The sequence below is a fragment of the Mytilus edulis genome, chromosome 8 (genome assembly GCF_963676685.1).
Source record: "Mytilus edulis chromosome 8, xbMytEdul2.2, whole genome shotgun sequence".
Classification (NCBI taxonomy): Eukaryota; Metazoa; Mollusca; class Bivalvia; order Mytilida; family Mytilidae; genus Mytilus; species Mytilus edulis.
In genome coordinates this window covers 81,310,501-81,382,589 of record NC_092351.1, presented here as the reverse complement: position 1 = coordinate 81,382,589, position 72,089 = coordinate 81,310,501, and the positions used below count along the sequence as shown (strand labels likewise).

The 72,089-nt window shown below is 32.8% G+C and overlaps 4 protein-coding genes and 4 long non-coding RNA genes across 8 annotated transcripts in view; 1 reads left to right on the top strand and 7 right to left on the bottom strand.

The window, feature by feature from the left end:
• Window positions 1-14,286: 14,286 nt before the first annotated feature.
• Window positions 14,287-17,772, bottom strand: LOC139484427 (uncharacterized). The gene has a single exon (XM_071268159.1). It carries the CDS (start codon window positions 17,770-17,772, stop codon window positions 14,287-14,289), a length of 3,486 nt encoding a protein of 1,161 aa, XP_071124260.1.
• Window positions 17,773-23,443: 5,671 nt separating this feature from the next.
• LOC139484425 (uncharacterized) lies at window positions 23,444-27,234 on the top strand. Its single transcript, XM_071268158.1, has 3 exons — window positions 23,444-23,603; window positions 25,752-25,911; window positions 26,820-27,234. The coding sequence occupies exons 1-3, from the start codon at window positions 23,444-23,446 to the stop codon at window positions 27,232-27,234; spliced, it is 735 nt and encodes a 244-aa protein (XP_071124259.1).
• A 49-nt stretch (window positions 27,235-27,283) lies between these two features.
• Window positions 27,284-30,687, bottom strand: LOC139486393 (uncharacterized). Its single transcript, XM_071271268.1, has 2 exons — window positions 30,349-30,687; window positions 27,284-28,300 (listed from the first exon to the last, which is right to left on the bottom strand). Exons 1-2 carry the CDS (start codon window positions 30,459-30,461, stop codon window positions 27,319-27,321), a joined length of 1,095 nt encoding a protein of 364 aa, XP_071127369.1. The 5' UTR covers window positions 30,462-30,687; the 3' UTR covers window positions 27,284-27,318.
• A 6,238-nt stretch (window positions 30,688-36,925) lies between these two features.
• LOC139486383 (uncharacterized) lies at window positions 36,926-41,118 on the bottom strand. The gene is made up of 4 exons (XR_011655569.1): window positions 41,037-41,118; window positions 39,814-40,009; window positions 37,757-38,033; window positions 36,926-37,046 (listed from the first exon to the last, which is right to left on the bottom strand). It is a non-coding gene; the product is annotated as an uncharacterized lncRNA (long non-coding RNA).
• Window positions 41,119-42,022: 904 nt separating this feature from the next.
• LOC139486385 (uncharacterized) lies at window positions 42,023-45,336 on the bottom strand. The gene is made up of 3 exons (XR_011655571.1): window positions 45,255-45,336; window positions 44,032-44,227; window positions 42,023-42,251 (listed from the first exon to the last, which is right to left on the bottom strand). It is a non-coding gene; the product is annotated as an uncharacterized lncRNA (long non-coding RNA).
• Window positions 45,337-46,240: 904 nt separating this feature from the next.
• Window positions 46,241-49,518, bottom strand: LOC139486386 (uncharacterized). The gene is made up of 3 exons (XR_011655572.1): window positions 49,437-49,518; window positions 48,214-48,409; window positions 46,241-46,469 (listed from the first exon to the last, which is right to left on the bottom strand). It is a non-coding gene; the product is annotated as an uncharacterized lncRNA (long non-coding RNA).
• An 887-nt stretch (window positions 49,519-50,405) lies between these two features.
• On the bottom strand, window positions 50,406-55,572 carry LOC139486384 (uncharacterized). Its single transcript, XR_011655570.1, has 3 exons — window positions 55,280-55,572; window positions 52,268-52,463; window positions 50,406-50,523 (listed from the first exon to the last, which is right to left on the bottom strand). It is a non-coding gene; the product is annotated as an uncharacterized lncRNA (long non-coding RNA).
• Window positions 55,573-62,894: 7,322 nt separating this feature from the next.
• Window positions 62,895-72,089, bottom strand: part of LOC139484424 (serine/threonine-protein kinase Nek3-like) — a 9,358-nt gene continuing 163 nt past the window's right edge. Inside the window, exons 2-6 of the mRNA XM_071268157.1 lie at window positions 68,875-68,971; window positions 68,393-68,500; window positions 67,614-67,754; window positions 66,291-66,704; window positions 62,895-62,981 (exon numbers count right to left, since the gene is read on the bottom strand). Coding sequence (XP_071124258.1) covers window positions 62,910-62,981; window positions 66,291-66,704; window positions 67,614-67,754; window positions 68,393-68,500; window positions 68,875-68,971 — 832 coding nt within the window. The 3' untranslated portion in view covers window positions 62,895-62,909. The remainder of the gene's footprint in view (window positions 62,982-66,290; window positions 66,705-67,613; window positions 67,755-68,392; window positions 68,501-68,874; window positions 68,972-72,089) is intronic.

Here is a 72,089-nt window from a genome sequence, read left to right as displayed (position 1 = left end):
TTACAATTAAGCAGACATTTTGCACTTGTTCTTTTATATGAATCTCTCAAAGTGAGTGAGAAAATGCAAAAACAAGCAAAAGTCACAATTGGGAACTTGACCTTGACCTTTGACCTTGACCTCATTTTCTAAGTTAGGACCTAGGGGACTCAAATAAAAACATCTTAGGGTTATACGGTTATCTGTAAATGAGTTAAATAAATATACCGACAAATTCATTTTGTAAAGGTAGATAACTCCTATAAAATTTCATCGAATCGCTTCGATCCAAATACGCCAAAAATTACTGAGGATGTAACGAACAATTTGTAAAAAGAATTTTGTCGCTATCTTTTTTTGTTACGAAGGAGATACGCTTTGATGATAAACAGTGAATAGGGAGATAACTCTTACAAAGAAAATGGTTTGGCTTAGCAGGGTGAAATTTAAAAGCGCATAAACTATACGATACAATATGAGAAATATCTAAGCGACATATTGCGAAACAAACATTTATCGCAAGAACAAAAGTTGGCGGAAAAAAAAAAAAAATAATAATAATAATAATTAAAAACCAATTGTTCAGAGAACAATTGAAAGTCTTTCCACACCACAGAAATTTGGACAAGAAGGTAGTTTCTTCATACTGATGCGATAAATAATGGTTTAATTATCTTTTTGAGTGATATAAGGGAGATAATATGCTACTTCCGGTGAAATGAATGTCACATCTGGTCTCATATGATAGGTTCTTTCACACTGATTCCAAAAATATATAGTTTCTATATACTTTTGTATGTAGAATGGGAGATAATTGGCCACTTCCGGTTTGTTGGAAGTCATTTTTAGTCTTCAGTACTTTGTTCATGTATCTATATGAAAAAATATATGGGATTCTGAGTACTTTTATGTGAAAAAATTGCAAAAAAAGCTACTTCCGGTTTTCTCAAAGTCACTTCCGGTAGCCATTTTTCAAGGTCATTTGTCCCTTACCCTTATGTATCAGGTCAAAAGACTTTATAATGAACTTACTTGAAGTTATAATCAAATAACCTCATATCAAGACATTTCAGGGGCGACAACTCCTATAAGATGCCATCTAATTGTATGAGACTAAATGTAGCATATCTTCATTACAATTAGGCAGACATTTTGCACTTGTTCTTTTATATGAATCTCTCAAAGTGAGTGAGAAAATGCAAAAACAAGCAAAAGTCACAATTGGGAACTTGACCTTGACCTTTGACCTTGACCTCATTTTCTAAGTTAGGACCTAGGGTACTCAAATAAAAACATCCCAGGGTTATACGGTTATCTGTTAATGAGTTAAATAAACATACCGACAAATTCATTTTGTAAAGGTAGATAACTCCTATAAAATTTCATCGAATCGCTTCGATCCAAATACGCCAAAAATTACTGAGGATGTAACGAACAATTTGTAAAAAGAATTTTGTCGCTATCTTTTTTTGTTACGACGGAGATACGCTTTGATGATAAACAGTGAATAGGGAGATAACTCTTACAAAGAAAATGGTTCGGCTTAGCAGGGTGAAATTTAAAAGCGCATAAACTATACGATACAATATGAGAAATATCTAAGCGACATATTGCGAAACAAACATTTATCGCAAGAACAAAAGTTGGCGGAAAAAAAAAAAAAAAATAATAATAAATATAAATCAATTGCTTTAAAAAAGCAATTGTAGGTGGTCTTTCCCCCTTTAGAATTAATTGAATTGGGGGGGGGGTTGTTTGTTTGTTTGATTGTTTGCTTGTTTGTTCGTTCCTGTATGGGGTCTATATTATTGTTACCGGAGAAGTTTCATGTTTAGTTTGGAAAGTTTTTCTTTTATTTAAGGTACAGCGCGCGCGCCACATCACGTGACACGGGTTTATAATAACGAAAAGATAGTCTTTTTATTTCTTTTTAGGTGGGGACTTTGAACAGACAACATGTATAGAGACGGAATAAACACAATGTAATTTCTTTTGTCATTGTAGGAAATTGACATTTTGATGACAGTTCACAAGCAGTGCATGTTTTGGATTTAATTGATCCGGTGTAACTTTAAAACACATTTATTGATCATTTTCTGATATTGTACATTTTTCAGCACCTGTTTGTAACACAGATTAGTATTTCAATCTCGGAGCGGACATTTTATTGTAGGTTTTTACTGAGATTTACGGACCTAGCAAGCGATTTTTACGCATTGCCATTTCTTTTCTCTAGGAAAAGCTTTGAGAGATATCTGCACCAAGTTTTTTTATAAACTTTCAGTACATGTATGCCCTGCTGACTGGAAATTTTGAGGTCGATTGTACTTGTAGTTTCAGAGTACATGTGGATTTTTTTTCAGAAGTGACGCAAGAACAATATTGAATTTCGATTTTTCATGAAACATGATTTATTGATCATGATCATGATTGATTGATTGATTGATTGATTGATTGGTTGGTTGATTAGTTGGTTGGTTGGTTGGTTGGTTGGTTAAACACGTTGGATAAACATGTTGCTTAAACACGTTGGTTAAACGCATTGGATAGGCTCAAAATTGGATCCCGTATTTAACGCATGAAACGGAAACATGCATTGATTGATTGATTGATTGGTTGGTTAAACACGTTGGTTAAACATGTTGGTTAAACACGTTGGTTAAACATATTGGTTAAACACGTTGGCTGGTTAAACACGTTGGATAGGCTCAATTTAAACAAGCGAAAAAAAAAACCATCTTGGATCCCGTATTTAACACATGAAACGGAAACATGCATTGATTGGTTGGTTGGTTAAACACGTTGGTTAAACATGTTGGTTAAACACGTTGGTTAAACACGTTGGTTTAACATATTGGTGAAACACGTTGGCTGGTTAAACACGTTGGATAGGCTCAATTTAAACAAGCGAAAAAAACCATCTTGGATCCCGTATTTCACACATGAAACGGAAACATTAATTGATTGGTTGATTGGTTGGTTGGTTGGTTGGTTGGTTGGTTGGTTAAACACGTTGGTTAAACATGTTGGTTAAACACATTGGTTAAACATATTGGTTAAACATGTTGGTTAAACATGTTTGATAGGCTCAATTAAAACAAGCGAAAAAAAAGAGACCTTGAATCCCGTATCAAACACATGAAACGGAAACATTGATTGATTGATTGATTGATTGGTTGGTTGGTTGGTTGATTGAAATTCAAACACACATAAAACTGTTTAAATAGTGCCAAAACCACATAATTTGATGACCTTGACCTTTGACCTTGTAACCTTCGTCAAGGTCATTGCTCCACAAGGTCATTGCAAAAGACCCTATGGGTCAAGGACCTTTTGTTTAAGAGTTTTGCCTAAAAATGGCTTTTTAAAAACCATCGATGGGAGTTATGTCCCTTACATGATAGTAAAATCAATATAGTCATAATGTAAAAAAGTTGCCCCTTGACGTACCAAGCATTTTTCACTGCTTAATTTTTTTGTATCTATAACCGTTCAAGAGATATAGGGAAATCAAAGACATGTGAAAATCTAAAATATGACCTTGACCTTTGACCTTGACCTAATTTTCTAAGTTAGGAATCAGGGGACTCAAATAAAAACATTTCAGGGTTATACGGTTAAAGGTTTATGAGTTAAAAAAACATACCGACAAATTTATTCCGTAAAGGTACATAACTCCTATAAAATTTCATCGAATCGCTTCGATCCAAATTAGCCAAAAATTCCTGAGGATGTAACGAACAATTTGTAAAAAGAATTTTGTCGCTTTCTTATTTTGTTACGAAGGAGATGCACACACATGACAAACAGTGAATAGGGAGATAACTCTTACAAAGAAAATGGTTCGGCTTAGCAGGGTGAAATTTAAAAGCGCATAAACTATACGATACAATATGAAAAAAATCTAAGCGACATATTGCGAAACAAACATTTATCGCAAGAACAAAATTTGGCGGAAGAAAAAAAAAAAAAAAATAATAATAATTAAAAACCAATTGTTCAGAGAACAATTGAAAGTCTTTCCACACCAAAGAAATTTGGATAAGAAGGTAGTTTCTTCATACTGATGCGATAAATGATGGTTTAATTATCTTTTTGAGTGATATAAGGGAGATAATATGCTACTTCCGGTCAAATGAATGTCACATTCGGTCTCATATGATAGCCTCTTTCACACTGATTCCAAAAATATATAGTTTCTATATACTTTTGTATGTAGAATAGGAGATAATTGGCCACTTCCGGTTTGTTGGAAGTCATTTTTAGTCTTCAGTAATCTGTTCATGTATCTATATGACAAAATATATGGATTCTGGGTACTTTTATGTGAAAAAATTGCAAAAAAAGCTTTTTCCGGTTTTCTAAAGGTCACTTCCGGTAGCCATTTTTCAAGGTCATTTGTCACTTAACCTTTTGTATAAGGTCAAATGTCTTTATACTGAACTTAATTGAAGTTATAATCAAATAACCTCATATCAAGACATTCCAGGGGCACCAACTCCTATAAGATGCCATTTAATTGTATAAGACTGAATGTAGCATATCTTCATTACAATAAAGCAGACATTTTGCACTTGTTCTTTTATATGTATCTCTCAAAGTGTCGGAGAAAATGCAAAAACAAGCAAAAGTCACTATTGAGAACTTGACCTTGACCTTTGACCTTGACCTCATTTTCTAAGTAAGGACCCAGGGGACTCAAATAAAAACATTCCAGGGTTATACGGTTAACGGTTTATGAGTTAAAAAAACATACGAACAAATTTATTCCGTAAAGGTAGATAACTCCTATAAAATTTCATCGAATCGCTTCGATCCAAATACGCCAAAAATTACTGAGGATGTAACGAACAATTTGTAAAAAGAATTTTGTCGCTATCTTTTTTTGTTACGAAGGAGATACACTCTGATGATAAACAGTGAATAGGGAGATAACTCTTACAAAGAAAATGGTTTGTCTTAGCAGGGTGAAATTTAAAAGCGCATAAACTATACGATACAATATGAAAAATATCTAAGCGACATATTGCGAAACAAACATTTATCGCAAGAACAAAATTTGGCGGAAAAAAAAAAAAAAAAATAATAATAATAATAATAATAATAATAATAATAATCAGAAGAAATACAATAAGTCTTTCCACAGAAAAGTGGAAAGACTTAATAATAATCAGAACAAATACAATAGGCTTTCCACAGAAAAGTGGAAAGACCTAATAATAATCAGAACAAAAACAATAAGTCTTTCCACAGAAAAGTGGAAAGACTTAATAAATATAAAGCAATTGTTTTGAAAACAATTGTTAGGCAGTCTTTCCCCTCTGATGAATGGATAATTGATTTTTTTTTATTGATTGATTTGGAAAAGGGGGGGGGGGGGTATTTGTTTATTTGTTTGTTTGTTTGCTTTGGTATGGGGTCTATATTATTATGTTACCGGAGAAGTTTCATGTTTAGTTTGGAAAGTTTTTCTTTTATTTTAGATACAGCGCGCGCGCAAGATTGAGGAGACATCACGTGACGCGGGTTTATATTAGGAAAAACTTGAACAGACAACAAGTCTAGAGATGGAATGTACACAATGTAATTTCTTTTGTCATTGTAGGAAATTGACATTTTGATCACAGTTCAACAGCAGTGCATGTTTTGGATTTAATCGATCCGGTGTAACTTTAAAACACATTTAATGATTATTTTTTGATAATGTCCATTTTTCAGCACCTGTTTGTAACACAGATTAGTATTTCAATCTCGGAGCGGACATTTTATTGTAGGTTTTTACTGAGATTGACGGACCTAGCAAGCGATTTTTACTGCATTGCCATTTCTTTTTTCTAGGAAAAGTCTTGAGAGATATCTGCAAAAAGTTTTTTTATGAACCTTCAGTACATGTATGCCCTGCTGACTGCAAATTTTCAGGTCGATTGGACTTGTAGTTTCAGAGAATATGTGGATTTTTTTTCAGAAGAGACGTAAGAACAATAATAAAATAAAAATGTTCTTGAATAATTGAGAGTTTGTTCCTTCAATAAACTGTCATAAATAAACAGTCATACATATTGATTGATTGATTAGTTGGTTGATTGATTGGTTGGTTGGTTGGTTGGTTTGTTGGTTGGTTGATTAAACACGTTTGATAGGGTCACTTAGAACAAGGGGAAAAAGACCTCAAGAGACCTTGCATCCCGTATTAAACGCATGACACGGAAACATACATTAAGTGATTGATTGGTTGGTTGGTTGGTTGGTTAAACACGTTGGTTAAACATGTTGGTTTAACACGTTGGTTAAACACGTTGGCTGGTTAAACACGTTTGATAGGCTCAATTTAAACAAACGAAAAAAAACCATCTTGGATCCCGTATTTAACACATGAAACGGAAACATGCATTGATTTATTTATTGGTTGGTTGGTTGGTTGGTTGGTTGGTTGGTTAAACACGTTGGTTAAACATGTCGGTTAAACACGTAGTTTAAACACGTTGGCTGGTTAAACACGTTTGATAGGCTCAATTTTAACAAACGAAAAAAAACCATCTCGGATCCCGTTTTTAACACATGAAACTGAAACATGCATTGATTGATTGATTGGTTGGTTGGTTGGTTGGTTGGTTGGTTAAACACGTTGGTTAAACACGTTGGTTAAACACATTGGATAGGCTCAAAATTGGATCCCGTATTTAACACATGAAACGGAAACATGCATTGATTGATTGATTGATTGGTTGGTTGGTTAAACACGTTGGTTAAACATATTGGTTAAACACCTTGGTTAAACATATTGGTTAAACACCTTGGTTTAACATAATGGTTAAACACGTTGGCTGGTTAAACACGTTGGATAGGCTCAATTTAAACAAGCGAAAAAAAAACCATCTTGGATCCCGTATTTAACACATGAAACGGAAACATGCATTGATTGATTGATTGATTGATTGATTGGTTGGTTGGGTGGTTGGTTGGTTGGTTGGTTAAACATGTTGGTTAAACACGTTGGTTAAACACGTTGGTTAAACACGTTGGCTGGTTAAACACGTTAGATAGGCTCAATTTAAACAAGCGAAAAAAAAACATCTTGGATCCCGTATTTAACACATGAAACGCAAACATGCATTGATTGATTGATTGATTGATTGGTTGGTTGGTTGGTTGGTAAGTTGGTTAAACACGTTGGTTAAACACGTTTGCTGGTTAACACGTTAGATAGGCTCAATTTAAACGAGCGAAAAAAACCATCTTGGATCCCGTATTTAACACATGAAACGGAAACATGCATTGATTGATTGATTGATTGGTTGGGTGGTTAGTTGGTTAAACATGTTGGTTAAACACGTTGGTTAAACACGTTGGCTGGTTAAACACGTTAGATAGGCTCAATTTAAACGAGCGAAAAAAAACCATCTTGGATCCCGTATTTAACACATGAAACGGAAACATGCATTGATTGATTGATTGATTGATTGATTGGTTGGTTGGTTGGTTGGTTGGTTGGTTAAACACGTTAGTTAAACATATTTGTTAAACATGTTGGTTAAACACGTTTGATAGGCTCAATTAAAACAAGCGAAAAAAAAGAGACCTTGAATCCCGTATCAAACACATGAAACGGAAACATTGATTGATTGATTGATTGATTGGTTGGTTGGTTGGTTGGTTGGTTGGTTGGTTGGTTTGTTGGTTGATTGATTGGTTGGTTGGTTGGTTGGTTGGTTGGTTGAAATTCAAACACACATAAAACTGTTTAAATAGTGCCAAAACCACATAATTTGATGACCTTGACCTTTGACCTTGTGACCTTCGTCAAGGTCATTGCTCCACAAGGTCATTGCAAAAGACCCTATGGGTCAAGGACCTTTGTTTAAGAGTTTTGCCTAAATATGGCTTTTTAAAAACCATCGATGGGAGTTATGTCCCTTACATGATGGTAAAATCAATATAGTCATAATGTAAAAAAGTTGCCCCTTGAAGTACTTAACATTTTTCACTGCTTAAATTTTCTGTATCTATAACCATTCAAGATTTATAGGGAAATCAAAGACATTTGAAAATCTAAAATATGACCTTGACATTTGACCTTGACCTAATTTTCTAAGTTAGGAATCAGGGGACTCAAATAAAAACATTCCAGGGTTATACGATTAACGGTTTATGAGTTAAAAAAACATACCGACACATTTATTCCGTAAAGATAGATAACTCCTATAAAATTTCATCGAATCGCTTCGATCCAAATTAGCCAAAATTTTCTGAGGATGTAACGAACAATTTGTAAAAAGAATTTTGTCGCTATCTTTTTTTGTTACGAAGGAGATGCACACACATGATAAACAGTGAATAGGGAGATAACTCTTACAAAGAAAATGGTTCGGCTTAGCAGGGTGAAATTTAAAAGCGCATAAACTATACGATACAATATGAGAAATATCTAAGCGACATATTGCGAAACAAACATTTATCGCAAGAACAAAAGTTGGCGGAAAAAAAAAAAAAATAATAATAATAATAATTAAAAACCAATTGTTCAGAGAACAATTGAAAGTCTTTCCACACCAAAGAAATTTGGATAAGAAGGTAGTTTCTTCATACTGATGCGATTAATAATGGTTTAATTATTCTTTTGAGTGATATAAGGGAAATAATATGCTACTTCCGGTGAAATCAATGTCACTTCCGGTCTCATATGATAGCTTCTTTCACACTGATTCCAAAAATATATAGTTTCTATATACTTTTGTATGTAGAATGGGAGATAATTGGTCACTTCCGGTTTGTTGGAAGTCGTTTTTAGTCGTCAGTAATCAGTTTATGTATCTATATGACAAAATATATGGATTCTGAGTACTTTTAAATGTAAAAATTGCAAAAAAGGCTACTTCCGGTTTTCTCAAGGTCACTTCCGGTAGTCATTTTTCAAGGTCATTTGTCACCTAACCTTTTGTATAAAGTCAAATGTCTTTATAATGAACTTACTTGAAGTTATAATCAAATAACCTCATATCATGACATTTCAGGGGCACCAACTCCTATAATATGCCATTAAATTGTATAAGACTAAATGTAGCATATCTTCATTTCAATAAAGCAGACATTTTGCACTTGTTCTTTTATATGTATCTTTCAAAGTGTCGGAGAAAATGCAAAAACAAGCAAAAGTCACAATTGAGAACTTGACCTTGACCTTTGACCTTGACCTCATTTTCTAAGTAAGGACCTAGGGGACTCAAATAAAAACATTCCAGGGTTATACGGTTAACTGTTAATGAGTTAAATAAACATACCGACAAATTTATTTTGTAAAGGTAGATAACTCCTATAAAATTTCATTGAATCGCTTCGATCCAAATACGCCAAAAATTACTGAGGATGTAACGAACAATTTGTAAAAAGAATTTTGTCGCTATCTTGTTTTGTTACGAAGGAGATGCACACAGAGGATAAACAGTGAAAAGGGAGATAACTCTTACATAGAAAATGGTTCGCATTAGCAGGGTGAAATTTAAAAGCGCATAAACTATACGATACCATATGAGAAATATCTAAGCGACATATTGCGAAACAAACATTTTGCGCAAGAACAAAATTTGGCGGAAGAAAAAAAAAAAAAAATAATAATCAGAACAAAAACAATAAGTCTTTCCACAGAAAAGTGGAAAGACTTAATAATAATAATAATAATCAGAACAAATACAATAAGTCTTTCCACAGAAAAGTGGAAAGACTTAATAATCAGAACAAAAACAATAAGTCTTTCCACAGAAAAGTGGAAAGACTTAATAATCAGAAGAAATACAATAGGTCTTTCCACAGAAAGGTGGAAAGACCTAATAATCAGAACAAATACAATAAGTCTTTCCACAGAAAAGTGGAAAGACTTAATTAGATCAATTTGGCATACTCACTATATATTGCTGCTCCAATCAACTTATATCATCCTGAACATGCATGTAATATTTGCAACTGGACATTCAACCAACAATCAATCCACCAATCATCTTACCAAAAGTGCATTTAAGGAGGCTCAGGGGTATAAGATTTTCAGAAAAAAATTAAACATTAATTTTTCATTACAAATTTTATTTAATACCTGTAGTAGTTGTTACTTTATCATATGGTACAAAAATCAATCCAAAAAATCAATTCCTGTTGGACCCAGGTGACTATTAAAATGTAGATATCATTGAAAAAGCTCCACTTTATCTCCCTTTGGTGCAAAAATGCCATTTTTTGGCATTAAAATTGAAATTTCTTTTTTAACTCATCGGTGACCTATATTTTTTATTGTTGTTTTCGAATAAGCTGTACATAAACTAAATAATTGTAAAATTTAAGCGATTGCTGTAATTTAGTTTTTTTTTATTTCGATATTACCGCTATTTCTCCTATTAGTTCAACTGAAAACTAGAGGGTCCAAGGACCCTGTGTCGCTCACCTTAGATTTTTGTTGACAATTAATGCATGAAATAACAATAACACTTTTTGTTAAAGGAAACTTTGTGAACCAAAATCTAATCTTTCTTGTGATTGATCTACTTTCAACTAGTTTATTATTTTCAGTTTTGAGGTCTAAAACAAACTTTTAAAGTATTGTGTTGTTTTCTCATGGACATACATAAAATTGAGAATGGAAATGTCTATATATTTGTTTTATATAAACTCATCATCGATACCAGGCCTTCATTTTGTATATACGCCAGATGCTATCATTACTGGTCAAGGATCATTAAGGAAACTTTAATTGATTTTGACATGTTAATTGATTTTGACATGTTCATCATAGGTGATCTGACCTTTAAATTAACATTCAAAATGAAAAGGTATTACTTGAATTGAACAAGAAGGTAGACACAGAGAACTAAGTTTTTGCTAGCTAAAATAGAGACGACCTTTATAGTAGTTCTAACATGTGTGAAGCTGCATTTTTGGGTTGTGACCATGTTTGTCAACAACTCATTATTTTTTCTCTTCTTGACTGGAGGTTTTGTTTTTATCAATTTCAAAAATGAATGGGGTGTGAAAAATATTAAAAGACATCAAATTTAATTGTTTATTATGATAAATTTGAACACATCAAATACTTCAAATAAGGCATTATAATATTCATTGTTTTTTACATTTTTTTTTTTATATATATGTGCATTTAAATAGTTCACCTTTAGAACAATATTTACATTCTGTAACAACACAATTTCAAAGTCAAAATATGACAGTAAAAACAGTACATATAAAAAGCAACACAGCGATTATATTATGATATGATTATTGTTTCCATAACTTGACTTTCAAAATGACTTTAAGTTAATTTGAAAAGACTTGTCGAGAAGAATATGCAACAGTTTTTCCCAACTTAAAAGAGTCTAGATTCTATATATAATTTATTTTGTCTTGAGCATTTAACAACTATCTGTCAAAGTAATTGTCATTTTTGTTTCCTTTCTATTCATGGTATACTGAGTTATAGTCCATAGTATCTCTGTTTTTAAGTTTATTCATATCAGTTCTGGTGGATTTGCTTTAATGCAAGATTCAAGAGTTTACTCCATACGTTTATCAATTCTTGTATGATGTTAATATAACAACTGAAACAATCTATATAATTCTTATTTTCTTCAGTAGTTAGTTTACTGAATTTACTTTACATTGGCTTATTATAAAACAGTCATTAAATGTTCTCAAATTTCTTCTCTAATAAGCAAATGTTCACAAATTTCTGCTCTATTGAGCAAATGTTCACAAATTTCTGCTCTATTAAGCAAATGTTCACAAATTTCTGCTCTATTAACCAAATGTTCACAAATTTCTGCTCTATTAAGCAAATGTTCACAAATTCTTCTCTAATGGCAAATGTCACAAATTTCTGCTCCATTAAGCAAATGTTCACAAATTTCTGCTCTATTAAGCAAATGTTCACAAATTCTTCTCTATTAAGCAAATGTTCACAAATTTCTTCTCTATGAAGCAAATGTTTACATGAATTGTTCATTAGTTTCTGTTTTATAAATGACTTCTACATATTTATCAAACGTATAAGCAATAATGCAACTACATAGTTGAGTAGAATGACAAATTAATGCAATATTTAACTTTTTTTTCTCAACATTTAACCCTTTGCATAAATTAATGATTTACACATTTTGATAAACCTCAGTACTTAGAATAAGACATAATTGAAATCATAAGAAATTGAAAATGTTGGATTTATAGATTGTTTTTCAATTTGGAGAACTCCAAGTAATTATATTATAATAAAATATGTGGTATTTGTACAGAAAATGATTTATTATGTCTGATATGAACATGAGAGCATTTCTTAAACAGAAAAGTCAATGAATATTGGATGAGATAAATATACAGATTAATTTGGCATTACAAAAAGTAAACTGTACATACTTAATCATGATAAATGTTTAGTATAAATCATATATACATATATAGTGAACAAAAGTATTGTAAATTGTATCAAGTTATCTATATGTAAATTACAATGAATATATGTACATAACAGCAAGGATTTCAACATTCATAAACATTTTGATTATTTAATCATAGTTCATCAAACAGCCAGTTAAATATAATCATTTTGTAGGAAGAGAAATGAGGCATGGAACTTGTGGTCTTCAAAACTCCCTTTTTACATCTATATTAAAGCAATGGGTTTTGATCGTATTCAAAAACAAATATTTCAAGAATTATATATATATATATACATTTATAACAATTAAATATCAGGAGTGTTCACATGCGAAGTGCACACAACTCTCCACTGATACAATGAGCATTCAGGTAGTTGAGGTTCTAAAATTTGATGTCTCCAATCATTACTGACTTGAAATGAATGGAATTCTACTTTTCTTCCATAGCAAAATGGTTGACCAATCACCAAGGGCCTTTCTGCTTTATGGAAGTCAAAGCAACACAGTTTCAAATTTCTTTACCTCTGCTACCGTTAATCCAGTGTACCTTTAAAGAAGAAAGCTGTAAAGAAGCTTTCTTCTATACAGGTAAAACTGGATATCAGGAGTCTTGAAGCCAACTCATTTCTATTCCTACTTATGAAAAGGCAAATCTGTTGGGAGTGGAAACCCATTTTCCGTTAAAACCACTTCTGCACATTTGAGGTTGCATTTTCAGCAACCGCAAATGTGTCATGTTTTTCAGCGGGTTTAATTTTCATTGTTTCAAACAAAGCTGATTTCGGCATATAAAATAATTATTACACTGAATCATTGTGTTTCAATGGCTACATATATAACTTTATGATCGGACCAATAGGAATCAAGAACATCTGTTTCAAAATTTACCTTACTATCAAAATTTAGGAAAATTAAGTCCAACAATGTACCATAAGATGTAGTAGGTTTAGACACAATTTGTGAACAGCAAAATGAATCTCTCATGAACTTTAGAAAAGAAGTGTTCCCAGTGTTTAAATCAATATTAAAGTCTCCCATTATGATAATTTTTGGATGTCTTAAATACACATCAGGAAGAAGGTTTGCAAGGAAAGTATCTTTTAGTTGTTGCAATTTGCAGTTTGGTGCTTTGTAAACAAAGACAACCTGAAAAAGACCTTTGGTGGGTGATATTACGTCTGCTATAACAAACTCTAAAGATGGAGTTGAGAAAGTGACTGTATTGTGAAGTATACAATCATTTCGATAATATAATACCAATCCATGAGGTGGTCTTGTATTAAAGTTTGTTTGCTTTTGGTCTAATCGAACTGGTGTTTCAAAACCAGGTACATGAAAATGGTCATTTTCATCTGTTGAAATAAGTCTTGATTCAGCAATACCAATTACATCAGCATCCAAGATGTTAGGGTCTGATAGAAGATCATTAAAATGAGCATGGAATGACCTTGAGTTGTTAAAAACTACTTTAAAATTGTTACTTGATAAGTTGTACAATGGCTTGAAGCACAACTGTAGAGTTGCATCTGTCCTTAGTCTGTGTAATTCTTGTCGAACACAATCTGCTACCGCTATTGCTTCTTGATTGAGATCTAATATCTGTAATCCAGTTAAAGATGTTACTCTGCTTAGGGCAACATAGTGAATATGTGGTATTTTCCCTTTACGTTTTGATTTCAGACTAACAACAACCTCATGTAATGTATCTCTTTGCGATTTATGAATAGTTTTTCCGGCTGCTGGGCGAAGAGGAAACTGAATTCTTTCAAAGGTCTTATATTTATAAGTAAATGACCTTTTAATGTCAAACATTGGAGTCCATATTTTTTCAACATCTTTTCCGTACAAGTGTGAATATTTTCTTCTATTGTTAGCACCAATTCTGGCATCTTCAAACTTAACCCATATGATACTTGGTCTTGTCAAATACAGGTTGGAGTTGGAAAAAGTCACCAATAGCTATGATACTCACACCACCAAATGAACAGTTGCTTCCCTTGATTTTTTTCAGCCTTCTCTCTAGTAAAGAGAACATTTTGTTTCCAACCATTGAAATTTCATCAATCAAAATCAGAGACAAATTTCTGTATTTCATTCTAAGTGTATTGAGAACATCGCATGATAATGACTGGTCAAGTCCTTTATTTGGTTGTATCTGGAAAGCATTGTGAATGGTCAAACCATTTATATTGTAAGCTGCCTTTCCCGTAGGAGCACAAAGAAGAATTCTTATATCGTCAAGGTCCTCACCTTCAATAGAACATAAGTGTCTGTGTAAAGCTTGAAATATTGTTCTGACAACTACATATTTTCCACATCCTGCTCCACCTGTCAAAAATGTATAAAATGGTTCATGTTTTGTTTTAACCCATGTGATAACATGTTGGAAAAATTCCCACTGTTTCTTATTCAAGGATCTTATCAAATCAAAATAATCTCTCTCACTTATTCTGTTTGCATGATTTGTCAATTCTACTGTTCTTGCTTCTATTCCAACTTCACGGGACATATCATACAGTCTATGTTCTGTTGGTCTATCTGGATTGAAGTGTACATACTGTTCAGATTCTGTTGGGCCTATTTCAGCATCTTCCATTTCTACTTGCTGTGTGGCAGGTGCTATTTGATCATTCTCATTACAATCATTTTCTGCCTCTTCTATAGCTTTCTCTAGATCTATCACTTTTCCTTCATATTGCTTAGCTTTTTTTTCTAATAGTCTTGCAACAGTCAAGTACATGTTTTCGAATGTTTCATGTCCGCATTGCAAATCTGAAAGTTCATTTCTCCATGGATAAAATAACATTAAGCGTTCTCTGTAGAAGTTTTCAGAGTCAGTCTTGTAATTGTATTTAACATATCTTATAACCTTAGGTGTTTTTCTTTGATATATTCGAATACCATTCTTCAGGGTTATGTCGATTTTGTTATTGATTTCTTCTATAATATCTGCATTTGCCTCTTCATTTTCACTTTCAGATTCATTTTCTTGCTGTTCTGTTTCATGATCATCTGAGGACTCTGAAGTTTTAGGATACTGCAATTCAAGCTGAGATACATAGTCTGCTAGACACCAGTTCTCCAGTTGTTTTGGTCTACGCGAGTATCTTTTAATATCATTGTCTGATTCTATTTCAGTAGAGTCTGGGCCTAGTTTTTCTAGGGCCGATGATTGCTTGAGGAGAAAAGTTCTTTTGTGTTGTGGAGATGTGTTAATGAATACAACTTGTCTTGTGGCTTTTGTTAAAGGCATCTGTAGTGTTAAGTATGTTGCTTCTTGTGCGCTTGTTTCAACAGAATTTGAAAAGTAATTCCCAATGTGCCTTACTTGATGCTTCAAGTCTAAATTTCCCTGTCGTGCTTCTTTTGCTGCTTGGTCTAGTAATGCACTCATACCTTTTTGTGACTTGCTTATATATGAAACAATATACACTGCACATGCAAATGCATCTAAAACAAACTGTAAATCGTGATTTGATTGCCAGGCTATCAACACAGTTTTCATGTAACCATTTACACGGACTTCAGATGGTTTTCGTTTGAGAAAAACTTTTGGACCACTCAAGTTGCTTCTTATGGCCTTAATGTAATTTTCATCATCCATTTGTAACACATCATCTAAAAACATGTCATATGTCATCTGGTCTATATCTTCTGAATTGTGAAGTGTATTAATTTCGTTTTGTATTTCTTTATATATAGTTTTGTACTTTTCTATGTCATCATTTTCTTTCAAAGGCTCTAAGATTACTGTTGCTTTCATAGGTGGAAGGGGGAAACCAAAACGACAAATTGGGTGACCTTTTTTTCTGCATGTTTTTGAATGTTTATGAACCTGCAAATTGACTAAACTAGTATCATTTTCTAAAAGTGAACAGGAGACATATTTATCAATAAATTCTACAACATCTTCATTTGAATTGCTTTCATAAACTGGTGCATTTTCAATCCAGATCAAGATATGAATATGTGGTGAACCTCTCTGTTGAAATTCAACTCTATAAAAAAAATCTGTCAATTTTCCAATAGGATCATGATCACTTTTCAACACCAAGTTAATAAACTGTTGGACACGATAGTCAAAATATCTAGAGCATGTCACAGGGTCTTTCTGAACAAGTTTAGATTTCTGATGCCAATCCATTTCTTCCAATTCATTGTCAGTATATTCTTTGCCATCATTTAATTTGCCAAGAATTCGTAACAAATCTTTCCAATTAGTGTCTGCAGATGAAAGAGAGCCAAACCATGTTGGAAGACCCAACTGTCTGATCATTGCAAACAAATCTTTCTTCCTCTTTTCAAGGTATACTGGAGAATTTCTTAAACTTCTAAAGATATAATAACCTTCATCTAATCTTACAAGATCGTTTACAGTGTTAGGATTCAGTACATCTTTTGCTGTCCATTTTTTTCCTTCTGATTGACACCTTCTTAGAGCAAGATTGACCTTATCACTTATGTTTTTTAACTGAATTTTTTTTAACTTGAAAAATATATTTGGTACAGACTGTGCTACTCTCCTATCCATGGACCTTAGTTCCCATTTGACAATATCAGTATAGTGAACAGAGACAGACCTGTCTTTGTTATCTGGCCTTCTTTGACCACAGAATATAGTTGGAAAAGATAAGTACTCTGCATCAGGATCACTGTAGAGACTAATTGGTCGTTGACCTTCACCAGGAGCAAAAGTTAAACCTGTATCACATAGTGGATTGTCGTCTGGAATGTGATCTAACAGTGTATCTGTGTTTCCAACATGAGTTTCACTTTCATCTACTTCACTGAAATGATCGGAGTCATTATCTGAATCATTCTGATCTTGGTTATCCTCTTGTTCTGCACTATTGTTTTCATTGTCATGTGTTTCTTCATTTATTTTGGCGATTTCTGTAATCCAATCCTCATTTATTTCTATTCCAGAAGACTTGTACAAGTCACTTGTTCTCATCAAATAATGTAATGCACAAATGACAGCAAATGGTCTCACATTTTCACTAAAATCACACTTTTTGAATTCCAGTTTCTTCTTTAGTTTAACTGATATTGTACCTGATTTCTCTAATGTATGTGGAAGTGAATTTATTGTAGGTTGAACTTCAACAGGCACATTTACTACATTGCCTTTAACTGATAACTGTCCACCTCTTGGCAACTGTCGAATCTGCATAAAAGGAATTCTTAATGATAACAGTCTTTCTTCTAAAGGATACAAATTTAGTTCTTTTGGTCTTTGGGGAAATCCCATTTTATTGGCTATTGAAAATCGAGGAATTCTTTGTTTTTTTATTGCATTGAGACAAGTATGACATATCCATTCTATGTCTTGTACAGATTTAAAATTAGTAAAGCAATGTGACATGTTAGCAGGAGTGGTCATTTTGACAGTTTTAGAATTAACTACAGAATCACAAAACCAAGTTTGTTCACATGAAGTACATATATATGTAGGACCATCATTAATTTTTGTTTTAAAATTTCTTATGCAAGCATCAAGAGTTATACCTTGAACTCTTTTCTTTTTTAGTTTTTTTTTCATGATCTGTGAAATCAATGTTTTTTCTTTTAGTACTTTTAACTGTCTTATCATAACATCTGTCTATATCTAGTTTGTTCTGTCTAGAACTGTGTTTCTTCAAACGCTCATGTTCTAAATTTTCTGGATGTGACCTATATTCTTGTTTTCTGTGGAAGTCCCGTTCGGACTCATGTTTTCTGTAGTCTTCATCTTGTCTGGCAATTTTTTTCTTTTCTGTTTCATTTCTTTTGAAAACATCATTCTTTCTAGCCTCTCTTTTAGCAGCAAGTTCTCTTTTATTGAAATCTTTATTCTTTCTAGCATCTCTTTTAGCAGCAAGTTCTCTTTTATTGAAATCTTCAGTCTTTCTAGCCTTTCTTTTAGCAACAAGTTCTCTTTGTCTTACTATTGGTCTTATATCTGAATTTTCTCTCTGACACTTCTTTCTATCTGCTTCAGTCTTTCTATAATTTTTTTCTTTTCTTCTATTTTGCATGTACTTTTTCATATATACAAATTTGGGTACCTTTATATACTGGTAAGAATTATTTTTTTGTTTTGTGTTCCTTAGTTTCTGATCATCGAAATAATTCTTCATCTGCTTGGTCACATCTTTCTCAGCATCTTTACTACTGATACATACAGGTAAAATTTCATATTGAGAGTCTAAATCAATTTGTAAACTTGTGTAAAAAGCATACAAGTAACTGAGGAGGTCATGTAAGTCAGCAAATCCAATCAAAATACTTTTGCCAGAGGAATCTAATGGATTATTCAGTGTACATTCTGAATGAGAATGAGTGTCAAAAAAATAGTATATATGATTATAATAATAAACTGCTGAACATATGGCTCCAATCATTATAAGAAATTTGTTTGACTGCTTAATACAATTTTGAATTGCTTCTTGTAATGAGAGAAATCCAGTCAACTCTTGATACTGTAAAGCTATACCAAACAGAATATTTTGTTTGTTAATGATAAAAATCCCTTCAGTAATTTCAATTTTGACAGGAATTTCATCAAAATTCAAAAGCACATTTTTAAATAATCCCTGTGTTATTAGTTCTTGAACATGCTTCCTGTAAATTTCATCTCCTTTATCTAAAATGTAATCCAGGTTCAATGTGTTTGAATCAAAATTTAAAGACGAAAGAGATAAGAAAACTAAACAATTACAAGTACATTGGTTTCCCCTGCTTTGAGCAGCAAATTTTGTGGCATACTGGTCAAAAGTTCCAAATTTAATAAAGTTTGCATTAAAAGAATTGAAATATTTTGATAGCACTTCTTCTGAATTATTTCTAGGTTGTTCATTTTGGTTTTGCAACAGATCAGTTTGGATATTACTATGAGAATCTGATTTGGCATAACTATTGTTTGATTCATTTAACAGAAAATCTGTTCGTATATGACAAGTTTCTTTTGCACAGTTATTGTTACTGTTTTGATTCAATTCTTTTGCACAGTTATTGTTACTGTTTTGATTCAATTCTTTTGCACAGTTATTGTCACTGTTTTGATTCAATTATTTTGCACAGTTATTGTCACTGTTTTGATTCAATTCTTTTGCACAGTTATTGTTACTGTTTTGATTCAACTCAGATAGTTCAGGTTTATCTAATTCAGATGTTTCATGTTCATTCAATTCAGATGTTTCATGTTCATTCAATTCAGATATTTCAAGCATATTTAGTTCAGATATTTCAAGTTTATTCAATTTAGATCTTTCAAGTAAATTCAAGGTACTGTTGTTTGTATTTGAGCGGAGGTCAGTATCCCCCATGTTATTTGAGATACTGTTGTTGAGGGTGTCAGTATCACCCAGGTCAAGGTCAATTCTAGTACTGTTTATGGGGCCAGTATCCCCAGTCAAGTCCGTCAGTGTCTTTTTCTGTGGATTTTTCACACCACGTTTAGCCTCTGCTGCCCTCCAATTTTTTCTTCTTGGCATTTTTAAAAATCTATAAATACATATATGCAAATAATGTACAATATGAGGACAAACTGTTACAAGTTCTTAATGCAATAAATGAAAGGCTAGATGAACAATTGCATAATGAGAGCTAATATGATTAGTAACTTTAAATATATCATGGATATAATATATGTTTTCTGCCAAAGAGTTGTCACTTGTTAAGACTTTCTTATAAATATACCTATAGATGTATCTATAATACTGATGCCTTGTTCACATGTATATTCAATTCGAATCTAATTCGCTATTCACATTCACCCACTCTTCTTTTTTAATTCATTTTACCCAATTCGCATTAGAAATACCTTTTTGTTAATAGGATTTAAAAGATAACATCATTAAGACAGTAAGGCAAATTTGACGTGCATTGCAATTTGAATGAGAAATGAGGTTAGAACGTAAAATGTTTGGAATGCCAATTAAACCAATTTGAATTACATGTGAACTCAGCATGATATGCTTCATGTATTGGAATAAAATAAAATATCAAAGTGCAATTATAGTTGCTCATATTGCCTTTGGCTAAGGAAAGAAAAGTTATATTATGTCCTTTTTTTTAATAATGATGAATATCGTGTTTTTTTTGTTTTTTTTTAATGTACAAAAAACTGTATAGCTTCACGAAAATGGTACTGCTGGTGCATTTGTTCATATTATGAATTTGTTCATAAAGAGTAAAATTTAGTTTAAGGAGGCTCTCGGGTATAAGATTTTCAGAAAAAAAATAAACATTAATTTTTTATTACGAATTTTATTCATTATTTAAAGTAGTTGTTACTTTATCACATGGTTCAAAAATCATTCAAAAAAACATTTCGTGTTGGCCACAGGTGACTTTTAAAATGTAGATATCATTGAAAAAGCTCCAAATTATCTCCCTTTGGTGCAAAAATGTCATTTTTTGGCATTAAAATTAAAATATCTTTTTTAGCCCATCGGTGACCTATATTTTTTATTGTTGTTTTCGAATAAGCTGTACATAAATTTTTTATTGTTGTTTTCGAATAAGCTGTACATAAATTTTTTATTGTTGTTTTCGAATAAGCTGTACATAAATTTTTTATTGTTGTTTTCGAATAAGCTGTACATAAACTAACATGACTAAATAATTGTACGATTTAAGCGATTTCTGTAATCTAGTTCTTTTTTTATTTCGATATTACCGCTATTTCTCCTATTAGTTCAACAGAAAACAAGAGGCTGTCACAACGACAGCAAACCGGATTTATTAACATTTATTTGTGTCCTGGCTATATCACAAGAACCATTACTGATGAATGGTAAAAGTGAAAATCGTCAATATCAAATTTGACCTCCATTTTGTCATCAGTATCAACATATTAAAATCTGAAAAGCTTGGATTGAATGGTGCATGAGTAGATGCAACAACGTGAATTGAAACGCCATTTTACGATCTTTCAAGAACGATAACTCCTGAACGGTAAAAGTCAAAATTGTCATTATTGAACTTGACCTCTATTTTGTCATCAGTAACAACATATAAAAATGCACGGACACGACTGGAAACACCATGTTTCAATCTTTCAAGAACCATAACTCCTGAACGGTAAAAGTCAAAATCGTCATTATTGAACTTGACCTCCATTTTGTCATCAGTAGCAACATATTAAAATTTGGGAAGCTTTGGTAGAACAGTTTATGCGTAAATGCACGGACACGACTGGAAACTCCATTTTTCAATCTTTCAAGAACCATAACTCCTGAACAGTAAAAGTCAAAATCGTCATTATTTAAATTGACCTCCATTTTGTCATCAGTTACAACAATTTAAAATTTGGGAAGCTTTGGTAGAACAGTTCATGCGTAAATGCACGGACACGACTGGAAACTCCATTTTTCAATCTTTCAAGAACCATAACTCCTGAACGGTAAAAGTCAAAATTATTGAACTTGACCTGCATTTAGTTGTCAGTAACAACATATTAAAATTTTAAAAGCTTTGCTTGAACGGTTCATGAGTTAATGCACGGACAACATTTGATTGCCGCCTGCCCGTCCGCCTGCCGTACATCCCCAAATCAATAACTGACATTTTTGTCACAAAAATCCGGTTAAAAAGGACATTATTAAAAATGTAGGCTTCTTTCGAAAGACAGATTGTGAGCGTAAATGAACGGTGACCCCATTTTTTTATTTCATTTTTCTATTAAGTATAAGATAAAGTTCATTTATAGAAAAATATAGAGAAATCCTATATTAAATAAAAATTTGATTTAGATCCGCGAGCCCCCTTAAATGTTTTAAAACAGTACATGTTTACTTCATTCATATACATGTATGAGTACAGAAGTTTGAACTATGACATTTGAAATCAGTCAATACAAATTGATGTTCAAAGCAGTTTTGTGCTTGTAAATATTTTAATTTCAATCTAAGTTATGAAGAAAACTTACCATTGAATAATTTCAAAAAAACTAATTAATTCAAAGTAACTGGACCATGTTGTAGAGGACAGGGCAACAAAATAGTCATCAAATTGATATATTATAATAGTATTGCATCTTCATACAAAATATCATTGATCTATCACATGTACATATGTAATTCTTATCAAACTTACTTGCGTAGAAAACTGAACAATTGACTATACTAGCTAGATATGTCTGAAAACTTAACAATTGACTATACTAGCTAGATATGTCTGAAAACTTAACAATTGACTATACTAGCTAGATATGTCTGAACTACATGAATGACCCTGTCTGAAAAAGTTGAATAATCTGCAATTTCAACAACACATATGGACTCAAACATGATAGTAGTCTCACATATCAAAAAGCAGCTCAAAATCTTAAGGCATGTAGAAAAATAGTCTGTATAACTGTGATTTTCAACAATTTTTAAAGTCTGTAACCCTTTAAATTTTCGTCAAAAATCGTCTGAGTGGACCTTAACTGAAACTTGATTCATCAGGGTTAAGTGACATACCAAAAATCAGCCCAATATCTGAAGGCGTTTAGAAAAAAAGTCCATATAACTGTGATTTTCAACAATTAATAAATTCCAAAGCCTATAATTTTTACAACAATTAGTGGAGCTTAATTAACAAAACTTAAACTTGATTTGTTACTCATGATTGTCAAGTCACATATCAATTATCAGCCAAATATCTGAAAGCATTCAGAAAAATATCAGTTTAACTTATTTTCAACAAATTTCAAAGTCTTTAACCCTTAATTAAGGCAAAAATCAGCGGAGCCCAGCGAAACCTAACTTAAACTGTAACTGATCATGGTTAACTATCATACCAAAAATCAGCTCAATATCTAACTGCATTTAAGCTGGGTTTATACTTCGGTTGCGACTAGCGATGCGACGAATATTTCTGTCGCCAGTTAAAACGCAGCGACTGTCCGCGACAACGCGCGATAACGCGCGGCATCGCTTCTATCGCTTACAAAAACCATTAACGCAAGGTCAATCGCAATCTTTCGCAAGCGAGTTGAAATTATTTCAACTTCATAGCGACATCGCTACACTTTTTATGTAAAATAAATAGGTTAAAAGGTTAACAAGCACATGTTCATTCCAATCATGGCATCGAAAAAGACGCAGCCGGGGTTTGACAGAGAAAAGCTGATCCATCTTGTAAGAGATACAGCATGTTTATGGGATCCATCTACTAAGGAGTATATGGATTCCGATATTACCCAGTCAGAGTGGCAAAGAATTGGCGAAGAGATGGGTATATCAGGTAGGATCTTTAAAGCTTTAATTTGATAAAAACTGAAACAAAAAGGGGTACCGAGTCCTTTGATAATCCCTCAAGGGATAATCCGCATATTGAGTACCTCATAGTAAAAATGTAGTATATTAAATCAGCGACGTATATCTTTTATATGTTTCTGATTACTAGTAAATATATTTATTTTTAAGACATCTATTTTTTGACACTTCAATATAATTTTCTAGAAAATGACAATGTAACTACATGTACTAATTACTAATAGTTGAAAAACAACGTGTCACAACAAATCATCTCTTTTAAAATGTATGCAATGTGTAATACTTGAGATTTGTTTATCATGAATAAATAATTAAAATGAAAACATGTTAGGGGCCGACCATTTGATATAAATTTAGTGGCTGGGTTGGGAGTTGGGATTAATTATTTATTTTTTCTATTTGTTATGACCAAAGTGATTCCACAGTCGCCTGTATGAAGATGTCATAATTATAGCGAAAAATGGGGAAAATAAAATATTATGTATAAATACTACTAAAAATATTATTCCACTGTATGTACATGTTGATAGTTACAATGTAAATCAATATTTGAGTGGTTGAGACTATCCCACTTGAGCATCATATTTCCATCATGATCTAAACATCATATTCCCATCTAGCTGTAGATATATAGGGACCTAAATACTACCGTAAAAATATATTATGCTCCCCTCCCATTTTTCGCTATGATTAAGAAATCTGCAGGCGACTGTGCTATGAAAGAATTTAATTTTTACATGGTGTCAGTTATTTATTTGTAGTTTTTGGCATCACGCGCTATTTATGAATATCCTCATCACCACCACCCCTTTACGCCTCGAAAATAACCAAATGGTCGACCCCATAAATGTAAATTTTCTTCAAATTATGGTCACCGTTTAATTATCTCGATTATCTTGTTTTTTTCATTCCTGTTTGATAATTTAATAATTTAGCAATGTTTAGATGTTGGTCATTTAAGGGAGCTACTTTTTGATTTTTTTGGGGGGAAAAGGGGGGGGGGCATGATGTAACCTCGGTCTTCCCTTTTTGTTTTTCACTACATTTGATCCTGCTTTTTTTACCCAGGGTCATAGCAGTCAATTCTATTATTCAAAATATCTATTTCATTATTCAAAATTGGCTATTTCTCTTTGTTCACGCGTATGTCGATATTTCAGTCCTTCGTTACTCCTCTAATATGCGTTGCGGAACATATTGACTATAGACCTTTTGTTCCTCTCTTGATAAGTTTTCGATTTAGGTATAATATATATCTGTAATTAGGGGCTGGAGGGTCATAGCAGTCCGTTCCATTATTCAAAATATCCATTTCATTATTCAAAATTGGCTAACATGTTTAAGCCCGCCACATTATTTATGTATGTGCCTGTCCCAAGTTAGGAGCCTGTAATTTAGTGGTTGTCGTTTGTTTATGTGTTACTTATTTGTTTTTCGTTCATTTTATTTATTTATAAATAAGGCCGTTTGTTTTCTCGTTTGAATTGTTTTACATTGTCTTATCGGGGCCTTTTATCGCTGACTATACGATGACCTGTAGTTGTTAATGTCTCTGTCATGTTTGTCTTTTGTAGATAGTTGTCTCATTGGCAATCATACCACATCTTCTTTTTCATATTTCCTCATTTTAACGCATGTTGTGACCATTTAGGTCCTCCGTAAACCCTCTTATGGTCAAAATATAGCTGTAGTGTCAACAGTCATTTTTTTAAATATTTATTTCACTATTCACCGCTTCAATTTGAATAATGAAACATAAACTATTTCATAATTCATTTTTTAATATTGAATAGGGAAAAGTGAACTATTTCATTATTTATTATTCATTTTTTAATATTGAATAGTGAAAAGTGAACTTTTTCATTATTCGTTATTGAATAATGAATAATGAACTATGAATAATGGACTTACTTCAGCGCGTTTAATTTATAAGCTTGGGAATATATTATATTTGAAATCTGATCAAGTAAGTTGCCATTCCATCCGATTTATTCGATTACTGATAACCTCGGGGTCCTGTTACCCCATCCTTTTGTTATATTTTGATTTTATTATGTACACCTTTACCTATTCATATATTGCGTTTATCATTTCATGTTTTTTTTAATTATTGTAGGAGCAGATTGTAAGGCCAAATTTAAGAATTTAAAGGATACATATCGAAGGAAAAAGAAGGACGAGAAGTATATAAAAAGTGGATCGAAAGGGTCAAATTCTAAGAAGTGGCCTTTTTATGAATTTCTCGCCTTTTTGGACCCAGTTGTTGTCCCTGTAGAGTACGTATAACATGTCTTTCAAGTGTTACAATATGATAATTTATAAGCAAGATAACAAGTATGATGTGTTTATTTATTCTACATTGTTGGCTGTAGGTGAAAGGGGGTAGGTTGAGATCTCACAAAACACGTTTAACCCCGCATGTTTCGCCTCCCCTAAGTCAGGAACCTTTTGTTAGTCTTGCATATTTTTTTAACTTTTAGTTCATACCTGTGTTCTGAAGTGAAGATTGGCGTCCATTTTCTTGATCTTGTATACATAAGAATTACGGGGTCTGCACAAGACCTCCTCTGGGTGTGGGATTTTTCGCATTGATGGTCTTAAAATTGTTTTCGTTTTGAACGGGTTATGGTCTCTTTGACATATTTCAATATATTCAAAATATTGTTGCACTATCACATGAATTAGTATTAAATACTTAACTTTTGAAAAAAAAATCACTTTATAAGTCTTAAATGAAATGTCATCTAAACCCTATGAAGTATTAAATATCCCGGTTCCCGGTACTACGTTCCCGGTATAAGCTATTAGCCATACTCTCTTATATTGGTATATGGTTAACATACTGAATATTGCAATCGGGAACCAGTTTAGGTATAATGGATCCCAAGAGAAAATTAACGTGATCTCTGCTCATACATCATTGCAATGTTGGAAATATTTATGTACTTCGGAACTGTTCCTCACTCTCTTTTTTCTTTTTTTTTCTTTTTTGTTTTCGTGTTGGTGGGGTGGGTTTGGTGGGGTCGGGGGGGGGGGGGGGGGGGGGGGGGTATTCTTGTCTTGTGTCTTTGACTCTCTGTTATGACAAACTTAGATTTGAAAAGTTTCATATGTGATAAAATTGTGTTTATAAACATGATAAATGTATCCACAAAATGTTGATTATGAATCATTTTCATTTCAGTTCATGCACAAATTTGGAAAACTCTACTTCTGAAGAAGAAGGGAATGAGCTTGAGGTTGAAAATGTCAGTGTTCCTCCAGTTAAAAAGATGAAAAATACTGCAAGAAAGAACATCGACACCCAATTTGTTGAATTCCTAAAGGACAGTAGCAAGACCCTTCAAGAATCTCTTTCTCAAGGCAACCAGAAGGAGTTGGATGAGGAGGGGCATTATGGACAAACTGTAGCTGCTAACTTAAGAAGACTCAGCCCACAGCAAAAAGCTCAAGCTAAAATATTGATCAACCAAGCACTTTATGATGTGGAGTTCAACACTCCATATCGAGAAGTGCTTTCTAGTAGGAATGTTAATACTAGTAATCAATATCAAAAAGTAGATGAAAATGAACCAACAACATATTTTTTGATGAATTAAAAAAAAATTCAACTATTTCGTTTAATTAATTTCATTTCTTATCATTTTAAAGAGATTTTAATGAATTATAAGTTTCAAATGTAGTTATTCCTGTTCACCAAAATGAACACTTGTATTTTGCCACTCCACCTTTCCTATGTCACTCACGAAATAGTTCTCGAACTTCTCCCTTGTTTCCCGAGCTCTTTTTTTAAACATGTTGCTCCCTGTTTGATTTATCCCAACGATCCCACTAGCATCACCAATTTCATTCCGCCACATGCCCTCAATTATGTTGCCGTTGTCATCTGTATCTACATACCTGGGAGGGCAGTACCTACGCTGAAGGACAGGAACGTTTCTCTCTTCATACTTGACAAAATTATGTAAAGACAATGCGGCTTTGACAATTTCTGTACTCTTCTCTGGAGTTGCCAAAATGGGTCTCCTAAATATCCTCCATCGGCTTGCAAGTATTCCAAAAGCATTTTCGATAACACGTCTTGCCCTTGACAATCTGTAATTAAAGATCCTCTTCGTATAATCTAACTGTGTCCTCGGATAAGGACGCATCATGTATTGTTTAAGAGGAAAAGCTTCGTCACCTACAAAAACATACGGGCAAGTGTTATCTGTACCAGGAAGACAACACGGGGCTGGAATATTAAGTTCTTCATTTTCTGACCGTTGACCTATCTTGGAGTTCGAGAATATACCGCCATCACTAAATCGACCCGGACATCCGACATCTATCATTGTAAAGTTGTAATCTGTATCGCAAACTGCGAGAAGAACAATACTAAACGATTTCTTATAATTAAAGAAATTAGATCCAGAGTTAGCAGGTGATTGAATCGTTACATGTTTACCATCTATTGCCCCTATGCAATGTGGGAAATTCCAAGTACCACTGAATCCTTCCTCAATAGTTAACCATTCTTGTTCTGTAGTTGGTGCTTTCAGATATTCTGTGTTTAGACTTCGCCATATTGCATTGCATACTTCAGAAATAGCGTTACAAACAGTTGATTTGGATACCCGGTAAGCAAGAGCTATCGAAGTTTGGGAATCTCCAGAAGCTAAATATCTGCAACAGAGCAGGAAAGAAAATCATAAAAGGATGACAAATTTCAAAATATAAGAAAAGTTTATTTTCTTTACTACTAATACAAGAATTGAAAACGAAAAATTATGTAAACAAATCCACGTTATTTAAAGACGACATGCACCAGGCAAAATTATGCATCACACTTTAAATGGTAGAAAACAGTCGCGCGACTTTCTACTTGTTAATTAGCACATATGACACAAAGAGACCACAGCAGGGCCTTGCAAGCTTGCAAGCACTGGGAGTCCGTCGTCGTTTGTCATCGTTAACTACCTTAACCATATTCGCCTCTATAATTACTGACCTTACTAGGCCAGATATTTATTTTGCAAAATTTGTGATGAATGGTTACGTACATAGGGCCATAATATACATGATAGAAGTAACCGCATTAATTTAAGATAGCATAGAAATAAATCATTGCGAGCTTGCCAGCACATGGAGTCCGTCGTCGTATGTCATCATAAACTATTTTAACCATCTTCGCCTCCAGAATTACTGATCCAATTACTCCGCAAGATATTTATTTTGCAAAAATTGTGATGTATGGTTACGTACGGAAGCCATAAATGGACACACAAAAAAATAGAATTAATCCGTGATCTGGGATTGATAATCCGTGATCCCAGTTTAGTAATCCATGATCTTGGTTAAATAACTCGTTATCTCAGTTTGATAATCCGTGATCCCAGATTGCTTATCGGGGATCTTGGTGTAATAATCCGCTGTCTCGGATTATTAAACCGAAATCATGGATTATTTAACCTAGAAAACGGATTATTAAACCGAGATAACGGATTATTAAACCGAGATAACGGATTATCAAACCGAGATAACGGACTATTAAAACGAGATAATGAATCCGTGATCTCGGATTATAAATCATTAACACTCCGATATTTCGGATTAATTAAACTTTTTACAAGTCCTTTTATGTCTTCCGTATCACGATAGAACGTAAAATGGCATTTGCTAACATGTATGAATGTACTTTCAACATCATAATTATATAACTATCAATTATTATGACTATTGAGGAAATATATAAATATACAAAAAAAATACAGATGAGCGACTTCAGGCTATCATGAGACTCTAGTTTATTTGCGAGACTATTTTAAAATGTTTGTTAACAGCACCGTTCCACGTGACTAATATAAATAAGATGTGGTATGAGTGCCATTGAGTGACATCTAATTCCATGACACATTCTATTCAATCGAATAGTCAAATATAGATATAGGCATGCAATACATGTTGAAAGTAAGTAATTTGATTTCAATTGGAAAATCAAAGCACTGTAAGCGCTATAAGTACAACTACAAAAAAATTGAAGACGGTAGTTGAAACAATGGTTTCAACCAATAACCAGTGTGTCATTTTTTGGCAATTCTGGTCAACTATATGCATAATCTGTGATGTAACTTGCCAGTATGATTATCAAAATACATGTACCAGTGTCTTTTTTGCCTAAACATTGTTTTATATGATTGAAAACAAGAAAATGAGTTTTTTTTTATATTTTCAATAGTCAGTGTAATATGACGTGCTTCTTTCGCTTTGTGAATAGACCATGCTCTAAATCCAATAAAATTAGTTCGCACATGCGTTCAAAACTCCTCCCTCGGAAAAATAACATGGCCAGTCGTTTATTTGTGTACAAACAAAAAAGGGAGGTTCGTGGAAAAAAGCTATTCTTTATTGTAGTTTTTAACATGGATAGGCATTATATTCGTGTTATTTTTAGCCCTCTCTATCGGTCGGTCAAAAATAATCACGAATTTAATGCCTACCTATGTTAAAACTACAATTAAGTATAGCCTGCATCAATTATTTTTTAGTTTTTATCTTTTGACTAGGCTTTTAATAGGCTTATAACACAAATATTGGTTTTTTTTTTTTGTGTTTGATGCCCTGCATGCAAGTCTTTATAAAAAAGAATATCATCGTTTTTCAAGAGCCTTTCATGAGGATAGTCTTTTTATTTCTAGAAAAAAACATTTTTTTGAAAGAAGTAATTTGATTACCGTAACGTCATTGCCAATCTTTCAGTAGCACTGATTGGATACAAATGTGTCCTGGGTCTTTCAAGCAGGGGACATACTTTTCTTGCCAACTTTTCAAAATGCTCCCGTGACATACGAAAGTAGAGAATGTGATATTCTGGATCAAGTCATATTTCCTGCACAAGATTTGCATAGTCTCCTTGTCGTCTTCTTTGCGCCAATATTGATCTTGTGTATTTGGTTCTTTTTCTTCTACTTCTAAGTCTGTTGTACAGCAACCATATACCAGTCATGTGCATCAAATATACATGAATTAAAGAGTTGGTTTCATTTTGTATTATCTTCAATTGATTCTCCATTTTAAATAGCTGTTTTGTTTACAAAAATCGCTAAGCAACGCGAAATAAAAACGATCGTGGCGACACGATTTTTTAGTATCGCATCGCGTCGCATCGCTGCATCATTTTGTCGCAGCGCTACGCCTTAGATAGCATCGCATCGCTTGTCGCATCGCTGCCGCTACCGAAGTATAAACCCACCTTTAGAAAATAAAGTTTGTATAACTGTGATTTTCAACAATTTATCAAAGTCCAAAGACTGTATGACCCTAATTTCTGCAAAAAATAAGCGAAGTAGAACAAACTTAAACTTGATCTGTAAAGCTGGGTTTATACTTCGGTTGCGACTAGCGATGCGACGAATATTTCTGTCGCCAGTTAAAACGCCGCGACAACGCGCGACAACGCACGATAACGCGCGGCATCGCTTCTATCGCTTACAAAAACCATTAACGCAAGGTCAATCGCAATCTTTCGCAAGCGAGTTGAAATTATTTCAACTTCATAGCGACATCGCTACACTTTTTATGTAAAATAAATAGGTTAAAAGGTTAACAAGCACATGTTCATTCCAATCATGGCATCGAAAAAGACGCAGCCGGGGTTTGACAGAGAAAAGCTGATCCATCTTGTAAGAGATACAGCATGTTTATGGGATCCATCTACTAAGGAGTATATGGATTCCGATATTACCCAGTCAGAGTGGCAAAGAATTGGCGAAGAGATGGGTATATCAGGTAGGATCTTTAAAGCTTTAATTTGATAAAAACTGAAACAAAAAGGGGTACCGAGTCCTTTGATAATCCCTCAAGGGATAATCCGCATATTGAGTACCTCATAGTAAAAATGTAGTATATTAAATCAGAGACGTATATCTTTTATATGTTTCTGATTACTAGTAAATATATTTATTTTTAAGACATCTATTTTTTGACACTTCAATATAATTTTCTAGAAAATGACAATATAACTACATGTACTAATTACTAATAGTTGAAAAACAACGTGTCACAACAAATCATCTCTTTTAAAATGTATGCAATGTGTAATACTTGAGATTTGTTTATCATGAATAAATAATTAAAATGAAAACATGTTAGGGGCCGACCATTTGATATAAATTTAGTGGCTGGGTTGGGAGTTGGGATTAATTATTTATTTTTTCTATTTGTTATGACCAAAGTGATTCCACAGTCGCCTGCATGAAGATGTCATAATTATAGCGAAAAATGGGGAAAATAAAATATTATGTATAAATACTACTAAAAATATTATTCCACTGTATGTACATGTTGATAGTTACAATGTAAATCAATATTTGAGTGGTTGAGACTATCCCACTTGAGCATCATATTTCCATCATGATCTAAACATCATATTCCCATCTAGCTGTAGATATATAGGGACCTAAATACTACCGTAAAAATATATTATGCTCCCCTCCCATTTTTCGCTATGATTAAGAAATCTGCAGGCGACTGTGCTATGAAAGAATTTAATTTTTACATGGTGTCAGTTATTTATTTGTAGTTTTTGGCATCACGCGCTATTTATGAATATCCTCATCACCACCACCCCTTTACGCCTCGAAAATAACCAAATGGTCGACCCCATAAATGTAAATTTTCTTCAAATTATGGTCACCGTTTAATTATCTCGATTATCTTGTTTTTTTCATTCCTGTTTGATAATTTAATAATTTAGCAATGTTTAGATGTTGGTCATTTAAGGGAGCTACTTTTTGATTTTTTTTGGGGGAAAAGGGGGGGGGGGGGCATGATGTAACCTCGGTCTTCCCTTTTTGTTTTTCACTACATTTGATCCTGCTTTTTTTGCCCAGGGTCATAGCAGTCAATTCTATTATTCAAAATATCTATTTCATTATTCAAAATTGGCTATTTCTCTTTGTTCACGCGTATGTCGATATTTCAGTCCTTCGTTACTCCTCTAATATGCGTTGGGGAACATATTGACTATAGACCTTTTGTTCCTCTCTTGATAAGTTTTCGATTTAGGTATAATATATATCTGTAATTAGGGGCTGGAGGGTCATAGCAGTCCGTTCCATTATTCAAAATATCCATTTCATTATTCAAAATTGGCTAACATGTTTAAGCCCGCCACATTATTTATGTATGTGCCTGTCCCAAGTTAGGAGCCTGTAATTTAGTGGTTGTCGTTTGTTTATGTGTTACTTATTTGTTTTTCGTTCATTTTATTTTTTTATAAATAAGGCCGTTTGTTTTCTCGTTGGCCATAAAAGTGCGAGGTTTGGCATGCCACAAAACCAGGTTCAACCCACCATTTTTTCCTTTAAAAATGCCCTGTACCAAGTCAGGAATATGGTCATTGTTATATTATAGTTCGTTTCTGTGTGTATTACATTATAACGTTGTGTCGTTTGTTTTCTCTTATTTTTGAGTGTAAATTCACATTGCGATAAGACGTGTCACGGTACTTGTCTATCCCAAATTCATGTATTTGGTTTTGATGTTATATATATATGTTATATTTGTTATTCTCGTGGGATTTTGTCTATATGTGTTACATTTTAGTGTTATGTCGTTGTTCTCCTCTTATATTTAATGCGTTTCCCTCGGTTTTAGTTTGTTATCCCGATTTTGTTTTTTGTCCATGGATTTATGAGTTTTGAACAGCGGTATACTACTGTTGCCTTTATTGAATTGTTTTACATTGTCTTATCGGGGCCTTTTATCGCTGACTATACGATGACCTGTAGTTGTTGATGTCTCTGTCATGTTTGTCTTTTGTAGATAGTTGTCTCATTGGCAATCATACCACATCTTCTTTTTCATATTTCCTCATTTTAACGCATGTTGTGACCATTTAGGTCCTCCGTAAACCCTCTTATGGTCAAAATATAGCTGTAGTGTCAACAGTCATTTTTTTTAATATTTATTTCACTATTCACCGCTTCAATTTGAATAATGAAACATAAACTATTTCATAATTCATTTTTTAATATTGAATAGGGAAAAGTGAACTATTTCATTATTTATTATTCATTTTTTAATATTGAATAGTGAAAAGTGAACTTTTTCATTATTCATTATTGAATAATGAATAATGAACTATGAATAATGGACTTACTTCAGGGCGGTTAGTTTATAAGCTTGGGAATATATTATATTTGAAATCTGATCAAGTAAGTTGCCATTCCATCCGATTTATTCGATTACTGATAACCTCTGGGTCCTGTTACCCCATCCTTTTGTTATATTTTGATTTTATTATGTACACCTTTACCTATTCATATATTGCGTTTATCATTTCATGTTTTTTTTAATTATTGTAGGAGCAGATTGTAAGGCCAAATTTAAGAATTTAAAGGATACATATCGAAGGAAAAAGAAGGACGAGAAGGATATAAAAAGTGGATCGAAAGGGTCAAATTCTAAGAAGTGGCCTTTTTATGAATTTCTCGCCTTTTTGGACCCAGTTGTTGTCCCTGTAGAGTACGTATAACATGTCTTTCAAGTGTTACAATATGATAATTTATAAGCAAGATAACAAGTATGATGTGTTTATTTATTCTACATTGTTGGCTGTAGGTGAAAGGGGGTAGGTTGAGATCTGACAAAACACGTTTAACCCTACCCCATGTTTCGCCTCCCCTAAGTCAGGAACCTTTTGTTAGTCTTGCATATTTTTTTAACTTTTAGTTCATACCTGTGTTCCGAAGTGAAGATTGGCGTCCATTTTCTTGATCTTGTATACATAAGAATTACGGGGTCTGCACAAGACCTCCTCTGGGTGTGGGATTTTTCGCATTGATGGTCTTAAAATTGTTTTCGTTTTGAACGGGTTATGGTCTCTTTGACATATTTCCCGTTTCCATTCTTATTGAATTGAACATTTTTAAAACTTCATCGTTAAAACTGATTCCAAAAATTCAAAATATTGTTGCACTATCACATGAATTAGTATTAAATACTTAACTTTTGAAAAAAAATCACTTTATAAGTCTTAAATGAAATGTCATCTAAACCCTATGAAGTATTAAATATCCCGGTTCCCGGTACTACGTTCCCGGTATAAGCTATTAGCCATACTCTCTTATATTGGTATATGTGTAACATACTGAATATTGCAATCGGGAACCAGTTTAGGTATAATGGATCCCAAGAGAAAATTAACGTGATCTCTGCTCATACATCATTGCAATGTTGGAAATATTTATGTACTTCGGAACTGTTCCTCACTCTCTTTTTTCTTTTTTTTTCTTTTTTGTTTTCGTGTTGGTGGGGTGGGTTTGGTGGGGTCGGGGGGGGGGGGGGGGGTATTCTTGTCTTGTGTCTTTGACTCTCTGTTATGACAAACTTAGATTTGAAAAGTTTCATATGTGATAAAATTGTGTTTATAAACATGATAAATGCCAATGTTGGGAACATGCAAAAAATGCTAAATTTACATGTGTTTGTAAATTAGATACATTTAATTTTAATTGTATGCTACTTAATTTTCAACTGCACAACACAGTAAAATAAATATAAACAGCAAAATAATCACTAAGCTATTTCAATCACTGTTAATATTATTTGCTGTCCTTTTCTGTATTCTTCCCTTTCATCATCATTATTATTTTATACTTTAATTTTACATTCTAAATTTAGAATGCTAGCTAATCAGATTTTTCATATAATTATATAAATCCTATTTATCTACATGATAATATATCTGAAAATACTAAGCAGTTTGTGTGTCCTCATTATATTTTAACTTATGCAAACACTTCCACAAACATATATTGTACCTTGTCCAGACTGTTCACAAAAGGAAATGAAGTATAATTTTAACTTTTCATTGAAGAGTTTCTTTTTGCTATATCTTATTACCACAAAGAAAATTTTAAACAACAAAGTACAACTAACTAAAACTCATGACACTGAAAACATGGTCTTCATTCTAAGTAAATGGTATGGTTCAAATATTTCTTAAATATTAATTCAATACCAATACTTTATATATATTGGAATTATCCCAGGTTTTTGAATTATATGCCAAAAACTGCATTTTACCACCATGTTCTAATTTTAGCTATGGTCGCCATCTTGGTTTGTTGGCCGAGTTACCAGACACATTTTTTAAACTAGATACCCCAATGATGATTATGGCCAAGTTTGGTTAAATTTGACCCAGTAGTTTCAGAGGAGAAGATTTTTCTAAAAGATTACTAAGATTTACGAAAAATGGTTTAAAATTGACTATAAAGGACAATAACTCCTAAAGTGGTCAACTGACCATTTTGATCATGTTGACTTATTTGTAGATCTTACTTTGCTGAACATTATTGCTTTTTACAGTTTATCTCTATCTATAATAATATTCAAGATAATAACCAAAAACAGCAAAATTTCCTTAAAATTACCATTTCAGGGGCAGCAACCCAACAACGAAATGTCCGATTCAACTGAAAATTTCAGGGCAGATAGATCTTGACCTGTTGAACAATATAACCCCATGTCAGATTTGCTCTAAATGCTTTGGTTTTTGAGTTATAAGCCAAAAACTGCATTTTACCCCTATGTTCTATTTTTAGCCATGGCGGCCATCTTGGTTGGTTGGCCGGGTCACCGGACACATTTTTTAAACTAGATACCCCAATGATGATTGTGGCCAAGTTTGGTTAAATTTGGCCCAGTAGTTTCAGAGGAGTAGATTTTTGTAAAAGTTAACGCAGGACGACGGACGCCGACAACGACGGACAACGACGGACGCCGGACGCCAAGTGATGAGAAAAGCAAACTTGGCCCTTTGGGCCAGGTGAGCTAAAAAATGTCAGGTCTGAAGGAAATAATGCCGGCACGATTAGTTTCAGAGAAAGATAAAATGCTAAAAAGGTTTGCATTAGATATGGCGGCACGTTGTCAGGCAGAGTACAATGCTGCCTTTGATAAATTCAATATGGACTCTGTACGGGTAAAAGTTCACCTATCATATGTATGTCATGCTATAGTTTCTTGCTATCAGGGTGATCATAACGGGTGTACAAAATATTCCCTTGTTTGTTCAAATAGGAACAGTTTGAAGACATGGACTGAAAAATCAGCTTATCTGAAAAATACCTTTAAATTAAATAAATCAGAGAACACAGCAGCATTGTTACGTGAATGCGTAAAATATCGCCTTGGACCTACCATGCTAAACCGTACATGCAAAAACACTAACACACAAAAAGCTGAAGCAACTAACCGTGCAAAACGTGCAACTGTACCTAGCAATGTGACATTTACCAGAAACTATAAAGGAAGGGTACATACAGCTATACACAATGTAAATAATGGCCCTGGAGAATCCATCGTTAAACTCTGTAAAGCGGCTGGGGTTCTCATCGAACCAGGAAGTCGTGCTGCCCGAGGTCTGAAAAATATTCAACAACACAATGAAAAACATAAATTATATAAGCAGTCAAAGCAGTACACAGATCAGAGATGCTCAAAAAAGCATGAACTATATAAAATTTATGATGAGTATCAAGAGGAAAAAGACTATGAGAAAAACAAACTTTTACCGACAAAACGGCTGGCCGCAAAACAGCCTCAAGAGTATTCGTTTGCCAAAAAACTCCGATCAAGACATGTTAAAAATAAATAAATTACCTGCATCAGATAAGACAACACGGTAAATGATTATTTGTACACTGTTTTGTCTGTCTACAGAAAATTCTCTCTATGTTTATACTGTGCGACTCTAAAATCAGGTGCTCCGGTTTAATACATTTGGGGTTATGGCAAAGGTGTGAAATATCTAAAAGATCACCATTTGGAGAGAAACGGGGAAGATTTTCTTTAAATATTCTTTTATCTAGCATATAAGATAATCTGTGAGCTCTTTCAAGAGTTCTAGTGCCATCAGGCCAATTCATAACTTTTTTCCCATAGACCCCATGCTCCAAAGCTCCAACCCACACTGTTCAGTCATAATTTCCATAATTTTTTTCACTTTTCTTAGACAAAGCTAAAGCCAATGCATTCCAAAATGATTCCATGTTGTTTCTGTAAAATGAAAACCCAAAAGGGGTCCGAAATTGGGATCCCATGGAGGCTCAGGGGTGAATTCCCATTATTTACCTTATATAGAGGTTGCACTTGTGTAAAACCAGCAATGCAGTTTTCCATAGGAACTGCCTAAATTGCATATGCAGTCACTCTTCATTCAGGAAGTTTTGAGGAGAATGTTATATTTCCCTGGAAAGGAGACATGCACTACTTTTTTTTGCACTAATAAAAACATATAGCTGTGCGGCATATTTTTTAAGTTTTACTGCCCTCCATTTATAAACATTGCAGGTTCGCACTGAATTTTTCCATTAAATTTGACTCAACACCCAAATGTCTTCCAGTCCTCCTGAAAAATAAGTTAAATAAATAGACATTTTTATTTATATCCATTTAATTCTCCAATCAAGTCTTATTTAAAAAAGAATTACTTTGCATCCATGGCAACAACTATGTAAACAGTAGCAGTATTTAATGCACATTCAATTTCTCCCCAAAAGAGGCGTGACTTGCAAATCACACGTGATTTACAAAGCGTGTGATTTGCAAAGTGCAACCTATACTGTACTTTCAAACCCCTTTTAGTATCAAAATATTCTTATATTCTTGTTGCTATTTATGTAAGTAATAGAAAATAATAAGTTACAATGGTAGTTTTTTCATTATTGTATTTTTATAGTACTTCTAGTAACTATACCCTGTTTGCGGCAAGATGTCTTTTTTTCCTGTTCACTATTTTTTTTTTTTATTCAAATTATTATTTTTTTTGTCTACTTAACAAACTCATTATATATTTGTGTTTTTCTTGTGCCTTTGTGTAATAGCTATTTGAATCATGGTTAGTTTTACTACAATCTGTTTATTTTGTAGAATTTTTGTCTTCTTTATGTACTATACCATAAAATGCATAAAAAGTTGTCATACAAGCTTCAAAAAACTATCCCTATAACAAAAACATACACCTTATCTTTACTTTCTGCTTATGTTATAGCACACAAGCCTGTCAGCACTGATAAAAAAATTAAATGAAGAGAGGTCAAATTATATGAACTTGTCAAATTACAAAATAATGAGATTAGCCATCATGATGATTTTTATATGATTTATATAAAAAATCTTACATCTGGGGTCACCTTCAGTTCCATCAGATATAAACAAAAAACTTAGTCATTCATGATTGTTTAGTTGTAAGGTCCTATATTTGATGTTTAAATATTAAAATACTGGAATAAAGTGCATTTCAAACAATTCTTACAATAACAATGGGTCTAATCCCATGGCGTCTAAGGAAATACACATTTCAGAAAGGAAACAAGCCATATAATAAGGGGAAAAAATACAGAAATAAGACTTTACCTGCTGAAAAAGGCAAATATGTGAGACTACCAAAAGACTTGTATGACTTAGTGACTAAATCTGTTCATAAAAAGAATGTTCAACTAATTCCTGCCTCTACAAAGTCAGCTCGTTTTCTAAGGCCGAAGCCTACGACAAAAACAGAAGTTGAAAAATGTGCCGAAAATGAAACAAAAACAGGGTAAGAATACTTTTTTTGTTATTAAGCTTTCAAAAATAATTAAACTTGCTTAAAAAAGCCATTTATAAACAACTATGAAGAAAAAGGCATGTGTCTTATATGCCAATTCTTTAAATGTGACATCTGAAGAAAATGCAAGCTAGGATTATACTTATTTTAAAATTTCTAGTCCTATATATATTTTCAAGAGCTAAATAGTGCATGGTTTTTATATATAATATATATAAAAACACAGGCAAAGAAAAAAATATGCACTTTTGAGAGTACATTTGATCAAAAAGCTTATTTAAAGAAAACACTATTGTAAGGGAGGTAATTCAAAATAGAATTATTTTCACATTTTCCAAACTTAGTTTAACAAATAAAAAACTAATTCACTTCAATTTTGGCAACATTTTTCAACTTCAGATCAGAGAAAAATAGTTTTCGACTCCTTCGGATCAATGAACTTGAACAGATGTGGAATGAGGTTTTCATAGAACACAGACAAATATCCCCTATGTGTACAGGGTTCATATCATGGGATTTAAGTGCAGAGCAGCAAAGAGGGGCTGCCTGGAGGGAAAAGGCAAGCTGCAATGAGTGTTCTTACCATTCAAAAATGTTCAACCTTTACAATGAGGTGATCGCTAAGAAACGTGGTTGTCGAACAGCAGCTATTAATCTATCCATACAAGTCGCACTTAATCACATAGCTATCAGCACAACTGGTCTACAGAAATTATTTCTTGGTTCTAATATACCAGCTCCTTCCACTTCAAGTATGCAACACAGTGCTAATGTTGTTTCTGAAATTATAGAAGAGTACAATCAAAAGGATTTGGTTCAGAAAAGAAAATTAATTAAGGAAATAAACATATTAAGAGGTGATAATCCTAATATTATTAACATTCAGGCCGACGGAATGTATAATAACCCTATTTATTCCGGAATGGGTAAAACACCATTTCAACCAGCTACCCAATGTACATATAACATGTTAGAAAATAATACTTATAAGCACAGTATTGTAAGCACAAGACAAGTGTCTAAGCTTTGCTCAAATAAGAGTGAACATAAAACAAAAACAAAAGTTAAATCTCACAAAGGTCACTGTTCCGCAAACATTGAAATGCATGACAGCATAGGCAGTGAGGAGCGATGGGCTAAAGACTGCTTGTTAGACCTGAAAAATGATGGTCTGGAAGTTCAAGAAATTACCACTGACCCTGACAGCAGTGCATTTAGAGCTGCAGAGTCTCTTTTTAAAGCTGTTACAACCAATACTCAGCCAATTCATTTTCTAGATACAAGACATGTGTCCGCAAATCATAGAAATTTTATTAAAAAAATGTCAGGTCTGAAGGAAATAATGCCGGCACGATTAGTTTCAGAGAAAGATAAAATGCTAAAAAGGTTTGCATTAGATATGGCGGCACGTTGTCAGGCAGAGTACAATGCTGCCTTTGATAAATTCAATATGGACTCTGTACGGGTAAAAGTTCACCTAACATATGTATGTCATGCTATAGTTTCTTGCTATCAGGGTGATCATAACGGGTGTACAAAATATTCCCTTGTTTGTTCAAATAGGAACAGTTTGAAGACATGGACTGAAAAATCAGCTTATCTGAAAAATACCTTTAAATTAAATAAATCAGAGAACACAGCAGCATTGTTACGTGAATGCGTAAAATATCACCTTGGACCTACCATGCTAAACCGTACATGCAAAAACACTAACACACAAAAAGCTGAAGCAACTAACCGTGCAATACGTGCAACTGTACCTAGCAATGTAACATTTACCAGAAACTATAAAGGAAGGGTACATACAGCTATACACAATGTAAATAATGGCCCTGGAGAATCCATCGTTAAACTCTGTAAAGCGGCTGGGGTTCTCATCGAACCAGGAAGTCGTGCTGCCCGAGGTCTGAAAAATATTCAACAACACAATGAAAAACATAAATTATATAAGCAGTCAAAGCAGTACGCAGATCAGAGATGCTCAAAAAAGCATGAACTATATAAAATTTATGATGAGTATCAAGAGGAAAAAGACTATGAGAAAAACAAACTTTTACCGACAAAACGGCTGGCCGCAAAACAGCCTCAAGAGTATTCGTTTGCCAAAAAACTCCGATCAAGACATGTTAAAAATAAATAAATTACCTGCATCAGATAAGACAACACGGTAAATGATTATTTGTACACTGTTTTGTCTGTCTACAGAAAATTCTCTCTATGTTTATACTGTGCGACTCTAAAATCAGGTGCTCCGGTTTAATACATTTGGGGTTATGGCAAAGGTGTGAAATATCTAAAAGATCACCATTTGGAGAGAAACGGGGAAGATTTTCTTTTAATATTCTTTTATCTAGCATATAAGATAATCTGTGAGCTCTTTCAAGAGTTCTAGTGCCATCAGGCCAATTCATAACTTTTTTCCCATAGACCCCATGCTCCAAAGCTCCAACCCACACTGTTCAGTCATAATTTCCATAATTTTTTTCACTTTTCTTAGACAAAGCTAAAGCCAATGCATTCCAAAATGATTCCATGTTGTTTCTGTAAAATGAAAACCCAAAAGGGGTCCGAAATTGGGATCCCATGGAGGCTCAGGGGTGAATTCCCATTATTTACCTTATATAGAGGTTGCACTTGTGTAAAACCAGCAATGCCAGCTGAAGGACACCTACGGGTGCGGGAATTCTCGCTACATTGAAGACCCATTGGTTGCCTTCGGCTGTTGTTTGCTCTATGGTTGGGTGGTTGTCGCTTTGACATATTCACCATTTCCTTTCTCAATTTTATTCCATAGGAACTGCCTAAATTGCATATGCAGTCACTCTTCATTCAGGAAGTTTTGAGGAGAATGTTATATTTCCCTGGAAAGGAGACATGCACTACTTTTTTTTGCACTAATAAAAACATATAGCTGTGCGGCATATTTTTTAAGTTTTACTGCCCTCCATTTATAAACATTGCAGGTTCGCACTGAATTTTTCCATTAAATTTGACTCAACACCCAAATGTCTTCCAGTCCTCCTGAAAAATAAGTTAAATAAATAGACATTTTTATTTATATCCATTTAATTCTCCAATCAAGTCTTATTTAAAAAAGAATTACTTTGCATCCATGGCAACAACTATGTAAACAGTAGCAGTATTTAATGCACATTCAATTTCTCCCCAAAAGAGGCGTGACTTGCAAATCACACGTGATTTACAAAGCGTGTGATTTGCAAAGTGCAACCTATACTGTACTTTCAAACCCCTTTTAGTATCAAAATATTCTTATATTCTTGTTGTTATTTATGTAAGTAATAGAAAATAATAAGTTACAATGGTAGTTTTTTCATTATTGTATTTTTATAGTACTTCTAGTAACTATACCCTGTTTGCGGCAAGATGTCTTTTTTTCCTGTTCACTATTTTTTTTTTTTATTCAAATTATTATTTTTTTTGTCTACTTAACAAACTCATTATATATTTGTGTTTTTCTTGTGCCTTTGTGTAATAGCTATTTGAATCATGGTTAGTTTTACTACAATCTGTTTATTTTGTAGAATTTTTGTCTTCTTTATGTACTATACCATAAAATGCATAAAAAGTTGTCATACAAGCTTCAAAAAACTATCCCTATAACAAAAACATACACCTTATCTTTACTTTCTGCTTATGTTATAGCACACAAGCCTGTCAGCACTGATAAAAAAATTAAATGAAGAGAGGTCAAATTATATGAACTTGTCAAATTACAAAATAATGAGATTAGCCATCATGATGATTTTTATATGATTTATATAAAAAATCTTACATCTGGGGTCACCTTCAGTTCCATCAGATATAAACAAAAAACTTAGTCATTCATGATTGTTTAGTTGTAAGGTCCTATATTTGATGTTTAAATATTAAAATACTGGAATAAAGTGCATTTCAAACAATTCTTACAATAACAATGGGTCTAATCCCATGGCGTCTAAGGAAATACACATTTCAGAAAGGAAACAAGCCATATAATAAGGGGAAAAAATACAGAAATAAGACTTTACCTGCTGAAAAAGGCAAATATGTGAGACTACCAAAAGACTTGTATGACTTAGTGACTAAATCTGTTCATAAAAAGAATGTTCAACTAATTCCTGCCTCTACAAAGTCAGCTCGTTTTCTAAGGCCGAAGCCTACGACAAAAACAGAAGTTGAAAAATGTGCCGAAAATGAAACAAAAACAGGGTAAGAATACTTTTTTTGTTATTAAGCTTTCAAAAATAATTAAACTTGCTTAAAAAAGCCATTTATAAACAACTATGAAGAAAAAGGCATGTGTCTTATATGCCAATTCTTTAAATGTGACATCTGAAGAAAATGCAAGCTAGGATTATACTTATTTTAAAATTTCTAGTCCTATATATATTTTCAAGAGCTAAATAGTGCATGGTTTTTATATATAATATATATAAAAACACAGGCAAAGAAAAAAATATGCACTTTTGAGAGTACATTTGATCAAAAAGCTTATTTAAAGAAAACACTATTGTAAGGGAGGTAATTCAAAATAGAATTATTTTCACATTTTCCAAACTTAGTTGAACAAATAAAAAACTAATTCACTTCAATTTTGGCAACATTTTTCAACTTCAGATCAGAGAAAAATAGTTTTCGACTCCTTCGGATCAATGAACTTGAACAGATGTGGAATGAGGTTTTCATAGAACACAGACAAATATCCCCTATGTGTACAGGGTTCATATCATGGGATTTAAGTGCAGAGCAGCAAAGAGGGGCTGCCTGGAGGGAAAAGGCAAGCTGCAATGAGTGTTCTTACCATTCAAAAATGTTCAACCTTTACAATGAGGTGATCGCTAAGAAACGTGGTTGTCGAACAGCAGCTATTAATCTATCCATACAAGTCGCACTTAATCACATAGCTATCAGCACAACTGGTCTACAGAAATTATTTCTTGGTTCTAATATACCAGCTCCTTCCACTTCAAGTATGCAACACAGTGCTAATGTTGTTTCTGAAATTATAGAAGAGTACAATCAAAAGGATTTGGTTCAGAAAAGAAAATTAATTAAGGAAATAAACATATTAAGAGGTGATAATCCTAATATTATTAACATTCAGGCCGACGGAATGTATAATAACCCTATTTATTCCGGAATGGGTAAAACACCATTTCAACCAGCTACCCAATGTACATATAACATGTTAGAAAATAATACTTATAAGCACAGTATTGTAAGCACAAGACAAGTGTCTAAGCTTTGCTCAAATAAGAGTGAACATAAAACAAAAACAAAAGTTAAATCTCACAAAGGTCACTGTTCCGCAAACTTTGAAATGCATGACAGCATAGGCAGTGAGGAGCGATGGGCTAAAGACTGCTTGTTAGACCTGAAAAATGATGGTCTGGAAGTTCAAGAAATTACCACTGACCCTGACAGCAGTGCATTTAGAGCTGCAGAGTCTCTTTTTAAAGCTGTTACAACCAATACTCAGCCAATTCATTTTCTAGATACAAGACATGTGTCCGCAAATCATAGAAATTTTATTAAAAAAATGTCAGGTCTGAAGGAAATAATGCCGGCACGATTAGTTTCAGAGAAAGATAAAATGCTAAAAAGGTTTGCATTAGATATGGCGGCACGTTGTCAGGCAGAGTACAATGCTGCCTTTGATAAATTCAATATGGACTCTGTACGGGTAAAAGTTCACCTATCATATGTATGTCATGCTATAGTTTCTTGCTATCAGGGTGATCATAACGGGTGTACAAAATATTCCCTTGTTTGTTCAAATAGGAACAGTTTGAAGACATGGACTGAAAAATCAGCTTATCTGAAAAATACCTTTAAATTAAATAAATCAGCGAACACAGCAGCATTGTTACGTGAATGCGTAAAATATCACCTTGGACCTACCATGCTAAACCGTACATGCAAAAACACTAACACACAAAAAGCTGAAGCAACTAACCGTGCAATACGTGCAACTGTACCTAGCAATGTAACATTTACCAGAAACTATAAAGGAAGGGTACATACAGCTATACACAATGTAAATAATGGCCCTGGAGAATCCATCGTTAAACTCTGTAAAGCGGCTGGGGTTCTCATCGAACCAGGAAGTCGTGCTGCCCGAGGTCTGAAAAATATTCAACAACACAATGAAAAACATAAATTATATAAGCAGTCAAAGCAGTACGCAGATCAGAGATGCTCAAAAAAGCATGAACTATATAAAATTTATGATGAGTATCAAGAGGAAAAAGACTATGAGAAAAACAAACTTTTACCGACAAAACGGCTGGCCGCAAAACAGCCTCAAGAGTATTCGTTTGCCAAAAAACTCCGATCAAGACATGTTAAAAATAAATAAATTACCTGCATCAGATAAGACAACACGGTAAATGATTATTTGTACACTGTTTTGTCTGTCTACAGAAAATTCTCTCTATGTTTATACTGTGCGACTCTAAAATCAGGTGCTCCGGTTTAATACATTTGGGGTTATGGCAAAGGTGTGAAATATCTAAAAGATCACCATTTGGAGAGAAACGGGGAAGATTTTCTTTTAATATTCTTTTATCTAGCATATAAGATAATCTGTGAGCTCTTTCAAGAGTTCTAGTGCCATCAGGCCAATTCATAACTTTTTTCCCATAGACCCCATGCTCCAAAGCTCCAACCCACACTGTTCAGTCATAATTTCCATAATTTTTTTCACTTTTCTTAGACAAAGCTAAAGCCAATGCATTCCAAAATGATTCCATGTTGTTTCTGTAAAATGAAAACCCAAAAGGGGTCCGAAATTGGGATCCCATGGAGGCTCAGGGGTGAATTCCCATTATTTACCTTATATAGAGGTTGCACTTGTGTAAAACCAGCAATGCCAGCTGAAGGACACCTACGGATGCGGGAATTCTCGCTACATTGAAGACCCATTGGTTGCCTTCGGCTGTTGTTTGCTCTATGGTCGGGTGGTTGTCGCTTTGACATATTCACCATTTCCTTTCTCAATTTTATTCCATAGGAACTGCCTAAATTGCATATGCAGTCACTCTTCATTCAGGAAGTTTTGAGGAGAATGTTATATTTCCCTGGAAAGGAGACATGCACTACTTTTTTTTGCACTAATAAAAACATATAGCTGTGCGGCATATTTTTTAAGTTTTACTGCCCTCCATTTATAAACATTGCAGGTTCGCACTGAATTTTTCCATTAAATTTGACTCAACACCCAAATGTCTTCCAGTCCTCCTGAAAAATAAGTTAAATAAATAGACATTTTTATTTATATCCATTTAATTCTCCAATCAAAGTCTTATTTAAAAAAGAATTACTTTGCATCCATGGCAACAACTATGTAAACAGTAGCAGTATTTAATGCACATTCAATTTCTCCCCAAAAGAGGCGTGACTTGCAAATCACACGTGATTTACAAAGCGTGTGATTTGCAAAGTGCAACCTATACTGTACTTTCAAACCCCTTTTAGTATCAAAATATTCTTATATTCTTGTTGTTATTTATGTAAGTAATAGAAAATAATAAGTTACAATGGTAGTTTTTTCATTATTGTATTTTTATAGTACTTCCAGTAACTATACCCTGTTTGCGGCAAGATGTCTTTTTTTCCTGTTCACTATTTTTTTTTTTTATTCAAATTATTATTTTTTTTGTCTACTTAACAAACTCATTATATATTTGTGTTTTTCTTGTGCCTTTGTGTAATAGCTATTTGAATCATGGTTAGTTTTACTACAATCTGTTTATTTTGTAGAATTTTTGTCTTCTTTATGTACTATACCATAAAATGCATAAAAAGTTGTCATACAAGCTTCAAAAAACTATCCCTATAACAAAAACATACACCTTATCTTTACTTTCTGTTTATGTTATAGCACACAAGCCTGTCAGCACTGATAAAAAAATTAAATGAAGAGAGGTCAAATTATATGAACTTGTCAAATTACAAAATAATGAGATTAGCCATCATGATGATTTTTATATGATTTATATAAAAAATCTTACATCTGGGGTCACCTTCAGTTCCATCAGATATAAACAAAAAACTTAGTCATTCATGATTGTTTAGTTGTAAGGTCCTATATTTGATGTTTAAATATTAAAATACTGGAATAAAGTGCATTTCAAACAATTCTTACAATAACAATGGGTCTAATCCCATGGCGTCTAAGGAAATACACATTTCAGAAAGGAAACAAGCCATATAATAAGGGGAAAAAATACAGAAATAAGACTTTACCTGCTGAAAAAGGCAAATTTGTGAGACTACCAAAAGACTTGTATGACTTAGTGACTAAATCTGTTCATAAAAAGAATGTTCAACTAATTCCTGCCTCTACAAAGTCAGCTCGTTTTCTAAGGCCGAAACCTACGACAAAAACAGAAGTTGAAAAATGTGCCGAAAATGAAACAAAAACAGGGTAAGAATACTTTTTTTGTTATTAAGCTTTCAAAAATAATTAAACTTGCTTAAAAAAGCCATTTATAAACATCTATGAAGAAAAAGGCATGTGTCTTATATGCCAATTCTTTAAATGTGACATCTGAAGAAAATGCAAGCTAGGATTATACTTATTTTAAAATTTCTAGTCCTATATATAATATATATAAAAACACAGGCAAAAAAAAAAATATGCACTTTTGAGAGTACATTTGATCAAAAAGCTTATTTAAAGAAAACACTATTGTAAGGGAGGTAATTCAAAATAGAATTATTTTCACATTTTCCAAACTTAGTTTAACAAATAAAAAACTAATTCACTTCAATTTTGGCAACATTTTTCAACTTCAGATCAGAGAAAAATAGTTTTCGACTCCTTCGGATCAATGAACTTGAACAGATGTGGAATGAGGTTTTCATAGAACACAGACAAATATCCCCTATGTGTACAGGGTTCATATCATGGGATTTAAGTGCAGAGCAGCAAAGAGGGGCTGCCTGGAGGGAAAAGGCAAGCTGCAATGAGTGTTCTTACCATTCAAAAATGTTCAACCTTTACAATGAGGTGATCGCTAAGAAACGTGGTTGTCGAACAGCAGCTATTAATCTATCCATACAAGTCGCACTTAATCACATAGCTATCAGCACAACTGGTCTACAGAAATTATTTCTTGGTTCTAATATACCAGCTCCTTCCACTTCAAGTATGCAACACAGTGCTAATGTTGTTTCTGAAATTATAGAAGAGTACAATCAAAAGGATTTGGTTCAGAAAAGAAAATTAATTAAGGAAATAAACATATTAAGAGGTGATAATCCTAATATTATTAACATTCAGGCCGACGGAATGTATAATAACCCTATTTATTCCGGAATGGGTAAAACACCATTTCAACCAGCTACCCAATGTACATATAACATGTTAGAAAATAATACTTATAAGCACAGTATTGTAAGCACAAGAAAAGTGTCTAAGCTTTGCTCAAATAAGAGTGAACATAAAACAAAAACAAAAGTTAAATCTCACAAAGGTCACTGTTCCGCAAACATTGAAATGCATGACAGCATAGGCAGTGAGGAGCGATGGGCTAAAGACTGCTTGTTAGACCTGAAAAATGATGGTCTGGAAGTTCAAGAAATTACCACTGACCCTGACAGCAGTGCATTTAGAGCTGCAGAGTCTCTTTTTAAAGCTGTTACAACCAATACTCAGCCAATTCATTTTCTAGATACAAGACATGTGTCTGCAAATCATAGAAATTTTATTAAAAAAATGTCAGGTCTGAAGGAAATAATGCCGGCACGATTAGTTTCAGAGAAAGATAAAATGCTAAAAAGGTTTGCATTAGATATGGCGGCACGTTGTCAGGCAGAGTACAATGCTGCCTTTGATAAATTCAATATGGACTCTGTACGGGTAAAAGTTCACCTATCATATGTATGTCATGCTATAGTTTCTTGCTATCAGGGTGATCATAACGGGTGTACAAAATATTCCCTTGTTTGTTCAAATAGGAACAGTTTGAAGACATGGACTGAAAAATCAGCTTATCTGAAAAATACCTTTAAATTAAATAAATCAGAGAACACAGCAGCATTGTTACGTGAATGCGTAAAATATCGCCTTGGACCTACCATGCTAAACCGTACATGCAAAAACACTAACACACAAAAAGCTGAAGCAACTAACCGTGCAATACGTGCAACTGTACCTAGCAATGTAACATTTACCAGAAACTATAAAGGAAGGGTACATACAGCTATACACAATGTAAATAATGGCCCTGGAGAATCCATCGTTAAACTCTGTAAAGCGGCTGGGGTTCTCATCGAACCAGGAAGTCGTGCTGCCCGAGGTCTGAAAAATATTCAACAACACAATGAAAAACATAAATTATATAAGCAGTCAAAGCAGTACGCAGATCAGAGATGCTCAAAAAAGCATGAACTATATAAAATTTATGATGAGTATCAAGAGGAAAAAGACTATGAGAAAAACAAACTTTTACCGACAAAACGGCTGGCCGCAAAACAGCCTCAAGAGTATTCGTTTGCCAAAAAACTCCGATCAAGACATGTTAAAAATAAATAAATTACCTGCATCAGATAAGACAACACGGTAAATGATTATTTGTACACTGTTTTGTCTGTCTACAGACAATTATCTCTATGTTTATACTGTGCGACTCTAAAATCAGGTGCTCCGGTTTAATACATTTGGGGTTATGGCAAAGGTGTGAAATATCTAAAAGATCACCATTTGGAGAGAAACGGGGAAGATTTTCTTTTAATATTCTTTTATCTAGCATATAAGATAATCTGTGAGCTCTTTCAAGAGTTCTAGTGCCATCAGGCCAATTCATAACTTTTTTCCCATAGACCCCATGCTCCAAAGCTCCAACCCACACTGTTCAGTCATAATTTCCATAATTTTTTTCACTTTTCTTAGACAAAGCTAAAGCCAATGCATTCCAAAATGATTCCATGTTGTTTCTGTAAAATGAAAACCCAAAAGGGATCCGAAATTGGGATCCCATGGAGGCTCAGAGGTGAATTCCCATTATTAACCTTATATAGAGGTTGCACTTGTGTAAAACCAGCAATGCAGTTTTCCATAGGAACTGCCTAAATTGCATATGCAGTCACTCTTCATTCAGGAAGTTTTGAGGAGAATGTTATATTTCCCTGGAAAGGAGACATGCACTACTTTTTTTTGCACTAATAAAAACATATAGCTGTGCAGCATATTTTTTAAGTTTTACTGCCCTCCATTTATAAACATTGCAGGTTCGCACTGAATTTTTCCATTAAATTTGACTCAACACCCAAATGTCTTCCAGTCCTCCTGAAAAATAAGTTAAATAAATAGACATTTTTATTTATATCCATTTAATTCTCCAATCAAAGTCTTATTTAAAAAAGAATTACTTTGCATCCATGGCAACAACTATGTAAACAGTAGCAGTATTTAATGCACATTCAATTTCTCCCCAAAAGAGGCGTGACTTGCAAATCACACGTGATTTACAAAGCGTGTGATTTGCAAAGTGCAACCTATACTGTACTTTCAAACCCCTTTTAGTATCAAAATATTCTTATATTCTTGTTGTTATTTATGTAAGTAATAGAAAATAATAAGTTACAATGGTAGTTTTTTCATTATTGTATTTTTATAGTACTTCCAGTAACTATACCCTGTTTGCGGCAAGATGTCTTTTTTTCCTGTTCACTATTATTTTTTTTTATTCAAATTATTATTTTTTTTGTCTACTTAACAAACTCATTATATATTTGTGTTTTTCTTGTGCCTTTGTGTAATAGCTATTTGAATCATGGTTAGTTTTACTACAATCTGTTTATTTTGTAGAATTTTTGTCTTCTTTATGTACTATACCATAAAATGCATAAAAAGTTGTCATACAAGCTTCAAAAAACTATCCCTATAACAAAAACATACACCTTATCTTTACTTTCTGTTTATGTTATAGCACACAAGCCTGTCAGCACTGATAAAAAAATTAAATGAAGAGAGGTCAAATTATATGAACTTGTCAAATTACAAAATAATGAGATTAGCCATCATGATGATTTTTATATGATTTATATAAAAAATCTTACATCTGGGGTCACCTTCAGTTCCATCAGATATAAACAAAAAACTTAGTCATTCATGATTGTTTAGTTGTAAGGTCCTATATTTGATGTTTAAATATTAAAATACTGGAATAAAGTGCATTTCAAACAATTCTTACAATAACAATGGGTCTAATCCCATGGCGTCTAAGGAAATACACATTTCAGAAAGGAAACAAGCCATATAATAAGGGGAAAAAATACAGAAATAAGACTTTACCTGCTGAAAAAGGCAAATTTGTGAGACTACCAAAAGACTTGTATGACTTAGTGACTAAATCTGTTCATAAAAAGAATGTTCAACTAATTCCTGCCTCTACAAAGTCAGCTCGTTTTCTAAGGCCGAAACCTACGACAAAAACAGAAGTTGAAAAATGTGCCGAAAATGAAACAAAAACAGGGTAAGAATACTTTTTTTGTTATTAAGCTTTCAAAAATAATTAAACTTGCTTAAAAAAGCCATTTATAAACAACTATGAAGAAAAAGGCATGTGTCTTATATGCCAATTCTTTAAATGTGACATCTGAAGAAAATGCAAGCTAGGATTATACTTATTTTAAAATTTCTAGTCCTATATATAATATATATAAAAACACAGGCAAAGAAAAAAATATGCACTTTTGAGAGTACATTTGATCAAAAAGCTTATTTAAAGAAAACACTATTGTAAGGGAGGTAATTCAAAATAGAATTATTTTCACATTTTCCAAACTTAGTTTAACAAATAAAAAACTAATTCACTTCAATTTTGGCAACATTTTTCAACTTCAGATCAGAGAAAAATAGTTTTCGACTCCTTCGGATCAATGAACTTGAACAGATGTGGAATGAGGTTTTCATAGAACACAGACAAATATCCCCTATGTGTACAGGGTTCATATCATGGGATTTAAGTGCAGAGCAGCAAAGAGGGGCTGCCTGGAGGGAAAAGGCAAGCTGCAATGAGTGTTCTTACCATTCAAAAATGTTCAACCTTTACAATGAGGTGATCGCTAAGAAACGTGGTTGTCGAACAGCAGCTATTAATCTATCCATACAAGTCGCACTTAATCACATAGCTATCAGCACAACTGGTCTACAGAAATTATTTCTTGGTTCTAATATACCAGCTCCTTCCACTTCAAGTATGCAACACAGTGCTAATGTTGTTTCTGAAATTATAGAAGAGTACAATCAAAAGGATTTGGTTCAGAAAAGAAAATTAATTAAGGAAATAAACATATTAAGAGGTGATTCCCCGGCGAGAAGAAATTCATGACTTCATGAAATATCATGAATGGTTCGTGAATGTTCATGAATGGTACATGAAAATTCATAAATAATTCATAAATGAAGGTTCATGAATTTAATTCATGAACTGTTCATTAAAAGTATTTTATGAATGTTCATGAAGTATTGATGAATCACTAGCTGCTCATAAAAATTCATGAAATGTTCATTAAAAGTATTTATGAATGTTCATGAAGTTTTGATGAATCACTAGGTGTAACATTTATAACTTACATCACATGTATAAATGAGTATCATAGGTACCGTTATGACCGTTTAGAGTAGAACATTTTACCTAATTATTCATGAAATATCATAAATGTATGGTGTTTTTATTTTTTTATTCCTGCAAAATAAAAAAAATAAAATAAGATGAAATAGAAGTTGTAGCTGTATTTTAAGATAGATATTATATACAAAACTAAAATTTTAAAGGAAAACGTATATTTTAATGAAAGTGAAATACATTTTCAAAACATTCTCAAACACCCATATTAAGGGGAAGTAACTCTTGTGATTTTAAATTTCTACAAGCCGGCAAACCCCGCAAATCAGCTGTTTCCGTAGTCCAACGGTCGACCGATTTTGAGAAGTTCACTGAAATACCATAACAGGGACGAATCAACTTCGGGCCGATATTATATGGGACGAGATTGACACCTTGACTTAAACGCACTTGCAAATATGACGTCATATGATTACGCTGGATAACAAAAATGGAGAATCCAAACGCAGATGTTTTCAGATAAGTATTTGATTTAACATATAATGATTATGAAATACAATTTGTTGAGGCAATATAAAACATTTAGGATTTTAATCTGAGCAAAACATCAGAAAGTTTAGGCAGACAATAAATTAATGAAGAATGATAAATTGATATATTGTTGTCACATTCATAACAGACATATCGTAATCTGACATGTAAATGGTACATGGGTATATATGATAATCTGATATGTAGAAATTAAATTGTGTGAATAATATTCATCGTAAATTAACTTCTTGGTGAATCGTTAATAATAATTTAAGTCGCCAGTTTCATCTTCAAGGGTTAAAGAGGGGGGTAGGGGGTACTAAATTTGAGTTTAACTTAAACTTCCAATGCAATTTAAGATGCATAATGCTGTTTCTATTGAATGTATTGCTTCATACAATCATTACCTCTTGAACAATTGATTCTTTGTGGATATTTTTGTACTTTTAGGGGATTAAATATGAGCTGCCAGCAATGATATGAAACAGATTTTATGCAGACTCCATTTTAATACCTTTATTCAGCAATTATTGTTGGAAATACAGAGACAGCAAGTTTTGAATTACAGAAAGGAAGAGAAGTTTATATATCACACATAATTTTTATATTAGTTAATCAGTTTGTGGATTTACCAGTGATAATTCCAGTGGAATCTACTGGAACAATTCATGAACAAGAAAGGTTCATGAACATTTAAGTGTTCATGAACTTCAATGTTCATAAACAATTTATGAACAAAGTTCATGAACAATTCATGAACAAGAAAGGGTTCATGATCATTGTTGTTCATGAACATTTAAATGCTCATGAACCTTTCTTGTTCATGAATTGTTCATGAACATTAAAGTTCATGAACATTACTGTCGATTTTCAGTTCATGAATTGCTCATCAAATGTTCATGAAGATATGATGAACTGTTCATGAAATCTGTTCATGAACAGTTCATGAAATGTTCATGCATATTCATGAATTATTCATTATCATCTCACAGGGGTAATCCTAATATTATTAACATTCAGGCCGACGGAATGTATAATAACCCTATTTATTCCGGAATGGGTAAAACACCATTTCAACCAGCTACCCAATGTACATATAACATGTTAGAAAATAATACTTATAAGCACAGTATTGTAAGCACAAGACAAGTGTCTAAGCTTTGCTCAAATAAGAGTGAACATAAAACAAAAACAAAAGTTAAATCTCACAAAGGTCACTGTTCCGCAAACATTGAAATGCATGACAGCATAGGCAGTGAGGAGCGATGGGCTAAAGACTGCTTGTTAGACCTGAAAAATGATGGTCTGGAAGTTCAAGAAATTACCACTGACCCTGACAGCAGTGCATTTAGAGCTGCAGAGTCTCTTTTTAAAGCTGTTACAACCAATACTCAGCCAATTCATTTTCTAGATACAAGACATGTGTCCGCAAATCATAGAAATTTTATTAAAAAAATGTCAGGTCTGAAGGAAATAATGCCGGCACGATTAGTTTCAGAGAAAGATAAAATGCTAAAAAGGTTTGCATTAGATATGGCGGCACGTTGTCAGGCAGAGTACAATGCTGCCTTTGATAAATTCAATATGGACTCTGTACGGGTAAAAGTTCACCTATCATATATATGTCATGCTATAGTTTCTTGCTATCAGGGTGATCATAACGGGTGTACAAAATATTCCCTTGTTTGTTCAAATAGGAACAGTTTGAAGACATGGACTGAAAAATCAGCTTATCTGAAAAATACCTTTAAATTAAATAAATCAGAGAACACAGCAGCATTGTTACGTGAATGCGTAAAAAAATCGCCTTGGACCTACCATGCTAAACCGTACATGCAAAAACACTAACACACAAAAAGCTGAAGCAACTAACCGTGCAATACGTGCAACTGTACCTAGCAATGTAACATTTACCAGAAACTATAAAGGAAGGGTACATACAGCTATACACAATGTAAATAATGGCCCTGGAGAATCCATCGTTAAACTCTGTAAAGCGGCTGGGGTTCTCATCGAACCAGGAAGTCGTGCTGCCCGAGGTCTGAAAAATATTCAACAACACAATGAAAAACATAAATTATATAAGCAGTCAAAGCAGTACACAGATCAGAGATGCTCAAAAAAGCATGAACTATATAAAATTTATGATGAGTATCAAGAGGAAAAAGACTATGAGAAAAACAAACTTTTACCGACAAAACGGCTGGCCGCAAAACAGCCTCAAGAGTATTCGTTTGCCAAAAAACTCCGATCAAGACATGTTAAAAATAAATAAATTACCTGCATCAGATAAGACAACACGGTAAATGATTATTTGTACACTGTTTTGTCTGTCTACAGACAATTCTCTCTATGTTTATACTGTGCGACTCTAAAATCAGGTGCTCCGGTTTAATACATTTGGGGTTATGGCAAAGGTGTGAAATATCTAAAAGATCACCATTTGGAGAGAAACGGGGAAGATTTTCTTTTAATATTCTTTTATCTAGCATATAAGATAATCTGTGAGCTCTTTCAAGAGTTCTAGTGCCATCAGGCCAATTCATAACTTTTTTCCCATAGACCCCAAGCTCCAAAGCTCCAACCCACACTGTTCAGTCATAATTTCCATAATTTTTTTCACTTTTCTTAGACAAAGCTAAAGCCAATGCATTCCAAAATGATTCCATGTTGTTTCTGTAAAATGAAAACCCAAAAGGGGTCCGAAATTGGGATCCCATGGAGGCTCAGGGGTGAATTCCCATTATTTACCTTATATAGAGGTTGCACTTGTGTAAAACCAGCAATGCAGTTATCCATAGGAACTGCCTAAATTGCATATGCAGTCACTCTTCATTCAGGAAGTTTTGAGGAGAATGTTATATTTCCCTGGAAAGGAGACATGCACTACTTTTTTTTGCACTAATAAAAACATATAGCTGTGCGGCATATTTTTTAAGTTTTACTGCCCTCCATTTATAAACATTGCAGGTTCGCACTGAATTTTTCCATTAAATTTGACTCAACACCCAAATGTCTTCCAGTCCTCCTGAAAAATAAGTTAAATAAATAGACATTTTTATTTATATCCATTTAATTCTCCAATCAAGTCTTATTTAAAAAAAAATTACTTTGCATCCATGGCAACAACTATGTAAACAGTAGCAGTATTTAATGCACATTCAATTTCTCCCCAAAAGAGGCATGACTTGCAAATCACACGTGATTTACAAAGTGCAACCTATACTGTACTTTCAAACCCCTTTTAGTATCAAAATATTCTTATATTCTTGTTGTTATTTATGTAAGTAATAGAAAATAATAAGTTACAATGGTAGTTTTTTCATTATTGTATTTTTATAGTACTTCTAGTAACTATACCCTGTTTGCGGCAAGATGTGTTTTTTTCCTGTTCACTATTTTTTTTTTTATTCAAATTATTATTTTTTTTGTCTACTTAATAAACTCATTATATATTTGTGTTTTTCTTGTGCCTTTGTGTAATAGCTATTTGAATCATGGTTAGTTTTACTACAATCCTGTTTATTTTGTAGAATTTTTGTCTTCTTTATGTACTATACCATAAAATGCATAAAAAGTTGTCATACAAGCTTCAAAAAACTATCCCTATAACAAAAACATACACCTTATCTTTACTTTCTGTTTATGTTATAGCACACAAGCCTGTCAGCACTGATAAAAAAATTAAATGAAGAGAGGTCAAATTATATGAACTTGTCAAATTACAAAATAATGAGATTAGCCATCATGATGATTTTTATATGATTTATATAAAAAATCTTACATCTGGGGTCACCTTCAGTTCCATCAGATATAAACAAAAAACTTAGTCATTCATGATTGTTTAGTTGTAAGGTCCTATATTTGATGTTTAAATATTAAAATACTGGAATAAAGTGCATTTCAAACAATTCTTACAATAACAATGGGTCTAATCCCATGGCGTCTAAGGAAATACACATTTCAGAAAGGAAACAAGCCATATAATAAGGGGAAAAAATACAGAAATAAGACTTTACCTGCTGAAAAAGGCATATTTGTGAGACTACCAAAAGACTTGTATGACTTAGTGACTAAATCTGTTCATAAAAAGAATGTTCAACTAATTCCTGCCTCTACAAAGTCAGGTCGCTTTCTAAGGCCGAAGCCTACGACAAAAACAGAAGTTGAAAAATGTGCCGAAAATGAAACAAAAACAGGGTAAGAATACTTTTTTTGTTATTAAGCTTTCAAAAATAATTAAACTTGCTTAAAAAAGCCATTTATAAACAACTATGAAGAAAAAGGCATGTGTCTTATATGCCAATTCTTTAAATGTGACATCTGAAGAAAATGCAAGCTAGGATTATACTTATTTTAAAATTTCTAGTCCTATATATATTTTCAAGAGCTAAATAGTGCATGGTTTTTATATATAATATATATAAAAACACAGGCAAAGAAAAAAATATGCACTTTTGAGAGTACATTTGATCAAAAAGCTTATTTAAAGAAAACACTATTGTAAGGGAGGTAATTCAAAATAGAATTATTTTCACATTTTCCAAACTTAGTTTAACAAATAAAAAACTAATTCACTTCAATTTTGGCAACATTTTTCAACTTCAGGTCAGAGAAAAATAGTTTTCGACTCCTTCGGATCAATGAACTTGAACAGATGTGGAATGAGGTTTTCATAGAACACAGACAAATATCCCCTATGTGTACAGGGTTCATATCATGGGATTTAAGTGCAGAGCAGCAAAGAGGGGCTGCCTGGAGGGAAAAGGCAAGCTGCAATGAGTGTTCTTACCATTCAAAAATGTTCAACCTTTACAATGAGGTGATCGCTAAGAAACGTGGTTGTCGAACAGCAGCTATTAATCTATCCATACAAGTCGCACTTAATCACATAGCTATCAGCACAACTGGTCTACAGAAATTATTTCTTGGTTCTAATATACCAGCTCCTTCCACTTCAAGTATGCAACACAGTGCTAATGTTGTTTCTGAAATTATAGAAGAGTACAATCAAAAGGATTTGGTTCAGAAAAGAAAATTAATTAAGGAAATAAACATATTAAGAGGTGATAATCCTAATATTATTAACATTCAGGCCGACGGAATGTATAATAACCCTATTTATTCCGGAATGGGTAAAACACCATTTCAACCAGCTACCCAATGTACATATAACATGTTAGAAAATAATACTTATAAGCACAGTATTGTAAGCACAAGACAAGTGTCTAAGCTTTGCTCAAATAAGAGTGAACATAAAACAAAAACAAAAGTTAAATCTCACAAAGGTCACTGTTCCGCAAACATTGAAATGCATGACAGCATAGGCAGTGAGGAGCGATGGGCTAAAGACTGCTTGTTAGACCTGAAAAATGATGGTCTGGAAGTTCAAGAAATTACCACTGACCCTGACAGCAGTGCATTTAGAGCTGCAGAGTCTCTTTTTAAAGCTGTTACAACCAATACTCAGCCAATTCATTTTCTAGATACAAGACATGTGTCCGCAAATCATAGAAATTTTATTAAACTAGAGGCTCTAAAGAGCCTGTGTCGCTCACCTTGGTCTATGTGAATATTAAAGGAAGCAGATGGATTCATGACAAATTGTGTTTTGGTGATGGTGATGTGTTTGTACATCTTACTTTACTGAACATTCTTGCTGCTTAAAATTATCTCTATCTACAGTACGCCCAGAGAGTTTGTAATCGCGAACTTTTATCACCGATTTCCGAGTGTAGCGGAGTGACACCGCGAATCACGGATTCTACTCCCAATTTCCTCCAAAGATTCTCTCCCAACACCGCGTGGCTGTTAATTGGTTTATTGCCCATCGGATGAACTGAAAATTAATGACGCGTGACAACATAATCGGATTAGCCAGATTTATTACCTTTGTACATTTAATCGATCTTGATTGCACCTGTGTGCTTTAAAATACGTTATTTAAATGTCCATTCATTGTCAGATAAAAGTGTGACATTTTTATTTAAAATAAGATAATTATTCTTGTATGTATATGCCCATGTCATTGTCATATTAAATAAAACGTAAAAACGTATAAAAATACGAATAAAACACTTATTTAGTATTTTCATTATAGTCCGATCAGGTCATAATTTTTGTTTTTTCAACAAAGTTTCAACAAAGATGATTTTACCACAATTAGAACCTTTTATGACCTACTCAGTGAATATCCGGTTCATTAATAGTTCAATATTATATAATTAATATCAACTGGCTTAAAACAAAATGTTGTTTTTACGGTAATTTGTCCAATCTAAATCAAACCCTAGAGTTAATTTATCGGACCAACAAGTGAACTCTGTTACTTTCAATTTATTTTGAAATGTAAAATATTATGTTTCACTACCTCGGTAGATTACCGACTTGAAATATTTGAATTTAAAAAAGAAACTGTAAAGTGACAAATAGTTTTGTATGCAATGTGGCAGCCCTATATTCATAAATACTGAGATAATTCCCCGCCCAGACACACAACACAATAATCACAACCTTATTTAATTATATGAAGAAATAAAATCATGTGTTTTTTATCTGTTATGATCTGTTATTGATCTTTTATTATTTAAAATAAAATTGGATTGGCGCAATCCGTATTTTACTGCTGTTAAAAGTCCTCGGCGAAATATAAAAAGAAGTATTTCAACAATTTATACTATAGAATATTAAAATGAAATTATATCGTACAAGAAAGAAATATGTAAAAAAAAATGTGGATCGGATTTTTACGATCGACACATTTTCACAGAGGATCTCTACCAACGCCCATCAGGAACTAAACGACATGCATCCTGTTTTCATCTACCATTAATGTATAGTGTTGACTATGGAAGTATAAATAATGTCCAGGTTTATGTCCTCTGTTGACTGAGAAACTTATAAATAAAAGGCTGATGTTCGTTTATTCAGAAAAGGAATAAAATTTAGAATCCGGTTAATCAATTGTAAAAGGACCTTCTAGAGCCTCAATCTTAACGCACACAAATGTCAATCATTACATGAATTTTCCCACGGTTATCCAGAAAGGTCACCTGAGTTTACTGTTACATGATACTATTTCCCGCCAAATAAAAATCTCGTGGACAAAATTGATGTCACTATTTTTAGCATTCAATATTGTGAGCGAAGTCAAGTTCAAGTTCAACCACGCACTGTTCCACGCACTGTTGATCACTGAGATGCGTGTCGTCTTCCCACGGCAATTAATTGTTTTAAAAATATTTAAAGATAACTGTTCTAAATACAACACAAAGGTTTACATTCATTGTGCGTAAATGAATATTATGCAACGACGAGTTGATGCAGCTATAGAAGTATTCCTGTTGTAGCCGAAATGTATTATATCCTAAAGTAATGCTAATCGTGAAGAGAAAATGCCGTAGACTTATTAAGCATAACGAATGGTGAATAGTATTTACTTTTTTACTTGCATATACAAGTTTTAAGACACGCAATTTTCTTTAAACTCACTGCTCACATTTTATACCTTCAGCGTTAGTTTCCGTTTATTTTCACGCAAGTATGTCTCTTTTCGTAAGTTATATCAATTACCGATAAATAAAAAACGAGGTCATAATCAAGTATAGATTTTTTTTATAAAACTTTAATGCAATTGAAAGCATTAACAACAACGTTTTGGATTTTAAAACTTTTATTTTGTAATCGTAAAATGGAAATGGCGTAGAATTATTAGCATAACAGATAAGGAATAATTTTTTCTTTTTTACTTATAGTATAAAAAACTTTGAGACGTGTAATTTTTCTTTAAACTGCCCTCATTTATTCAGCGTTAGTCTCCGTTTATTGTTGCACAATTATATCTCTTTCAGTAAATTAAATATTTATTTACTGATAAAAAAAACGAAAGTCAAAATCAAATATAGTTGTTTAAAAACTTGATTAAAATGTACAGAGTAATTGAAAGAATTAACAACAACGTTTTGCTTATTATTTTAATCTTTCATTTGTTTCAAGCAATCAGATATAACCTGATAATCAATAGACAGGAAATACAATTGTTTAATTACATTAGAAATCTCACATACCTTGACTGTCGCGTGCCGGCATAGATCAGACGGATTAGGGCAATTAATTACCTGGTGTCACACCGCGTCACACCAGACTGGGAGAGATGTTGCTAATACAATAAACAAAAGGTAGCGGATTTACGCGGAAGTCGGAGGGAATACTCCCAAATTTCTCCGAGAATTTTGGGAGGGATGTCGGAGTTTCCTGGTGTTACACCAGGAAAAATATCGGAGTATGGAGTTTGGGATTACAAACTCCTTGGGCGTACTGTATAATGAACTTGGCCCATTAGTTTCAGTGGAAAATGTTAGTAAAAATTTACAAATTTTATGAAAATTGTTAAAAATTGACTATAAAGAACAATAACTCCTAAGGGGGTCAATTGACCATTTCGGTCATGTTGACTTATTTGTAAATCTTACTTTGCTGAACATTATTGTTGTTTACAGTTTATCTCTATCAATAATAATATTCAAGATAATGACCAAAAACAGCAAAATTTCCTTAAAACTAACAATTCAGGGTCAGCAACCCAACAACGGGTTGTCCGATTCATCTAAAAATTTCAGAGCAGATAAATGTTGACCTGATAAACAATTTTATTCCATGTCAGATTTGCTCTAAATTCTTTGAGTTTTGAGTTATAAGCCAAAAACTGCATTTTACCCCATGTTCTATTTTTAGCCATGGCGGCCATCTTGGTTGGATGGTCGGGTCACCGGACACATTTTTCAAACTACTAACCCAAAAGATGATTGTGGCCAAGTTTGGATTAATTTGGCCAAGTAGTTTCAGAGGAGAAGATTTTTGTAAAAGATTACTAAGATTTACGAAAAATGGTTAAAAATTGACTATAAAGGGCAATAACTCCTAAAGGGGTCAACTGACCATTTCAGTAATGTTGACTTATTTGTAAATCTTATTTTGCTGAACATTATTGCTGTTTACTGTTTATCTCTATCTATAATAATATTCAAGATAATAACCAAAAACAGCAAAATTTCTAATTCAGGGGCAGCATCCCAACAACGGGTTTTTCGATTCATCTGAAAATTTCAGGGCAAATAGATCTTCACCTGTTTAACAATTCTACCCCTGTCAGATTTGCTCTAAATGCTTTGGTTTTTGAGTTATAAGCCAAAAACTACATTTTACCCCTATGTTCTATTTTTAACCATGGCGGCCATCTTGGATGGTTGGCCGGGTCACCGGACACATTTTTTAAACTAGATACCCCAATGATGATTGTGGCCAAGTTTGGTTTAATTTGGCCCAGTAGTTTCAGAGGAGAAGATTTTTGTAAAAGTTAATGACGGGGACGACGGACGACAGACGACGCCGGACGACAGACGACGCCGGACGACAGACGACGCCGGACGCCAAGTGATGAGAAAAGCTCACTTGGCCTTTTAGGCCAGGTGAGCTAAAAATGTTAGTTGTGTTCTTGATAAATAAGAAAAATAACCAGCATATACTATGGATTTCCGGTGATATTAGTTGGTGTATAGACAACAAACCAGTCCTAATTTGAACAAATGGACTTACCTGCTGCATTCAAAGCTATAGGATTTTGATCTACTTCACCATCTTCTCCCTAAAAAAGAAACATTTAACATAAAATAAGTAACTTCCCCAATTTCCATTTTCTCAATCTTATAAGTAATTATCAAAAATAAATCACATCTTTGTAACAGTCTTACAATGGAGCCTGTTGGTCAGTGGTTGTTGTTTGATGGTGTGATCTTCATTTCTTGTTTTATTTTTATAGATTAGAGCGTCTGTTTTCTTTTTAAAATAATTTTACACTTGTCAGTTTGGGGCTCTATATAGCTTTCGATTCGATATGAGCAAAGGCTCCATACTGAAGGCTGTACTTTGATTTATAATTGTTAACTTATTATTCATTGTGACTCGGATGGAGAGTTGTGTCATTTGCACTGATACCACATCTTCTTATCTATATTTACAAGTAATATTTCAATAAATATTATGGAATATTCCATGAAGTTTATAAGTGAATAAAAAAACTCACTATCAGAATCAATTAATGACTGTTGCAGCAGGGCTTTTGATCCAATTAGCAAAATATTTTATCATGTGGGAACATGGAGGAAAATTCTGGATATCAAAAACTAATCTGATGTTGCTTTCCTCTCTTTTCTGGAGTAATTTATAAACTCATTTAAATCTTCCTCTTGGATCATACTCAATTATTCAATGATTAAAGTGCGTTTAAAAATAGTTCAGCTGTTGTAAAGTAATTTTTTTCAAATTACTAATTTTAAATTTAAAAGATCCACTTATGAATAACTTTGTTTCGATTTGGTATCAATCCATGGTTAAGCCAAATCATGAATTCTAGTGATTTTAATGATCTTAGTACATTAAAATTGAACAATTTGACTAGAAGACAGATAAAGACAAGGTCCAGTTAATAGGAGAGAGAAGAATATTTAAAAAAAATAATAAGGGACTGATTGTACTGATTGAACTTAGTTAGAATAAATGATATATACTTAAAGGGAAAATCCGCAAAAAAATCAAAAATTGATATTATGTCCATTCTGTATAAAAATGCTCAAATTCATAGATATTAAAGTTTTATTCTGCTAGGCAAGAGATCACCATCGATTTTAAATTTAGAGTATCAATTCTCTGTGTGTCGCCATTTTGACCATCCTCTCCGTTTTTAACCACGATATGTCTATGAACCACAAAGGACCAAAACCACAGTAGCCTAATGTAGTCGTAATCGCGTGTCAATATCGTGTCAATCGTACGGTTGTTTTATCAGACTAACTAACTTGATACGGAAAATGTTTTTTTTTTTTAAGTAACCAATCGATGCAAGGTCTGTCGTTTTTAACTGTTTATATTGGAATTGGTGAAAAAGTCATAGTTCAAAGTCATTTAATGAGCATAAGTGTTCCGTGAAAATTGTTTTCGAAAATCTAATCTGTTCATAATTCTTTTTTGTAATAAACTTATTTAAATAAATTCGGACCTTCCCTTGTATGATCACCAGCATGGCTAAAGGTATTACTCCCAAATGTATTGTGAGGTGACACGTTTAGGTATTCAAGCGATTTCCTGTCGGACTTGCAAGTTCATGCACCGTTTCACTTCTGAGAGTATTGATCAGTGTACACGACCGATAACTTGAAACTTTCCATTTTGAACTATCAGGTGTATAATATACATCTCTGTCTTGCGTGTCCGATAGTGATATACTAGTCATTACTACTCATACGCTTGTTTATAAAAAACATTTCTGGTGTAAAGAATATTATTTATAAAAATCTAAATAATTCCAAAAAAAAGATTTGATAGAATAAAAATCTGTTTACACATTTTTTCCAAAGGTAAATTTCGGGAAATGTAAGTACCCGTTGTCAAAAGTGAAGGACAGTTTGAAACATATACAAGAAATATTGATTTAACAAAAAAATACGCACTTGTCGACCATTCTGGTTAGAAAGTTACGGAACTATAGATAGTTGCAATTTAAAATTATATACATTTTTACATTGAACATAAGAAAGAAACATACATTTTGTTTAATTTGGGTTAAAAGTTTTGTAAATAGACTAGTTCTCGTATGACAACAGTATGTTATCATTGGATGTCGATGGACGAAGAAGAAGAGAATCAATTTGAATTAAATACAGGTCGATATTTAACTTGCTTTAATTTGGTTCATCGAAGTTATGGACATAGTAAAATCACAGATTTCTATTTCAATAAGATTGTTCTCGAACAAAGGAAGGAATTCGTCATCACAATTGTTGGGTATAATGTATAATAACATGAATAATGTGAACATGGTTCTGAAAGGAAATTATGCCAAATTTCCTGTTCCGACATGCATGTTATATATGCCACTGGACGAACACTAATTATCCCAAAGGGATGTGAATATCTGCTAAATAGGGGTATTCTTGCCAGATAAAAGAACACTGTAATACTAGTACGAGAGTATAACATGTACGCTTGATCTCACACCTGCGGCTAAATTCATACCTGTGTACGAATGATCTCACACCTGCGGCTAAATTGCTACAAGGTAAACGAATTGACCTCAAGCCGAGAAATATACAGTGACCTTTACAAAATAATATACACACTCTGCTCACACATAAGTTGCATTGAAATGATTATCAAAATAATAATGGTAAATAGAACGGAAATATTTTCAGTTCAATATCAGTAAAAATGTTCAATAGATATTTTATGAAAAAATCTCAACAATAATTAATGAAATTTATTCGAAAATATTTACTAGAGATAATTTTATAGGAGTTTAATTCAATCAAAATAAAACGGTATACACATATTCATTTTCGTTCATTCTTATATTGTGGTTAATAAGTACGACCATTCGTCAGCTGTGCGCTTTTAATTACGTATATTGTTGATAAGCTATAAGAGTTAAACAGATTTTATTTTTTCCCAGAATTCAACACATCGGGCTAAAACATCACAACCCACTCGAGAAGGTCAACCAAAAAAGTTACAAATACTTGATTTTCTCCGTTATTAGAAGGAATATAAATTTAAAACTTTGCAAATGTGTTTTTTATGTTAAGATGAACATAATTAGATGATAAGTAAAAAATCGTGGAATTTCCCTTTAACTATTGTTGTTCTTCTAACGAGGAGGACAGAAGGATAAGTATCATTAAAATCTAAACAATTTCCAATTAATAAATAAGATCAAAAAAGATTTAATTTATTTAATCTACAGTTTTTTTGTTAATATGGCAAGAACAATAATGTGCACTTACATAAGGCAAGCAAACATTTAAGAAAAAAAATTCATATATAAATTGAACTGAATAGTAATCAAACTGGCAAAAACTAGTGAACATTAAAATAAGATAGAATTTGATTGTTTAAAACTTACCTTTGGAAATATCTGTGTCAAGGTGTGTACAACTAAATTGACCATGTGTCTTGGATGCATAGGTTTCATCGCCTCTTGCTGTTTTTCCGTGAGCCTGGCATCCATATCCAGACCTATATCATCTGTGTCAGCTGGTTTCTTTTTATTCATAAAACTCAAACCTTTAGATGTTTTATTATAATCTTTTTTTGTCTCAGTAAGTGTTGACGCCATGATATTCTCTACCCCTTTAGTAGAAGCTGCCCATACACTGCGGGCATATTTTTGCTGTTTTTCGTTCAATGTTGTGACTAACTCTGACATATCATAAACATCTTTTTTCTTTGTTGTTCCTTGCATAATGAAGTCCTGAAATCCTGCTTTGGACATGGTTGTGGCAAACTGGCTTTTCTGTGGGAGCACTGTGGGAGGGGTCTGTGAAACAGAGAATAAAATCTATACATTTAAGATTAACAAATTAAACTTTAAATTTTGGAATTGTGTATCATAGTGTGAAATAATAATATTTTGGGCACATTTTAAAATTTTGAAATTCATAGAATAACATTAATGTGTCTTTGATAAAAAAAAAAAAAAAAAAAAAGCAACTGCAACCAGACAAAAAAACCCACTGACATCATCAGGTGAACAAAAATTCTGATTCAACATTTTGTTCCCTTTAGCATAGTAGACACTAAATAAATGCTGTATCTTAACGATTATCATTAATATATTTTTTTCAAGACTGCAAACATTATTTTCTCTATTATTTAAAAACTTTATCATAAATTCATATCATTAAAATGGAAATGTTCAAAGCCTGACTTATCATTTTTAAACAAACTTAAATGTACAGGTATTGAGAAATGGCATGTAATAAAAGTATTATGTGTTATAGTGATATGAAAATGAGTAATAATAAATGGCAACAGTAAATTATACAGACTATGCTTCCCTCTAGATATGTTCATTTGCTTTTTGTTGGGTTGGTGCATAATTCCCACATCTGCCTTTATTCATGGTATTGCGACTTTGTTGGGTAGTTCATAATTCCCACATCTAACCTAAATTCATGGTATTGGGACTTTGTTGGGTAGCTCATAATTCTCACATCTACCTAAATTCATGGTATTGTGACTTTGTTGGGTAGGTGCATATTTTACCTATATCTACCTAAATTCATGGTAATTGTGACTTTGTTGGGTAGGTGCATATTTGACCTATATCTACCTTTATTCATGGTACTGCATATTTGACCTACTTCTGACATTATTTATGGTATTGAGTCATTGACCCACATCTAACTTTATTCATGGTTTTGCGTCTTTGGTATCTTCATCTTACCTTTGGTTTTTTAAATGTTGTAAACAGGGAATCAGATAAAATATCATCGGCTGAAGGTCGGGTTTTAGAATCTTTACACATCATTTTTTCTAACAGACTACAAAACTGGGCGCTGTATTTATCTTTTGGCATTGGAGGTAACTGAAATTCAAAAGTACAATATGGTGACAATAGATGTGTCTTCTTAAAATAACCCATTATAATATTTATACATAAATGTATAAACCTCTGTACCATAATTAAATGTATAACAGTTTACTTCTTTCATATGAAAATCAAAATATTTTTTTGCTATTTCATCCCCTTTAAACAAAAAGTCACAATCTTCCCTTCTGTAAAGAACATTATTGAACAGTTAAAGTTTATAAACATGTATTATGAAGAATTACTGTTACCAATAATTATTTGACTTGTATTTGTCATTCTGAACTGTTTTTCTGTATTTTTAACTTCATACTTTAACAATGAATGATCAACTTGGTGACCTACAGGTTATCAATGAACTGCTCATTTAGGATCGAAATAAAGCACAAGATCATGAATATAACATTGAAACAGATGCATTTGTAATGATTCATTACATAGTCATGACCCATGATAATTGGAGAACATAAATGTATCAAATTTATTAAAAAAATTAAATTATCAAAAAGTTACAGACTGTGTATTTACCTCTGTACATCTTTTTTTGGTTGTTAATATTTTCGCTGTTGGGTCTCTGTTTCAATTACATCTCTTTTTATTCTTTGCAGTTTACGACCTATTAATAATATAATTACCTCTCCATGTACAATTTTAAATACTAGCTGCTGCATCAGCATGGCATCAAAGGGTCTTTCTAATGTTGACATTTCATATATAACTACACCCATTGCCCAAATGTCACTCTGGAAATAAATAGGCTAGGCAGCTATAGCAGTTTAAACAATAAACGACAAACAAGAAAATTATAGTAAAGCGGTACATGTTGCCTGTTCCATATAAACTTATCTATTTCTGATCTATTTCTGATCCATTTCTGGTTCATTACTGATTCATTACTAATATATTTCTGATATAAATGATATGCAGTTACCTAATTTGTCTATAATATTCTTTACAATTCCACTACATGTAAAACCTTGCTTATTAAAAGATTACTGAAAGGAAGAAGAAAATTTTTCTACTGTTTTAAGATGTAATAATTTTCATGTAATGGTTTTCAAGGATTTTTCATATATATGGCATCATGTAAAAAATATTCTAAAACACAAAATCTTACCTTTGTATCGTAAGGTTTACACGCAAATATTTCTGGTGACATATAATAAGGGCTTCCACAAAATGTTACAGCTTTAGCATTAGGTCTTTCTAAGACTCTGTGAAGAAACAAAGTATAGAATTAGATCAATTTGGCATACTCACTATATAGTGCTGCTCCAATCAACTTATATCATCCTGAACATGCATGTAATATTTGCAACTGGACATTCAACCAACAATCAATCCACCAATCATCTTACCAAAAGTGCATTTAAGGAGGCTCAGGGGTATAAGATTTTCAGAAAAAAATTAAACATTAATTTTTCATTACAAATTTTATTTAATACCTGTAGTAGTTGTTACTTTATCATATGGTACAAAAATCAATCCAAAAAATCAATTCCTGTTGGACCCAGGTGACTATTAAAATGTAGATATCATTGAAAAAGCTCCACTTTATCTCCCTTTGGTGCAAAAATGCCATTTTTTGGCATTAAAATTGAAATTTCTTTTTTAACTCATCGGTGACCTATATTTTTTATTGTTGTTTTCGAATAAGCTGTACATAAACTAAATAATTGTAAAATTTAAGCGATTGCTGTAATTTAGTTTTTTTTTATTTCGATATTACCGCTATTTCTCCTATTAGTTCAACTGAAAACTAGAGGGTCCAAGGACCCTGTGTCGCTCACCTTAGATTTTTGTTGACAATTAATGCATGAAATAACAATAACACTTTTTGTTAAAGGAAACTTTGTGAACCAAAATCTAATCTTTCTTGTGATTGATCTACTTTCAACTAGTTTATTATTTTCAGTTTTGAGGTCTAAAACAAACTTTTAAAGTATTGTGTTGTTTTCTCATGGACATACATAAAATTGAGAATGGAAATGTCTATATATTTGTTCTATATAAACTCATCATCGATACCAGGCCTTCATTTTGTATATACGCCAGATGCTATCATTACTGGTCAAGGATCATTAAGGAAACTTTAATTGATTTTGACATGTTAATTTATTTTGACATGTTCATCATAGGTGATCTGACCTTTAAATTAACATTCAAAATGAAAAGGTATTACTTGAATTGAACAAGAAGGTAGACACAGAGAACTAAGTTTTTGCTAGCTAAAATAGAGACGACCTTTATAGTAGTTCTAACATGTGTGAAGCTGCATTTTTGGGTTGTGACCATGTTTGTCTCCAACTCATTATTTTTTCTCTTCTTGACTGGAGGTTTTGTTTTTATCAATTTCAAAAATGAATGGGGTGTGAAAAATATTAAAAGACATCAAATTTAATTGTTTATTATGATAAATTTGAACACATCAAATACTTCAAATAAGGCATTATAATATTCATTGTTTTTTACATTTTTTTTTTTTATATATATGTGCATTTAAATAGTTCACCTTTAGAACAATATTTACATTCTATAACAACACAATTTCAAAGTCAAAATATGACAGTAAAAACAGTACATATAAAAAGCAACACAGCGATTATATTATGATATGATTATTGTTTCCATAACTTGACCTTCAAAATGACTTTAAGTTAATTTGAAAAGACTTGTCGAGAAGAATATGCAACAGTTTTTTCCAACTTAAAAGAGTCTAGATTCTATATATAATTTATTTTGTCTTGAGCATTTAACAACTATCTGTCAAAGTAATTGTCATTTTTGTTTCCTTTCTATTCATGGTATACTGAGTTATAGTCCATAGTATCTCTGTTTTTAAGTTTATTCATATCAGTTCTGGTGGATTTGCTTTAATGCAAGATTCAAGAGTTTACTCCATACGTTTATCAATTCTTGTATGATGTTAATATAACAACAACTGAAACAATCTATATAATTCTTATTTTCTTCAGTAGTTAGTTTACTGAATTTACTTTACATTGGCTTATCATAAAACAGTCATTAAATGTTCTCAAATTTCTTCTCTAATAAGCAAATGTTCACAAATATCTGCTCTATTGAGCAAATGTTCACAAATTTCTGCTCTATTAAGCAAATGTTCACAAATTTCTGCTCTATTAACCAAATGTTCACAAATTTCTGCTCTATTAAGCAAATGTTCACAAATTCTTCTCTAATGGCAAATGTCACAAATTTCTGCTCTATTAAGCAAATGTTCACAAATTTCTGCTCTATTAAGCAAATGTTCACAAATTCTTCTCTATTAAGCAAATGTTCACAAATTTCTTCTCTATGAAGCAAATGTTTACATGAATTGTTCATTAGTTTCTGTTTTATAAATGACTTCTACATATTTATCAAACGTATAAGCAATAATGCAACTACATAGTTGAGTAGAATGACAAATTAATGCAATATTTAACTTTTTTTTCTCAACATTTAACCCTTTGCATGAATTAATGATTTACACATTTTGATAAACCTCAGTACTTAGAATAAGACATAATTGAAATCATAAGAAATTGAAAATGTTGGATTTATAGATTGTTTTTCAATTTGGAGAACTCCAAGTAATTATATTATAATAAAATATGTGGTATTTGTACAGAAAATGATTTATTATGTCTGATATGAACATGAGAGCATTTCTTAAACAGAAAAGTCAATGAATATTGGATGAGATAAATATACAGATTAATTTGGCATTACAAAAAGTAAACTGTACATACTTAATCATGATAAATGTTTAGTATATATCATATATACATATATAGTGAACAAAAGTATTGTAAATTGTATCAAGTTATCTATATGTAAATTACAATGAATATATGTACATAACAGCAAGGATTTCAACATTCATAAACATTTTGATTATTTAATCATAGTTCATCAAACAGCCAGTTAAATATAATCATTTTGTAGGAAGAGAAATGAGGCATGGAACTTGTGGTCTTCAAAACTCCCTTTTTACATCTATATTAAAGCAATGGGTTTTGATCGTATTCAAAAACAAATATTTCAAGAATTATATATATATATATACATTTATAACAAGTAAATATCAGGAGTGTTCACATGCGAAGTGCACACAACTCTCCACTGATACAATGAGCATTCAGGTAGTTGAGGTTCTAAAATTTGATGTCTCCAATCATTACTGACTTGAAATGAATGGAATTCTACTTTTCTTCCATAGCAAAATGGTTGACCAATCACCAAGGGCCTTTCTGCTTTATGGAAGTCAAAGCAACACAGTTTCAAATTTCTTTACCTCTGCTACCGTTAATCCAGTGTACCTTTAAAGAA

Excerpts from the sequence above, each read along its gene's own strand:
- LOC139486393 (XM_071271268.1), bottom strand. The coding sequence starts at position 30,461 with ATGTCACGGGAGCATTTTGAAAAGTTGGCAAGAAAAGTATGTCCCCTG. Across the intron at positions 28,301-30,348 it reads AGATTGGCAATGACGTTACG|ATATTTAGCTTCTGGAGATT; the intron begins GTAATCAAATTA and ends GCTCTGTTGCAG.
- LOC139484425 (XM_071268158.1), top strand. The coding sequence starts at position 23,444 with ATGGCATCGAAAAAGACGCAGCCGGGGTTTGACAGAGAAAAGCTGATC. Across the intron at positions 23,604-25,751 it reads CGAAGAGATGGGTATATCAG|GAGCAGATTGTAAGGCCAAA; the intron begins GTAGGATCTTTA and ends TAATTATTGTAG. Across the intron at positions 25,912-26,819 it reads CCAGTTGTTGTCCCTGTAGA|TTCATGCACAAATTTGGAAA; the intron begins GTACGTATAACA and ends TTTTCATTTCAG.
- LOC139484427 (XM_071268159.1), bottom strand. The coding sequence starts at position 17,772 with ATGACCACTCCTGCTAACATGTCACATTGCTTTACTAATTTTAAATCT.